The 72089-nt window shown below is 42.3% G+C and overlaps 1 long non-coding RNA gene across 1 annotated transcript; it reads right to left on the bottom strand.

The window, feature by feature from the left end:
• Positions 1-38560: 38560 nt before the first annotated feature.
• On the bottom strand, positions 38561-66889 carry LOC143809120 (uncharacterized). Its single transcript, XR_013222082.1, has 4 exons — positions 66803-66889; positions 59892-60043; positions 59501-59558; positions 38561-39205 (listed from the first exon to the last, which is right to left on the bottom strand). It is a non-coding gene; the product is annotated as an uncharacterized LOC143809120 (long non-coding RNA).
• Positions 66890-72089: the final 5200 nt, after the last annotated feature.

Below are 72089 nucleotides of genomic sequence, written 5' to 3'. Positions count from 1 at the left end.
GGCGCTCAGTAAGTGTCAGGAAGCAGACGCTGGGGGACGCGCAGGTGAGTATGTACTGTTTGTTTTTTTTACTTTTACGCTGGTAACCAGGGTAAACATCGGGTTACTAAGCGCGGCCCTGCGCTTGGTAACCCGATGTTTACCCTGGTTACCAGTGTAAAACATCGCTGGTATCGTTGCTTTTGCTTTCAAACACAACGATACACGGCGATCGGACGACCAAATAAAGTTCTGGACTTTATTCAGCGACCAGCGACATCACAGCAGGATCCTGATCGCTGCTGCATGTCAAACTAAACGATATCGCTAGCGAGGACGCTGCAACGTCACGGATCGCTAGCGATATCGTTACAAAGTCGTTTCGTGTGAAGGTACCTTAACCACCACATAAGACACCCAACAGAGCATTTGTTGGCACATAGAGTCCCTGTAAAATATGACATGCAGCATACAGTACAAGGCACTGTAATTTTCAAGATGCCTAACGTTTCATGGACCCAACAGACCAATGGTCATGTACGTGGGCATGTGACTGATGTGTATGGCTGCATGCTATATCTATACTTGACATCAGTTCTGACTTAGCTTAAGCAATCCAATTCACTGGGCTGCTAAGGAGGCTGAAGTGTAGCAAAACCACATCCAAAAATGATGTGGTCCTGGTGCAATGTAACATGGCGTGGGGAGGTAGCTGTGGATGAGGTACTCATCGCTTGCTCCCCGACACGTTACATGAAAGTGGGTCCTGGCTCCATGAGTGGACTTGTGCTGTGGGGGCACTACGCCCCTGCAGGCCGCATGTAACCAATGACTTGGGTTGACCAGGACCAGATGTTTGACAGTTCAATGAGGGAGACCATCAGTCAAAAATGAACTTTTTACTCAATGATAACTTGGGGAGGATTATATACATTAGATAGCAGGCACACAACTTGGTGAACCTTTCCTTTATAATACGGAACATTTTTTCACACACGGATCCCTTCCTCTACCCTCACGTGTCCTATATATCCACCATTCCTCTTTACTTCACCACAGCCCAGCTGAGTATTACAGTACAGGTAGCAAGAGTCCTGTTCTCAACCTACAGTTCCGCGCCTTCATCCCCTCTAGGAAACTATATTGCCAGTATGGCCAGTACTCATTATCTCAGTCTTGGAAAAACAAAAGTAAAATAATTCAGCTCACCCCTTATCGGTCACCCTCTTGCTTTCTGGATTCACCCCTGCACACAGATTACCTTTGGGCTCCAGGCAGATAATCGATTATGCAAAAAAAGGTGTATTAATCCAACGTCTATGGGCAGTAGAATGTATTTAAAACTTTTAGTTTATTTTATACATATTAAGATACAGTGCAGCATGTTGCAGCCACAGGGGTGAACTTGAGGAACAACAATCCTACGCGTTTCAGCTATAGGAAGCCTTAATCATGGATAACATTAAAAATAAAAAACTGAGTTTTTTTATTTCCTTTTTCCTGCTATGGAAGCTAATTAGTTAGTGATGTCATTAATTGGTAAGTAGGAACTCCATTATTTTGCATACTAAAAAAGCATTCTTATGCAGATATATGGAATTTTAAGGATAAAAAACCCTCTATATATTGATAAAAAGCATAGAAAAAAAAATCAAAAACTTTTTTTTATTATCTCAGTCTCTGATGCCCTGGAACTCTCTTTGTCTTACATACTCTGTCCCATCTAGGCCCGTTACCTCTGCGAGTTATAAACTCTGTTAGGTATCTTGGAATGGAACCTGTCTTTGATGGATCACTCTATTCCTTCTGTCACATCTCTCCCACTTTCTGCTAGGATCTCACTATCTTTTACATTATCTCAGTCTCCTCTCTTGTTAAGGACACCCACATCATACAGCACTGCTCACATCAGACCTTAGGTCTTCTTTATACTTAGGGTACCGTCACACAGTGCCATTTTCATCGCTACGACAGCACGATCCGTGACGTCGCAGCGTCGTATGATTATCGCTCCAGCGTCGTAGACTGCGGTCACACTTTGCAATCACGGCGCTGGAGCGATGCCGAAGTCCCCGGGTAACCAGGGTAAACATCGGGTTACTAAGCACAGCTGCCCCTCCACCACCACCAGCACCACCCTTATGACTGAAAGCCAAAAGCTGCTGGGGAATAAAGTTTATTTCCTCCTGACAGAGGGGCTCTCAGTGCCACATGAATGCTAATAATTTACAGAATAACCCTATATCTGCAGGTTAATAGCGTTATTTTACGTGACAGGTTCCCTTTGATTTATTAAGAGGCATACACTGCTTAATGAAAAACTCACATCGGTTTACTGGTTTGCTCCACCAGAAACGTACTCCATTCAGGGACTGGAATAAGTCATACTGGGCGTAGCTATAACCTGTCAAGCCTATGCTATTCCCATGCATAATGAGTGTCATTTTTATTTTATTTTTTTATTTTTCCCCCAAAATTTTTTTTTCAATTCAAATTTATAGACATCAAAACAACAAGTAAATGAATTCAAACAATATGGTATCTTGGCTGGTTAGACAATGATGTGTAAAATATGATTGGACACTTTTATCATAAAATCTGTCTCATCATTCCACCAGAGCAGTGTAAAACTGATGGACTAAAGCTATAAGAAGACAAAGAAATTCATGGTGAGTCACTCAGACCTTCGTGTTGTGGTGATTGTAACCGTGACCCTGCAAAGTCATGACCACACTTACACATTACAGTCCCCTACACTGCACAAGGCTCTGAGGCAGCTTCTGCTTGTTATAGTACTCATGCTGAGCGCCACAAACCATTTCTTAAAGCCACCATATGCATCTTGTATCTGACGTTTAATTTCTATCTTGATAAATATAGACAGGGGCATAATACTGGAATATGGCAGCGTATCAGAACGATGGCCTGCCTACAGCACACCTAGTCTTTATCTAGGATTATATTAAAGCTGATCTGTCGCAATACTTCATGCAGCATTAAATAGATCTAAAGGGAATCCGTCAACTCAAAAAACACTTTTTACCTACCACACTTTTTCCTTTCATTCAACTTTCCATTAATATGCTTGGATACAGCACTCTGTGAACAGCCAGCTTCTTTAGCAATGACCTTTTGTGACTTACCCTCCTTGTGGAGTGTGTCAATCACTACCTTCTGGACATCTGTCAAATCAGCAGTCTTCCCCATGCTTGTGGAGCCTACTGAAACAGACTAAGGGTACCATCACACAGTGAAATTTTCATCGCTACGACGGCACGATTCGTGACGTTCTAGCGATATCGTTACGATATCGCTGTGTCTGACACGCTACTGCGATCAGACACCACGCTGAGAATCGTACGTCGTAGCAGATCGTTTGGAACTTTCTTTCGTCGCTTGATCACCCGCTGACATCGCTGGATCGTTGTGTGTGACAGCGATCCAGCGATGCGTTCGCTTGTAACCAGGGTAAACATCCGGTAACTAAGTGCAGGACCGCGCTTAGTAACCCGATGTTTACCCTGGTTACCAGCGTAAACGTAAAAAAAAAAAAACAGTACATACTCACATTCCGGTGTCTGTCCCCCGGCGTTCTGCTTCTCTGCACTGTGTAAGCACCATAGCCAGAAAGCAGAGCGGTGACGTCACCGCTGTGCTCGCTTTCCGGCCGGCAGGCGCTCACAGTGCAGAGAAGCTGAGACGCCGGAGGACAGACACCAGAATGTAAGTATGTAGTGTTTGTTTTTTTTACGTTTACGCTGGTAACCAGGGTAAACATCGGGTTACTAAGCGCGGCCCTGCGCTTAGTTACCCGATGTTTACCCTGGTTAAAAGCGAACACATCGCTGGATCGGTGTCACACACAACGATCCAGCGATGTCAGCGGGTGATCAAGCGACGAAAGAAAGTTCCAAACGATCTGCTACGACGCACGATTCTCAGTGTGATGTCTGATCGCAGTAGCGTGTCAGACACAGCGATATCGTAACGATATCGCTAGAACGTCACGAATCGTACCGTCGTAGCGATGAAAATGGCACTGTGTGACGGTACCCTTACTCTGGGCCCTTTTCTGCTTTTCTGATAGGAAATGGTCTCCGTCCCTTCAGCTTAGCCCCTACCACTCTGGATTAGTCCTAAACATTAACTGATTCTACATCATACTACAAAACTGTAACCACTGTAGGCTTCTGTAAAGAATCATGTTATCCATTAGAATCAATTATTCTAGGGGAAAATAGTTATATAATACTATAAATAATGAAGCATGCCACTTACGTATGCCTCAATGAAATATTGCTAAATTACGGAACTAAAGTAGAGTTGATAGACTTGTATGGCTGCCTCGTAATGGCTTTGTAGAACTCAGAAGCTCTAATACTGTAGCATTCATTATCGCTAAATCATCATAGTTCTCACATAAACTTACCTCCAGCTCCACCATAATGGTTAAGATTTCTAAACTTTAAAAAAAGAAAATCCTTTTAAGTTATTACCTTTGGTCAATAATAGACTAGTTCTATCTATAAACAGTGTCAGATGGTGTCTCACACATTGCACTTAAGAAACCTTATTCCTGATAGTGCCTTGACCTCGGTGGCCTCAGAGACTAGGTAGCTTAAGTGACACAGAGCAGAAATCCTTCAAAGGGTCCACTTTTTGATATAAGAAGACAGGCAGTAAAAATAGTTGAGGAAGAGCCTCCTTCCCCCATAAAAGAATTGAGAAGTGCGTTGTTATTCTTTACTGAATTTCACAATTCTCATGGGTCCAACATACAAAGCAAAAGTGGTCATTGTGTACATTGATTATGTCCTGCTGTCTATTTGCATACTCAATGCCATCAGGTAAACTATTTGCACAGCTGTTCTGTGGACATAACAGTTTTCTCTAGCCGGATAACATTGTTTTTATGTGGTATGGTTTATTTTGCTAAGGTCAATTCTCATATAACAGGTTGGGATCTACAGTGTTTTAATTAAGTCAACTTAACCCTATCTATTTAATCAAAATTAAATTTGTACAGAAGTGCTACAATTTTCAGAAAGAACATTTTTTATATTTCCATATTTATTGTATTATTATTCTTTTTTCTATTAATTCATTTTTCTCTTTTTTATTTTCAATAACAGCAAATAAAAGAACAATATTATATAGTTCTATACAATTTTATTATATAAAAATACATAAATAATAGTTTATACATTGCAATCAAGTTTAACAATCAGATATAGTTTAACCTATTAAAGGAAATCTGTCTGCAGGATTTCCCTCCCCAAGCTATTTAAATGTGCATCATTAACATATGTCTATCCAAAGTAATCATAAAGCCAACAAAAAATGGACTGCAGAATAACCTATAACATCACAGTTTGAGGGTGAGTAGATCCTGCGTTTCGCCAGGCTTCTTCTGGGGGTGAAAGACACTTAAGGTGGATGGACGCAGCACCTGAATCCGTCGTGGACATTAAACCTGACTTTACTCTAAGGTAAAATTTACGAATAGTATTACTATTAGCCTTTGGCCACGATGATATATTATATATAGGCCAAGTATCACTATGTCTACACTGCTCATGGATGGTCATTAACTGAGACAAATTACGAGTCAAATTCTGGTTTCAGATTCTCTTTAAGGCTCAAGCTTTTTAGTTCTTGTCTCAAATTCTGTCAACCATAACTTTCTTTAACATAAATACTTATGTCCTTACTTTTTTTAGAGATCAGTTATACATTCATAAAGCAATATTTTCAGATATGTATATGGGAGTGTGCAATATCTATGAATTTTTTAGCACACTATAATCATTTTTTTAATTTATCTTTCACCTTAATAGATGACAAATCTTTATTAGAACATGTATACAAATTACACCATGTATGTATATATTTTTATTAGGGGTCAGCGTCCCATGAAAGAAAGGTACACTTATCATGGCTGATTGCTACTCATGTATTGGCCAATTTTGTGAGCTAAGTGCCTGAATTTTGTAAGCATAGTCTTCTGAGCAGTAATGCTGGTTAAAGTTCATATATATTAAGTGTTTGCATATTTCTTGGTACAACAACAAATATATTAATAGCTATAAATAAGTAATAAAAATGACTTATTTGAAAAAAAATATTTCTGGTATTCAAACATGTGTTTAATTTAATTTAGTAGCATTGGGTAAAGGCCCCCGTCTCACATAGCGAGATCGCTGCTGAGTCACAAGTTTTGTGACGCAACAGCGACCTCAGTAGCGATCTCGCTATGTGTGACACGTACCAGCGACCAGGCCCCTGCTGCGAGATCGCTGGTCGTGTCGGAATGGCCTGGACCTTTTTTTGGTCGTTGAGGTCCCGCTGACATCGCTGAATCGGTGTGTGTGACACCGATCCAGCGATGTCTTCACTGGTAACCAGGGTAAACATCGGGTTACTAAGCGCAGGGCCGCGCTTAGTAACCCGATGTTTACACCCTGGTTACCAGCGTAAATGTAAAAAAAAACAAACACTACATACTCACCATCTGTTGCCCGTCAGGTCCCTTGCCGTCTGCTTCCTGCTCTGACTGCCGCCGTAAAGTGAGAGCACAGCAGTGACGTCACCGCTGCGCTCTGCTCTCACTGTACGGCGGCTCAGTCAGAGCAGGAAGCAGACGGCAAGGGACCTGACGGACATCAGATGGTGAGTATGTAGTGTTTGTTTTTTTTGGTAACCAGGGTAAACATCGGGTTACTAAGCGCGGCCCTGCGCTTAGTAACCCGATGTTTACCCTGGTTACCCGGGTGCTGCAGGGGGACTTCGGCATCGTTGAAGACAGTTTCAACGATGCCGAAGTCGTTCCCCTGATCGTTGGTCGCTGGAGAGAGCTGTCTGTGTGACAGCTCCCCAGCGACCACACAGCGACCACACAGCGACGCTGCAGCGATCAGCATCGTTGTCTGTATCGCTGCAGCGTCGCTGTGTGTGACGGGGCCTTTACTTTTACTTTTAACCAACTTTTTTTTTCAACAATAATGGATCCAGAAATCTGATAATATGTTAGCAGTGCGTCCAGTTTCTGACCTCAGTGGTGAAATATTTAAATGTTTGATTTAATAGGAAACAATAATAAAATAATTTACCGTATATATTTTCAGCCAGTTGAACCTCAACTGTAAGTCAGAAAAGCTATCATTTAGTTTACTTCCAATTTGAAGAAGTTGTCTGGTCACAATATATCGATGATCTGATATTGACGATCTATTCCACTGATAGGTCATCAATATATTATTTATAATTACAGAATGCATGTTCATTTTAATACATATAATATCATTAATGTGAGCGTTCTACAAATTCTTTATTTTAAATCATGCTTAATATATGTGTTTTTGTTTGTGGCCCAGTTTTACTAATGTCTTTAACTTTATTAAAATTTGTAAACTTTTTTAGTCTTTAGCATTTTTTTTTACTACATTGGTATGTCTTATGTCTGTATAATTTGATATCATTTCTTATGCGAGCCCAAGGCTGTCAGAACAGCAATTGCGATGCTCATATGGTGATTGTGTGAACACAAGTTCCTTGCTCACTCAATTGCCTTGACTTCAATGTTCAGCATTTTACACAAATGGGATGAAGTTGAGCTAAAAATGATGCTTGGACAAATTATTGAATAACAAGACATAGAAAGAGATTGTCGGAAAATGTGATGATTTTCTGAATTTTTGGTTGTAATAGTGTCAGCCATGGTGTGTTGATAATTAGCAAATTATTTAGTTTTTGGCATGTATTGATTTTGGGGAGATTTTTGCCATAAACTATATACAGTTTTTTGAAAAATCCTTCCCATAATTGTAGAGCAAAATCTCGATTATCAGAATAAATGGGGTATGTAATTAGAATGTGAGCTTGTGGACAGCTGTAATAAAATATAGGATGATTCTCTGTAAAGCAAAAGAATATTAGCAGACTTAGAGGAGCTACATTACCATGTGAAAGCGTAGCACTAAATATATCTACACAGACTGCTGAATTCTAAGGTAGCTTCTCAAATTACCGTAATTCTTTATCAATAAAAGTAGAGGGTAGATTACACCTGCAAGCACCTGAGCTGCTGCAGAACTTCTTTGTGAAGTGTTTGTCTATATATATATATATATATATATATATATATATATATATATATATATATATATATATATATATATATATATATATATATATACAGTTGAAAGCAGAAGTTTACATACACGATATAAAAAGACACATATGAATGTTTTTCTCAATATCTGACATGAAGTCAGAATAGCCCTTTCCTATTTTTAGGTCAATTGGGATTACCATATTTTCCAAATGCCAGAATAATGAGAGAGCATGTTTTAAGGCATTTTTATTACTTACTGCAAAGTCAAAAGTTTACATACATTTCATTGGTATTTGGTACCATTGCCCTAAAACTGAATGACTTGGGTCAAACATTTGGGATATCCTTCCACAAGCTTCTCACAATGGTTGGAATTTGGAATTTGGGCCTATTCCTCCTGACATAACTGGTGTAACTGATCCAGGTTTGTAGGTCGCCTTGCTTGCACCGACCTTTTCAGCTTTGCCCATGAATGTTCAATAGGATTGAGATCAGGGCTTTGTGATGGCCACTCCAAAACACTGCCTTTGCTGCCCTTAAGCCCCTTTGTTACCATTTTGGCAGTATGCTTCAGGTCATTGTTCATTTTGAAGACCCATTACTGCCCAAGCTTTAACTTCCTGGTTAATATCTTTAGATGTTGCTTCAGTATTGCCACATAATCTTCTTTTCTCATGATGCCATCTAATTTGTGAAGTCCACCAGTCCTTCCTACAGCAAAACAACCCCACAACATGATGCTGCCACCCCCATGTTTCACAGTTGGGATGGTGTTCGTAGGCTTCCAAGCTTGTCCCTTTTTCCTCCAAACATAATGATGGTTATTATACCCCAAAATTTCAATTTCAGTTTCATCAGACCACAGGACAACAGGACATGTCTCCAAAAATTAAGGTCTTTGTTCCTGTGTGCATTTGCAAATAATAATTTGGCTTTTTCATTTTTTTAGGAGTAATGGCTTCTTCCTGGCAGAGTGGCCTTTCAGCCCGTGTTGATATAGTATTCGTTTCACTGTGGATATTGACACAATCTTACCAGCTTCCGTTATCATCTTCACAAGGACTTTTACTTTTGGCCTTGGGTTGATATGCACATGTCGGACCAAAGCACCTTCATCTCTGGGACACAGAACCCATCTCCTTCCTGAGCTGTATGATGGCTGGAAATTCCCATCTTGTTTGTACTTGGATATAATTGTTTGTACAGATGAACAAGGCACCTTCAGGTATCTTGAAATTGTACCCAAGGATGAGCCAGGCTCCACAATTCTGTTCCTAACATCTTAACTGATTTCTTTAGACTTTCCCATGATGCTACACAAAAAAGCAGAGTGTTTCAGGTGTGCATTAAAATACATCCACAGGTGTGTCTCTAATTAACTCAGATATTGCCCCCAAAAAACTATCAGAAGCTTCCAAACACATTACATCATCATATGGGCAGTTCAAAATTGTTTAAAAGCATAGTAATCTTAGTGTATGTAAACTTTTGCCTTTGCAGTAAGTAATAAAAATGCCTCAAAACATTCTCTCTCATGATTTTGGCATTTGGCAAATATTAATAGTTAATCCTAATTGACCTAAAACGGGAAAAGTTTATTCTGGCTGCATGTCAGATATTGAGAAAAACATGCAGATGTGTCTTTTTATATAGTGTATGTAAACTTCTGGTTTCAAGTGTAAATACAGCACTGTGCAAAAGATTTAGGCAGGTGTGGAAGAATGCTGCAAAATAGGAATGCTTACAAAAATAGAAGTGTTAGTAGTTTATTTTTATCAATTAAAAATGTGAAGTGAATGAACAAATCTAAATCAAATCAATATTTGGTGTGGTAGCTATTTACCTTCAAAAACAGCATCACAGGAGTAAACCTTCAAGGCACACTTGCTCACAGTTTTTGAAGAAACTATTCAGGGAGGTTGTTCCAAACATCCTTGAGAACTAACCACAGATCTTCTGTTTATGTAGGTTTGTGCAAATCTGTCGGTCTCATCATGGGCAGATACTTATCCATCATGTAATACCATAACGGAGGTGTTTAATTGTCTCCAAAATTATTCTGCAGCAGGACAATGACCCCAAACATACAATGTCGGCTACTTTCACACTTGCGTTTTTTTGAATCCATCACAATCAGTAGTTTTTTGTGAATGCAGGATCCTGCAAAAAAATTTCATCCGTTTCATCCATCGTGCACTTCCATGCCCGGAAGGATTTTCAAGTCCGGGAAAAAGCTCTCTCCCTCTATCTCTCTCTCTTGTCCCCAGACATTTATTTTCCTGGAATTTGTGGACGACACATTCGTCATTACACTGGATGTGTCGCACACGCTTTTCACTATTTTCATGACGTCCGTCGATCCGTCATTTTGCTGCACTACGACGAACACCAAAAAATGCAAGTGTGAAAGTAGCCTAATGTCAATAATAACTATGTTCAGCATAAAGAAGAAGAAGGGATCCTGAAAGTGATGCTATGGTCCCCTGCAGAGCCCTGATCTCAACACCATCCAGTCTGTTTGGGATTACATAAAGAGAAAGAAGGATTTGCACAATCCAAGAATGCACTGAAGAACAGCGGTTAGTTCTTCAAGATGTTTGCAAGAACCAAAAAAATCTGAAAATCTGTGTACAAGTCTACCTAGAAAAATTGTTCCCGTTTTGAATTCAAAGTGTGGTCACACCGAATATTGATTGGATTTCGATTTCTTTTTGTTCATTCGTTTTGCATTTTATTAATTGATCAAAATCAACTATTAATGCTGCTATTTTAGAAAGCATTCTTACTTTGCAGCATTTTTTCCGCACCTGCCTATAACTAAATATATACAGACATGCATTGCAATTAATAATTACACATATTAGAATACATAAATTCACTTAATAGTGCCATGACTATGTATATGATTGCATTTTGTAAATAATATAGGATGTGCTCAGGACAGACTGTTCCCAGTTAATTGGGATGGATTTGCACTGATTAGATTTACATTAGATTGATGGGAATGGTGAGATTCCCTTAGTTTGACAGAGAGCCTTCTGCCCCCTGCACAGATGGTGGGAGACGAGGCCAAATCCCAAAGACAGAACCCCCATATGCCCCATACATGTTTGCCAGTCACATCCACACATCACAAGTGCCGTAGCCCTTTTAAAAAGTATCATTAAACGTGCCGTCTTTGTGAATCTGCTCATTATGATTTCATTGTTGGCACAATCCTTGCTTGATGCAATGAATATTGACTTCATGCTTGCTTTTCTAATTGATTTACTTCGGAGCTGAGTGACTGATTCCCCGGCCCCGAGCCCCGCATCCATGGCTATTGATTCAATAGGCCCTGATAGGCAGGCCGCTTGTCTGAGCATTAAGGATTACAGAGTTCGACCACAAAGCAAGAGTCCTGATTCAATGAGAGACATAAAACTCAGAGAAAAGGGACCGGTTTCTTTCTGGTCTTGGCTGGAGTCTGAAATTTCTTAAAGATGTGTTTACCTATTTCTGCTATGAAAAGCACAAATATCCCCAAAGTAGCCTTTACCTAAATGTGACTGTCTTACCAGAGTCAAGCGAGATAAGATCCCGAGCCACTATTAGTTATCTCAAAATTTGCTTCTCAAAAATGGTCTTAGTAGCCGACTTTACAGCAGAGAAAAAATATCAAATTGGTAGTAATAGATAAAGGGAGCAAAGATTTTAATATATAAGGCTAATTAATAGTGATGTTAACCAAGTGTGAGAATATAAACTGAAATTATGAATAAATTTATATATCCTCCATATGACCAGGATACAAGTTCTATATAGAATTGTGCAAGGGCTGTACAGCCACACCGGGTCCTAAGATATAAGGGGACCACTGTCACCCTGTGCTATCTATTACAGTGCCTTGCGAAAGTATTCGGCCAGCTGGAACTTTTCAACCTTTTCCCACATATCATGCTTCAAGCATAAAGATACCAAATGTACATTTTTGGTGAAGAATCAACAACAAGTGGAACACAATTGTGAAGTTGAATGAAATTTATTGGTTATTTTAAATTTTTGTGGAAATTCAAAAACTGAAAAGTGGGGAGTGCAATATTATTCGGCCCCTTTAACTTAATACTTTGTTGCTCCACCTTTTGCTGCGTTTACAGCTGCAAGTGGCTTGGGGTATGTCTCTATCAGTTTTGTACATCGAGAGACTGAAATTCTTGCCCACTCTTCCTTGGCAAACAGCTCGAGCTCAGTGAGTTTTGACGGAGATCGTTTGTGAACAGCAGTTTTCAGCTCTTTCCACAGATTATCGATTGGATTGAGGTCTGGACTCTGACTTGGCCATTCTAACACCAGATACGTTTATTTGTGAACCATTCCATTGTAGATTTTACTTTATGTTTGGGATCATTGTCTTGTTGGAAGACAAATCTCCGTCCCAGTCTCAGGTCTTTTGCAGACTCCAACAGGTTTTTAGCACTGACTGCAAAGTCAAAAGTTTACATACACTAAGATTACTATTCCTTTAAACAATTTTGGAATGCCCATATGATGATGTCCTGCATTTAGAGGCTTCTGTTTTTTGACACATTTATCTGCCTGATATCTTTGCTGATATCTTGAGACTTTTACATGATGCTACACAAAGAAGCCGTGTGTTTCAGGTGTGCATTAAAAGACATCCACAGGTGTGTCTTTAATTAACTCAGATGTTAAAAAAAAACAAATATTAGAAGCTTCCAAACACATATTAATAACTATGGTAATCCTAATTGACCTAAAATGGGAAAGGTTTATTCTGATTTCATGTCAGACATTGAGAAAAGCATGCATGTATGTCTTTTTATATAGTGTATGGAAACTTCTGGTTTCAGCTGAACGTATGAGTCAGAGACATTTGCTAAAACGCCGACCAAGTCACTTTGGATACGTGGCAGACCACGTTTTTGTGCATGTCTGAAAAAATGAAAAAGTGCTTGGCTCCTTCAGCGCTCTGTTGGGGTGTCCGGTGGAATCTTTTTTGACTTTTTAATTCTGTCTTCTTTCTCAGAGCTTCGTACTCTACTTCCTTTTTATTGCCTTGCCCCAGTTCCTTCTTCTCATCCTTGGCACAGGTACATGTACTTATAGCTCACAAATGGCAAGACCAATCACCTGTTTGTCTCACTTCTCCACCCTGTACCACTCTCTGCCTGTCTATCAGCTCCCATTGGTTCCTCTAATTTCTCACATGGCAGATCCCAGCTCCTCACTATATAAGTAAAGCCGCTTGTGCTTGTGTGCACTGCGTGTGGTTTGATAGTGCTGGTATGGCAGTTCTATGGAACAGTACAGTGCCATACCTCAGCTATAATGAAATAAACTTCATACAACATTTATAATTGCTGTGCTGTCCAGATTGAGGGAACTGGACTAATAATTTGTGGCCATGGACTTGAATCAAAGTTTTTAGCGACACCACTGCTATAGAGATTTGTGTTGTGACTAGAAAAAATATATGCATGTACTGTGACTAGCAAAAGAGTGGTAGGGAAGCCTGTATTCTGACTAGAAAAGTACTATGAAGACTCACATTGTGACAACAAAATGTAGTATATCGTAATGGCATAATTGCGGGGAGCGAGCTGTCAATCCACATGTCTTTGGCAGTCAAGCCCCATCGGCAGAGCAGCCCAGAACAGAGAGAACTGCTGTCACGGTTTCATAACTGACTGTGGCCTATGAACGCTGTGAGTGACAGCTCACCCTATAGAATTTGGAGTGTGTAGGACTGTCGGTTTTATGTTTCCCTTTTTTCCTCTCCGTCTTCGCAGAGGCATAACTTTTTATCTTTCTGTCCACATAGACAGGGCTTGTTTTTTGGGGGACGAATTGTACTTTTGAATGACACCATTTATTTTACCATGGTGTCCTGGAAAATGGAAAATAATTCCAAGCATGATGAAAAAAACGCAATTCAGTTTTTTGGGAATTATTTTTTCTGTGTACATTTTTTGAAAAAATTACCTTTCACATGATTCTCTGCATCAATATGACTACTGCGTTACCCAACATGTCTAGTTTTTTTAAATAGTTTTAGTGGTAAAAAAAATCAGAAGTTTGCAAAAAAAATTTCTTTGGGATTGTGTTGCCATTTTACGAGACCCGTAACATTTTTTTTCAGCAAATGGAGCTGAATGATGGCTTATTTTTTGATGGGCGAGGTCATTTTTTTATTAATACCATATTGGGATAGATGTGACTTTTTGATTGCTTGTTACAGCCTTTTTTGTGGATTTACGGGTACTGGAAAAACGTAATTTTGTAATTGTTGAATTTTTTAAATTATTTACGGTGTGTTTACCAATCAGATTAATTATTTTTCTATTACGATGGATTGGACTCTTCTGAACTTGGACCAGGCGATACCACAAAGGCGGAAAAAGGCAGCGATTTTAAGTTTCAGGTTTTTAATTTTTTTTATGTTTTTAAAACATATTTTTTTAATTTTCACTATTATTGTTAGCTTCCTTAGGGAAATTGAAGGTGTGACCATCTGATCGATTGTGCTATATACATCGATGTGACAGCATCGCTGCATATATATCAGAAATCACGGTCTCCTTCAAAGAAGCTCCGTAATAACAGCCACGGGGGTCATCGGCAACCCAGGATGACATTACAGGGTGCTCCGATGTGCAGAGGAAATGATGTGCACATATATCAGGCCGTGTTAAATAACGCTGTCAGAGATTGACAGTGGCATTTAACAAATTAAGAATCATAGGAGGAGCACCGCTCCACTTGTGATTGTTAGCGGCAGATCCTGGCTGTAATACACAGCCATCACCTGCCAGATATGGGGCGGGATAGCTGGGGGAGACCCGCTTCCGAAATGCACCATGCATGTACTGCGGTTCTTGTGATGGGGTTAAGTGTTAAGATGGCTTTGTCCTTTGTTGGTACTGTGAATCTCCAGAATGTCCAGTTTTCATACCTGTCAATGCCCTGCTCAAAAGATAGAAATTGTATCATTCATTTTTTGTTAATCATTGTCTAATACAAATAATAATAATATATATTTATTCCCAATGAGATGATTCTGTTCATAATGTTTCAATTGTTGCTCCAGATGCTTGAGGTTACTTACTAAGGTGAGGAGATGAGGGCACCATTGGAATATACACATAAATCAATGATCAAATATCAAATTTGACTTTCGTTTAACCCTACCCTAACCGCCATGATTGTCTCAGTGACCTGTTGACAGCTGTACAGGAGGTCTTCAGGTGATTGTACAGGTGGATTCTTTCTCCTGTTTACATAGGTAGGGAAGGCAAACAGGAAAATTAGAACAACTCATTTCTGTTTAATGGGAACCTTCACATACTGTTGGCTTGTTTGCATTGCAAAAAGAGCGACTGTATTCACACCAATGTATCCATCATGATAATTGTTGTCCATATTGCTAAATGTTGTCTGACCTAAGGTTAACCAAATAACCCTCATACATGTACTGAAATAAACATTACGTGGAATGTACCTATTCAGCAGCTGGTCACTACACTGTCTTCAGATAGGAAGTCTGAATGGTCAGTCATGGAATATGCCATCTTTAATCTAAAAGAATCCAAATATGTGGACTTTTGATATAATAGAGGGTGGAAGCCAAGTCCTGGAAAGGACAGATGGCGGTCTCTGAGTGACAAGAAATCAGTATGAAAAGTGATGGCATGTATGAAATTTGACATACGTCGTAAACTCAAGCAACTGATTGAAGACTCTGAAAGGTAAAACTTTTGTAGAGTTTAGATAAATTGGTGAGTTTAGGAATTTTTAAAAGCAATGAAAAGCCCCACAAACAACTTGTGCTAAAAAAGACATTGTTAAAATAAACCTGCATAAAAAACTGTCAAATTTAGAGATTAGTGAATCTTTTGAAAGTCAAATTTGTCTGCTTGGTCAAATTTCGGCAAATAATTTTGTGCAAATCTTAATACTTGAAAGCTTTTACATGATCGGAAAGTACATATAAGGGAGATGTGAGAAAAAACTATTCTGACATAAGAGCTTAGACCGTACAGGTGAAAGAGAGGGGACTCCACTGATCATAAGTACTTATACTCTACAGGCAAAAGAGGACCCTGCTGACCATAAGAGCTTTCACTCTGAAGGAGAGAGGACCCTGCTGATGATAAGAACTTACACTCTACAGGAGAGAGAGAGAGAGAAGGAGGACCCGACTGACCATCAGAGCATATGCTTTACAGAAGAGTGACTTACCCAGTGACTCTGGAGTTGGAAAACAACTCTGCCACACAAGCTGTGCTCCACTTGGGACCTCTGAACTGTTATGTCCCAGGTACTGACCACCACAGTACAAAGTATGATAATCCGTAAGACGTCATAGCTGCAGGGCATTAAAGGGAACCTGTCACCCCCAAAATCGATGGTGAGGTAAGCTCACCGTCATCAGGGGCTTATCTACAGCATTCTGTAATGCTGTAGATAAGCCCCCGATGTTACCTGAAAGAGGAGAAAAAGAGGTTATAATATACTCACCTGGGTGGTCCCGCTGCGGTCCATGGTCAAATGGGTGTCTCAGGTCTGCTCAGGCGCCTCCTATCTTCATTCCATGATGTCCTCTTCTGGTCTCCGCACCGCGGCTTTGGCACAGGCGTACTTTGTCTGCCCTGTTGAGGGCAGAGCAAAGTACTGCAGTGCGCAGGCGCCGGGCCTCTCTGACCTTACCGGCGCCTGCGCACTGCAGTACTTTGCTCTGCCCTCAACAGGGCAGACAAAGTACGCCTGTGCCAGAGCAGCGGCGTGAAGACCAGAAAAGGACGTCATGGAATGAAGATGGGAGGCGCTGCACCGGACCTGAGACGCCCATCGGAGCGGGACCGCCCCTGGGTGAGTATAATCTAACGTCTTTTTCTCCTCTTTCAGGTAACATCGGTGGCTTATTTACAGCATTACAGAATGCTGTAGATAAGCCCCTGATGCCGGTGAGCTTACCTCACCATCGATTTTGGGGGTGACAGGTTCGCTTTAAGGGGAGGCCTGCGCTGCAACATAAAATGACATTAGCCTGACCACTGATTTAGCAGTGTGAGAAATAGTGCTGGGCAAGTTTTATTTTTTTGTAAACCACAAATCAAATCTCGAAGTGTTCGGATTTGCATGAAACCATGAATTTTTAGGAAATTTAACTTGAACTCTATTTTCCGCAGATCTATTTCCTCATCTTTAGACTGCCTTCACATGTCCGTGTTTCCAGTATGTGTGTTATCTGTTTTTTTTACGGATAACATACATGTCCATTATAACCTATGCTGCTATGCACATGTCTGTGTTATGACTGGGACTGTGAGCTCGTGTCAACCACACGGAGACATGTCCATTTTTTTCAAGCTGCTTGAAAGATGAGGGCCAACACAACTCTATGGGTCCATGAAAAACTTGTACAACACACAGATGGCATCAATGTGCCATCCATGTGCTGTAATTGTAGGGATTACTCTCCCTTTAGCAGCAGTTAAGGTAAATGCACAGGCCTTTTGGTTCTGGTGAAAAGTATTTTGAAGCTTACTGTTCATCATAAACTTCAGCATAAACTTCAGCAGTGCACAGGAACACAATATAGTCTCTCAGGATCAAAGATAGAAATAAGCAAACAGTCTTTAATGCAACGAAACACAGTCTTATCCGACCTTCAAAAAGAACCTGAAGACCCACCTCTTCTGACAAGCCTACAACCTGCAGTGATCCTTAGTCTGCTGAACCGCCGCACAACTAGCTCTACCCTCTCCCAGTGTATCCTCACTCATCCCCTGTAGACTGTGAGCCCTCGCGGGCAGGGTCCTCTCTCCTTCTGTACTTGTGTGTGCCTTGTTTTGCTCATGTTTATTGTACTTGTCTATAATTACCCCTTCCACGTGTAAAGCACCATGGAATAAATGGCACTATAAAAATGAATAATAATAATAATAATTAGCATCTTATCTGCTCCGAGCCAGCTTCTGGCAAGGGATGACCAGCACATAGCAGGTCTTTCCACTTCACAACACAGACAACATCTGAGGCAGCTGAACTGGGAGACCTGGGACTGGAGGTAAGGGAGCAGCCAATCCCACCAAGCTCTTTCAGCTGTTCCTAAAACCCGGACCCAAAAATTTGAGCCCATTAAACAAACTCTCAGCACTGTCTGTGCTCGGGACTGCTTTCAGGGTTTCACCTCACCGAAGCTAAGCACATACACTCCCTCCGGCTGTAACCTTACAGTGTTTAACACTGCAAAGTATTGGTGAAACTTTGTAATTTAGTTCTTCCATTAACCATACTGAAAAAACACTGATTACATACTGATGTTAAAAATGAGCACGAGGATGATACATTGACGTAAAACACTGATGACAACTTTACCAGTTTTTGACGTACGTGTTTAAACACAGACGTGTGAAGGAGGCCTTACTGAAATTTCAGGAAAACACAGTATAAATTAAAAAAATGATGGAACTTGAAAATAAGTTTTTTAATTATGTCTTTTTTTTATTGTTAATAGTTTTTTCGTTTATTGTCAAAAGTTGTATTTGGTTATTCAGATGATGTCAGGTGGGAATTTAAAGAACAAATATTAGTGATGAGCGAATATACTCGTAACTCGAGATTTCTCGAGCATGCTCCGGTGTCCTCCGAGTATTTTTAAGTTCTCAGAGTTTTAGTTTTTCTTGCCGCAGCTGAATGATTTACATCTGTTAGCCAGCATAAGTACATGTGGGGATTTCCTAGCAACCAGGCAACCCCCACATGTACTTATGCTGGCTATCAGATGTAAATCATCCAGCTGCGGCAAGAAAAACGAAATCTCCGAGCACTAAAAAATACTCGGAGGACCCCCGAGCGTGCTTGAGAAATCTCGAGAAACGAGTATATTCGCTCATCACTAATAAATATGTCTATATAAAATGAGGGAAGATATAAATATATATGTAAATGTCTAAAGAATAGTAAGAACTAAGATGAATACAATGTAATGCTGTCTAAAGTAATACTGTATATTGCTAAGTTCACATAAAGGGTAGCTATGGTGATAACTTTGAGTATGTATGTTATAGTAATAGGAATGTAGCAGTAAATATCAGGACATACAGACTTAATGAAGAGTCTATGACTTTTTTTAATGTTCTTATCTTTACTAAACATTTTTCGCTGTAGTCACCGAGATAACTGACTTTTGGGAACCTGTCACCAGAAAAAACGCTATTAACCTGCAGACATGGAGTTAATATGCAGATCAATACCATTACTATTTACTGACAACTCAATAAATAATTTTTGATCAAATTCATTTTATTTATATTAATAGGACATTACACAACAATTGTCAATATTTTATTAAAAAGTTTTTGCCGTTAAAATAACTAAAGATATATAAAAGTATATAAAAATTATATATTATTATTAAGACTGTATGTGGTCTTATGTATCACTCCCTGACGAAGCAGGTGCGAAACGTGCGTTGGAGTGGTGTGTGTGGGGGCTGCGGTGCACTTCTCTGTTTGGTAAGGTCCGGCTTCCATTTGTGTATGCTTTTGCATACTTGTGCATATTTTGAAGAGTGTGTTATAACCAATTACATTATCATTGCACTTTAGAATTTGGAGGGTTAGCAATATACTATGGTAGCAGTATAGATGTACAATTGGCTATAGTATAATTGATTACATTGTTATTATATGTTCACGTTTTGGCACACATATATATATTATATTTAATATATTTTTTTATTCACATTCACAGGTATTTTCTTGATGTGTTCATTTATATAAAATTTAGAGATATTGACTTTTTAGCTTTTTCATATATGATTTTGTAAATTGTGTGTTAATTGCAATTTTCACTAATTAATTATTAGTATATATATATATATAGACATTGTTTCATTGCACAGTATTCACTTTAACATATTATATCTACACATTTTTTTATATATCCATTATAAACTATTTGGGTTAATATATATCACTTATCTTCTTCTATATTATATATTTTTTATATATATTTTTTATATTCATATATATTTATATATTTATTTGATTTTTCCAATTGTATATCAATTAGGTTCTCATATTTGTATCTTGCACATATATATATATATATATATATATATATAAAAAACTTTTCCTCCAATTCTTTTGCATATTTTGCACATTATGGCCGGTTCATGACTGTGTTTTTAATATTCAATGTATAGACAACTTTGATTTGATTGCATCAGCACTTTATGTGATTTATTGTTATTGACTTTGCCAGTCGAGTTCTGTGTACCACAGCCCCCCACATACAGTCTTAATAATAATATATAATTTTTATATACTTTTATATATCTTTAGTTATTTTAACGGCAAAAACTTTTAAATAAAATATTGACAATTGTTGTGTAATGTCCTATTAATATAAATAAAATGAATTTGATCAAAAATTATTTATTGAGTTGTCAGTAAATATTTTCTTGGGGTACATGTTTGTTGTGCAATATTTACTGGATAGATTATATTTGGAGAATTATTTGGTATTTCTTTTCTATATAGGATTTTTTTCAATACCATTACTAATCTGCCCGGCGCCTGCATTTAGCCAAACACTGCAGGGAGAAAATAAACTTTATTCCCCCTGCAACGTTCCAGTTTCAATTACGGGGGCCACTCCGGTGCTGGTTCAGTCACAGCTCTAGCTTCAAACCTGGTCCTTATGTAACACCGTGCTGTATCCGCGCTGGCACCGCCCCCGTGACTGGTACGGGAATAAAGTTAATTTTCTCCCCACGTCTAAGGCCAGTAATTAGTCGGAATTTCATCACTTCTTCTCTTGGATATTGGATAACGTGGAATATTCATAGGACATGACACCCCCAGCCATCTAAATGGGGTGGAGCGAAAGAAAACCCCCCCACAAAAAGTGGCTGGAAAAATGAAATTAAGAAAAAAAAGTAGTTTTTAAAATCTTTCTTTATATAAAAAAATAACAAGAACATGATAGTGGCATGAAAAAGCCTATTAGGCCCATACAGCATATTTTTTGTGCAGAAAACCTGCTGTGTTTAAAGTGGTTGTCCACTTCTTCTCAATCCGTATGTTTCCTCCTTTTAAAATAACAATTTTATTATTGTTATTATACATTTTTATAGCGCCATTTATTCCATGGCGCATTACATGTGAAAGGGGGGCAAATATAAACAAATACAATAAGCATGAGCAAAAAACAAGGCAATAATAGGAACAGAAGGAGGGAGGACCCTGCCCGCGAGGGCTCACCGTCTGCAGGGGATGGGTGAGGATGCACTAGAAGAGGGTAGAGCTGGTTGTGCGGCGGTTCAGTAGGTTAAGGATCACTGCAGGCTGTAGGCTTGTCAGAAGAGGTGAGTCTTCAGGTTCTTTTTGAAGGTTTCTAGGGTAGGCGAGAGTCTGATATGTTGGGGTAGAGAGTTCCAGAGTATGGGGGAAGCACGGGAGAAGTCTTGGATGCGGTTGTGGGAAGAAGAGATAAGAGGGGAGTAGAGAAGGAGATCTTGTGAGGATCGAAGGTTGCGTGTAGGTAAGTACCGGGAGACCATATCGCAAATGTATGGAGGAGACTCGTTGTAGATGGCTTTGTATGTCATAGTAAGGGTTTTGAACTGTAGCCTCTGGACGATAGGAAGCCAGTGAAGGGCTTGGCATAGGGGAGAGGCTGGGGAATTGCGGGGAGACAGGTAGATTATTCAGGCAGCAGAGTGTAGGATGGATTGGAGTGGTGCCAGAGTGCTAGAGGGGAGTCCAGAGAGTAGGGGGTTGCAGTAGTCAAGGCGGGAGATGATAAGGGCATGCACTAGTGTTTTTGTGGTTTCATTCGAGGAATGCGCGGATACGGGAAATATTTTTTGAGTTTGAGAGGGCAGGAGGAGGCAAGGGCTTGGATATGTGGCTTGAAAGAGAGGGCAGAGTCGAGGATCACCCCGAGGCACCGAGCATGCGGGACTGTGGAAAGTGAGCAGCCATTGACATAGATGGATAGGTCTGGTGGAGGGGTAGAGTGAGATACTTATATTACATCGGGCGTGGTTACAGCAATGGTGGCACTGTCTCTCGTCGATCATGTAACAGTGTGACATCACGCGAACCCTGCAGCCAATCAGCAGCCAATTCACTCTCCCCATTTTCAGACATATCACATACATCGGGAGGAAGAGAGAGCACAGTGCTCACTTCCTACAGATGAAAACAAAATGTCCGAAGGTGCGGAGAATGAAGCGGCCGCTGATCGAACACTGTTAAAATGTGCGTCTTTGGTGCCTTTTTTTCTCTATAGGCTTTTATGGGGACCCTGAAAAAAATGCATGAAAAAAAAAACACAACAGCATTTTTAAAGTTTTCTTTACTAAAAATACAGACAAAAAATCTGCATGCACATAAAAAGTAGCTCTATAACGCATCATTTACGCCACATGTGGACACGGTTTTAGGATATTGTTTCATACCCCAGACCCTAAATATACATATGACGCCCTGTAAACCATATGTAATCATAGAACGCACAAGATCAGCGTGTTGTTAACACTTTTTAGCCCAGAATGATTTAATTGCTTGATATTACAGTGATCATATACTCTCTATATAGGGATTTGCTATAAGCGAGAGGTTCTGGTATCTGCCACAGTGACTGAATATTCGAATAAAACCTGAATACCTCACAAAATAAATTGTTTCGGACATGTATGAAGCTAGACATATGGTGGGCTGCTCTGAATGGAGTGCTCTTGACACAGTTATTAATTATACCTCCCGCGGAGGGTCAGCCTGCTGAAGTCTTGTATGTATCATTGATCTGACCAATTTCAAGCTGAGAAGTGCTGATTTAAAACAAATGTGCTATTTTCAATTTTAGTAACTGATATGCCTTAAATAATTTACCACCCATTTAACAAGTCAATAATCGGAGAAAATGGGTCTGACTTGGAATGAAAAAAGTCTTTTCAAATGACAGCATGAACATTTTATGAACACTGCAGCCCAAGGTATAGATGATATCTCCACAGATAACTCTGGAACAAATTTGTGATAATACTTAATGTAATAACGATATCGAAGGCTACGTCTGCTCTACATATTATCTGATATACAGATGGAGCAGACTTAGTTTGTTATTTCACTAGTTCCTTAGGGCTCCTGCAAACAGCGGCATTATGCCTTTGTGTTAGACTAACGTATTTTTTCTCATCTGAGAGAAGTGGGCCGATAATGCAAATCACACTTTAATCAGACTCTGAATGATCCGAGTCTCTCGGATGAGAAAATGGACAACAAAAGTTATCATCTCCTCCATTATGTCAGTCCATGGAAATCGGCTGCAGTCAGAGGCCACCCGAATGAAGTCCAAAGGTTTGCATGGACTCATTGACTTGCATGCAAGTATCAGTGCCGGGCAGGTTCACACCACTATATATATATATATATACATACATATAACAATTAGGATAATGCTCAGCAAAGAATAGGGCACCATGGTTAGAAAAGTAAAATATACGTACATAACTAATAGTGATGAGCGAATATACTCGTTACTCAAGATTTCTCGAGCACGCTCGGGTGTCCGAGTATTTTTTTAGTGCTCGGAGATTTTGTTTTTCTTGCCGCAGCTGAATGATTTACATCTGATAGCCAGCATAAGTACATGTGGGGGTTGCCTGGTTGCTAGGGAATCCCCACATGTACTTATGCTGGCTAACAGATGTAAATCATTCAGCTGCGGCACGAAAAACTAAATTTCCGAGCACTAAAAAATACTCGTAGGACCCCCGAGCGTGCTCGAGAAATCTCGAGTAACGAGTATATTCGCTCATCACTAATAACTAACTGATCATCACGGTACTATTATATAGCACAAATATTGGACCATTCGCGAAAAAAAATTGAACATTAGAAGATCAAGAAGGAGGCGATCAAACAGGTCTAATATAATATTGAATTGAAAAACTTTATTCATACATCAAAAAAACAAGTAACTGGGGGAGAAAAGTGCATACGTGTGTCAAAACATCGAAAGTATGCAAGATGCATGCGGAAAGTCTATAAAAATACAGTCAAGATGGTATAGAATCACAATATAATAATAACAAAACCGAGCAATTGCCCATGAAGGATGATAGTATTAGAACAAACCTGGGTAGCAAAATATATACATTGTAATTACTTACAGTGATTAGCCAAAAGCACTATCAGGGCAATATAGTAATGCATACTTTATCTTACCCAAGTAAGTATATCAGCACCTGCATCCACCCCAACGCGCGTTTCGGCGTTGCCTTCGTCAGGAGGTATATATTACAAATTGACAAACGATCACTTGTTCTTGAGCCAAAATGTTGCCACCTGTTCACATGGGCCAATAAAGACACCAGTCATTTGCATGGAATTTGCGTTTGAGTGATGCCCACTTTTGCTTGTTTTTTAGGTTGGTGGGCCGCAACCTGTGGGCTGGCACCTATACCTGCTTGTGCTACTCCACTCTTTTGTATCAATGAACGATGAAACAATCGCTCAGGAAATGACAAAAAGACATTTCAGGGCAAAAAATGCCGACGTGTTCTGAAACTTCTTCCTCTTGGAAAACTTGGCAGGTTCAATTGAGTTTAAGGGTATGTGCACACGTTGCCGATTTTGCTGCGGATTCACAGCAGTTTTCCCTGAGTTTTACAGTACTATGTAAACCTATGGAAAACAAAATCTGCAGTGCACATGCTGCGGAAAAAATGCGCGGAAACGTATCAGTGTTTATTCCGCAGCATGTCAATTCTTTGTGTGGATTCCGCACCAGTTTACACCTGGTGAAAGACCTGGCTATTCATTGCTTGCATTGAGAAACACCTGATGGTGTCTCCGCGGCTTTTCTACATGCATTTGCATATTTCCCTTTAGGGATGGGGGCAGTGTTCTGGATCACTGCATTGAGAAACACGTGATGGTGTCTCCGCGGTGTTGGATGTTTTGATCTCCCCGGTCATTCATCCTCATGTTTATAGTCTTTTCATAGGCACTGCTCCTAATAGCCAGTTTCCTACTCCACACTGATGAGGGGCAAATACCCCGAAACAGCTGTCTGTGGATGGATACCATGTTTTAGCATAGGTGGTTTTCCTTTATTGGATGCGGCCCTTCCCGTGGTTGTTCCTTCCCAGTGAAAGATCTGGCTATTCATTGCTTGCGTTGAGAAACACGTGATGGTGTCTCCGCAGCTTCTCTACATGTATAGTTAAAACCTGACCAGCACCTCCTTAGTGTGAACAGGTGTAAGCTGCAATGACTGCATAATACATAAAGAGAAAGCACAGCAGCACTCTGTAAGGGCCAAGATATACAAAAACACTGGAAATATTAAGTCTAAGCTGTATTGTTACTCAGTAAGATGTGCTTACAAAAAATGAAGGTTCCTAGCGCATAAATTGGCCAATTCATGTGTGCCCATCGACCACAGTATGGAAAAGATAATCATTACAAAAATGTTAAAAACAGTGAAATATGTGACATCAAGTTAAAACTTATAGTTTATCCTCAAGGTTTATACCTTTCGTGACGCAGTATCACACTGTAAATCATAATTAATGTTCTACATCTGCTCACCAACTACTTCATTACTTTCTAGATAGTGCAGTGATGTCAACACACAGCTTTAATCAGTGGGTCTTACAAAGAAAAGTGCTCCAGGAGACCCACTGTTCAGTATTCCATATTCCAGATTTTTACCATCAGTGTGTTATCCATGTGTCCATTTTTACCATCAGTGTGTCCGTTTTTACCATCAGTGTGTGATCAGTGTGTCCATTTTTGCCATCAGTGTGTGATCCGTGTGCCCGTTTTTACCATCAGTGTGTGATCCGTGTGTCCGTTTTTACCATCAGTGTGCCATCCGTGTGTCCATTTTTACCATCAGTGTGTGATCAGTGTGTCCATTTTTGCCATCAGTGTGTGATCAGTGTGTCCATTTTTACCATCAGTGTGTGATCAGTGTGTCCATTTTTGCCATCAGTGTGTGATCCGTGTGCCCGTTTTTACCATCAGTGTGTGATCAGTGTGTCCATTTTTACCATCAGTGTGTGATCAGTGTGTCTGTTTTTACCATCAGTGTGTGATCCGTGTGCCTGTTTTTACCATCAGTGTATCATCCGTGTGTCCATTTTTAGGCCGGTTTTACACGTCATTGGCTCCGGTACGTGTGGTGTCAGTTTTTTCACCTACCGGAGACACTGACACATATAGACACATTAAAATCAATGTGTCTCTGCACGTCATTGATTTTTTGCGGACCGTGTGTCCGTGTGCAAAACACGGAGAAATGTCAGTGTTCGTGGGAGCGCACGGATCACATGGACCCATTAAAGTCAATGGGTCTGTGTAAAACACGTACTGCACATGGATGCTGTCCGTGTGCAGTCCGTGTGCCATGCAGGAGACAGCGCTACAGTAAGCGCTGTCCCCCCAGCGTGGTGCTGAAGCCGCCATTCACTTATTCTCTCCAGCAGCGTTCGCTGGAGAGAAAGAATAAAAAATCATTGTTTTTTTATTTTTTTGTGTTTAAAATAAAGATCCTTGTCACCAACCCCCTCCCACCACCTGTGCGCCCGCCCGCTGGAAATAAAATACTCACCCGGCTCCCTCGAAGCTTCCTCTCAGCGCCTCAGCTTCTTCCTGTATGAGCGGTCACGTGGTGCAGCTTATTACAGTGATGAATATGCGGCTCCACCTCCCATAGGGTGAGTATTTTATTTCCAGCAGGCGGGCACACAGGTGGTGGGAGGGGGGTGGTGACAAGGATCTTTATTTTAAACACAAAAAAATATAAAAACAATGATTTTTCATTCCTACTCTCCAGCGAACGCTGCTGGGAAGAAGGAATGAATTCCGGCTTCAGCACCAGAAGCAGGGGACAGCGCTTATCTCTAGCGCTGTCTCCTGCACGGTCCGTGTGGTACCCAGTTGGCACACGGGCGGCACACAGCTGCCGCACGTGTGCCACACTGATGTGCCACGTGAGCTCACGGACACACGGACACGGATACCTCCTGTACCGATTTTTCCGGTACCGGAATTATCTGGACGTGTGAGACTGGCCTTACCATCAGTGTGTGATCTGTGTGTCCGTTTTTACCAACAGTGTGTCATCCGTGTGTTCATTTTTACCATCAGTGTGTGATCCGTGTGTCCATTTTTACCATCAGTGTGTGATCCATGTGTCCGGTTTTACCATCAGTGTGTGATCCGTGTGTCCATTTTTACCATCAGTGTGTGATCAGTGTGTCCATTCCTACCATGAGTGTGTGATCCGTGTGTCTGTTTTTACCATCAGTGTATCATCCGTGTGTCCATTTTTACCATCAGTGTGTGATCCATGTGTCCGGTTTTACCATCAGTGTGTGATCCGTGTGTCCATTTTTACCATCAGTGTGTGATCAGTGTGTCCATTCCTACCATCAGTGTGTGATCCGTGTGTCCTTTTTTACCATCAGTGTGTGATCAGTGTGTCCATTCCTACCATCAGTGTGTGATCCATGTGTCTGTTTTTACCATCAGTGTATCATCCGTGTGTCCATTTTTACCATCAGTGTATCATCAGAGTTTTTCATGGATGGATAATTAAAGAAATAAATGACAAACTTCTCCTATACTCTGCAATGTTATACACAGACGGCACACGGATGTGTGTTTTCATGGATCCATAGACATGTGAACAGCACCATAGATTATAATGGGTAAATGTTGTATCCGTGAAAAACAGATCTGACACGTACGTGCAGCACACTTCCCCTGACGAAGCTGCAGCGATACGCGTGGGGCCCTTGCAGCGCCCCAGAGTCCTGGTCGGTGCAGTACTGTGGCTCCGCCACTATGGGGAGCCATGGTGCGTCCGATGGCACTGAAGGAGTTCATCTGATCAGGTATCACAGACACCAATACATTTCACAGCTGGGCCTCCGGGGGGAGCTAAGGGTTCTATTCATTAGGCCACTCCCCACCATAGTGGGTAAACTGGGGGTCAGGCAGGAAGTTAGATCAGAAAGCTGACTGGGTTGGAACCAGGCAACACCTTGTGGCAGAGGGTGTTGTGGGGGGAAGATACAGTAGGGTCTCTGTCAGGGGTGGGATCCTGACAGAGGCTTGGCAACAAGAAAGAACGTTACGGGACCGTGCCAGCTCCGGGTAGCGGCAGTCCCCAAGAAAGGATTAGAAGCGAGATAGATTGTGCTGAGTGAGAAACGAGATCACGTACAGGAGAAATACCAGCAGGAGTCGTGCTGTAAGACCGTAGCAACATCCTGCTGAGGCGCACTACCGGTGGCCGGAACGCCGAGGGAGTAGAATAAGATTCAGCTTCAAGCAATACTCCAAACCGCGGCAGGACAGTCAGTTTAAGGCGGGCTGTCTAACACATATCACCTATGCAGTCTTGGGAGGCAATTGCGGGAGAGGGGTGTCTCTAGGGTCCCGGAAGAATTCCAGGCCTACCCGACAAACGGGTGCCGTCCCAACCAGAACATCAGGGGAAGGACGGAGGATTAGCAGAACATCATCTAATTCGAGTTGTGAGGGAACATCAGAAACAGACACAACAGTTGTGGGGTACTTTCCGTAAGCACAGCAGGGGAGGACCACAACACCTAGCGCTAGTAGGAAGGCACCGATTTCCACCTGCTAGGAGAACTCTGGAGGTGCCATTGGACCGGCCGGACTTGCGCAGCCTGGTGAACCGTGCTCCGGACTGAGGACCCAGAGATCTTCAGTAAAGAGGTAAAGAGACTGCAACCTGGTGTCCTCGTTATTTATCGCGACCTGCACCCCACAACTGCACCGTTACAACACCACCTATTTTCACCGGACGTCCCCCACTGACAGACAGGGCCACGGACCGGGTCTAGCCACCGTGACAACCCCAGAACAGAGACTCAGAGGCCCGGCTCCGGGTACCCCTCGGCCCTGCGGCGGTGTGGGGGCGCTCCAACTTGGCGTCACGAACAGGAGCTACTTAAGCCTGAAGAATCAGGTCATGTGTGCCTTGGGACTGTGATTTACTGGCTTGGACTGTACTTTATTAGAAGAGCTGTGCATTGCCGCTTGCCGCCAGAAGTTCCCGCCAAAATCGCCGCCATTGCTGCGCCAAAGAAGAAGGAGGGCGTGCCATGGGAGGAGCCTATCAAAATGGCGCCAGAAATGGCGACCGCCCCCTGCATCTCTTGCTGCAAAGCGGTGACCTGCCTCAAAGCAGAGAACAGCCCCCTGACTTCGAACGGCGGGAACGAGGTGAAGGAGGAGCTCGACCTTGGAGAAATGGCGGAGCCAGATGCATGCATTGCCGTCGAATGCCAGGCAGCGACGATGAGCAGCAAGTACCCGAGCAATGGAGAGGTGATCCCGGTTTGCCCGCGCCCATTAGAAGCGGGCTCACATCCACCGTCGGTGAAGGACCTGAACTTCTTGGAGCCGCCAGTGGAGGAGCCGAGTCCACCTATCCCAGCCACGGAGCCATGGAGGGCGGAGTCACATCAGGAGGTGACGCCAGAGGAGCCGCGGTTCGGGCTGCAGCCGATTCCAGTGTCCTTGTCAACGGACCGGAGCGACACCGGTGGAATCACATCAGGCGCAGGTATGGACGGCATCCCTACTCCCCTGGTCGATTCTGCTCTCCCGACCAATCCGGCTCCCCCGACCGATCCCGCTCCAGTGACCGTTCCTCACCCCAACAATGATCGTTCCTTCTTGGTGGAGCGGGTCATCCTCACCTCTAACGCGATGGGAAAGCTGGTGCCTCCGCTACCAACCAAGATGGGAGAACCCATAGATGTGGGCCCAGACGGAGTGATCCTCCGGTGGGACACCCCCTGGACCAGGCCGGATGGGACCCGGGAGGATGGCCTCACCCTTGCGGTACTTACCTGGGAACAGTATAAGCAATGTCTAATACAACATTGGAAAGATCGAGACGAGACCGAGCCACCGAACACACAACGTAGGAAGTCTACTCCCGGCAAGAAAGACGTGGTAAAGCGGGGAACCGTGCTTGCCTACCACCCGAAGAGGGGATGGGGCTCCATACAGGAATCGGGGCTACCAACTGATGTCTTTGTTACTAGCTATAACGTGAAGACCCCCTGCTGCAGCCGAAATGGTGATCCGTTACAAAGGGGGGATCAGGTGACGTACACCCGCCATCGGAGTGCACAAGGATGGTGTGCCCGGAACGTTCGACGGTGTGAGCCTGAGAGAGCGCCCCCTGTAGCCCCAATCATGACTGATCCCGATTTGCCAGATCTTATTCCCATCACCACCGTATGCCTCGTAGCGGCTCCCGAACTTGCAAGCAGGATTAGCCTTCAAGTTCAGGCACCGGCTGATCTGAGGGCACCTGAGAGACCAACTATCAGCACAGGAGCTGCCACAACAGGGGGTGGGAGACCACCCCCAGACTTAGAAGAATAAACCTCGATACCATGAGTATGTATATACACTCACCGGCCACTTTATTAGGTACACCTGTCCACCTTCTTGTTAACACTTAATTTCTAATCAGCCAATCACATGGCGGCAACTCAGTGCATTTAGGCATGTAGACATGGTCAAGACAATCTCCTGCAGTTCAAACCGAGCATCAGTATGGGGAAGAAAGGTGATTTGAGTGCCTTTGAACGTAGCATGGTTGTTGGTGCCAGAAGGGCTGGTCTGAGTATTTCAGAAACTGCTGATCTACTGGGATTTTCACGCACAACCATCTCTAGGGTTTACAGAGAATGGTGCGAAAAAGAAAAAAAATCCAGTGAGCGGCAGTTCTGTGGGCGGAAATGCCTTGTTGATGCCAGAGGTCAGAGGAGAATGGGCAGACTGGTTCGAGCTGATAGAAAGGCAACAGTGACTCAAATCGCCACCCGTTACAACCAAGGTAGGCCTAAGAGCATCTCTGAACGCACAGTGCGTCGAACTTTGAGGCAGATGGGCTACAGCAGCAGAAGACCACACCGGGTACCACTCCTTTCAGCTAAGAACAGGAAACTGAGGCTACAATTTGTACAAGCTCATCGAAATTGGACAGTAGAAGATTGGAAAAACGTTGCTTGGTCTGATGAGTCTCGATTTCTGCTGCGACATTCGGATGGTAGGGTCAGAATTTGGCGTAAGCAACATGAAAGCATGGATCCATCCTGCCTTGTATGGAGCATCTTTGGGATGTGCAGCCGACAAATCTGCGGCAACTGTGTGATGCCATCATGTCAATATGGACCAAAATCTCTGAGGAATGCTTCCAGCACCTTGTTGAATCTATGCCACGAAGAATTGAGACAGTTCTGAAGGCAAAAGGGGGTCCAACCCGTTACTAGCATGGTGTACCTAATAAAGTGGCCGGTGAGTGTAGTTACTGTTCTCTTATTTTGCTACTGAACCCGTCCAGGGTTAACTCTTAAAGGGATCCTTCTATGGACCTGGGATCCCTATTGTTTTGCTTTTATTTGATTTTTCCAAGTTTTTGCACCAAGTTTACAGAACTGCTGAAATCATGAACTGTGCATGATCCGAACTCCTTTGTATATAGTTTGCACCTTATTAAAGGTGCTCCCTACTGGTTTTACTCAAAGAGACTCTTTGCGAAGATACCATACCGGAGCCTTTGCTGAGTATGGACTGGTAGCTTGAGAAGACGCGCTACCTCACAGAGACTTGGCCCCTCTTAAAGGGGATGCTCATTTGTTGCACGAAAATGGTGATATTGCTTTAAGGCTAATAGCAATAATGTTGATAAAGAAAAGTGATGATAATATTTACATGAAAAAGTTATATGTATGCAATTAGTTAAATGTAAAGGAATGCTGATAATGTTTTTTGAAAGAAGAGAGTGAAAGGTAGTAGAAGGATGCAGTGGGCCCGTAGAGGTAGACGTGGTGTCCAGCATGCATATTAGAGAGAAAGTTTAATGTTGTAAAAAAAAAAAAAAAGATAGTTAATAATGTCGATAAGAAAAAGAAGGGGGGGATAGAAGGTAGACCCTGCGTTCCCCATCGAAAGTTAGTAATGTGTTACTAAGGACAGAAAGTGAACCCATAGGGGTTAGTGAGTGAGTCCAAGTAGAGCCGGCTCAGTGTTCTCAAACTGAAAGAAAAGTTATGTTCTATACTGTGTATAGTAGTGAAAAGGCAGTAGGCCCTGGCTGAACGGGGCGGTCCTGTAACAGAAAGGAGAGGCAGTAGGTCTGGTGCCAATAGGACAGGCGGTCCTGCAGATCCAAAGTAGGAGAATGAAAAAGTTAAAATACCTTATAATGTGATTATAGGAGGGCCTTTAGTGGATTTAGAGTGTGAATCCTTAAAGGCAATGTTAAATTATTGTTTAACAATTTTGCACTTAGTAGAATACCCGGTTGGGTAACAGGAGTTATTTATAGCCAGTAACTTATAATGTTAACCATGTTTGTAACGTTCAAGTGTCCTTACCTCCCATAAAGGGAAGCCTGTTCAAGTATACTTATTGTTTTTTGCACTCAACAAAATTGTATGTCTTTTTGCTAACTTGTATTGTTGTTTTCTTCCCAGTCCCGGAGTACTGTGTTTAACCAGGGGGGAGTGCAGCGCCCCAGAGTCCTGGTCGTTGCAGTACTGTGGCTCCGCCACTATGGGGAGCCATGGTGCGTCCGATGGCACTGAAGGAGTTCATCTGATCAGGTATCACAGACACCAATACATTTCACAGCTGGGCCTCCGGGGGGAGCTAAGGGTTCTATTCATTAGGCCACTCCCCACCATAGTGGGTAAACTGGGGGTCAGGCAGGAAGTTAGATCAGAAAGCTGACTGGGTTGGAACCAGGCAACACCTTGTGGCAGAGGGTGTTGTGGGGGGAAGATACAGTAGGGTCTCTGTCAGGGGTGGGATCCTGACAGAGGCTTGGCAACAAGAAAGAACGTTACGGGACCGTGCCAGCTCCGGGTAGCGGCAGTCCCCAAGAAAGGATTAGAAGCGAGATAGATTGTGCTGAGTGAGAAACGAGATCACGCACAGGAGAAATACCAGCAGGAGTCGTGCTGTAAGACCGTAGCAACATCCTGCTGAGGCGCACTACCGGTGGCCGGAACGCCGAGGGAGTAGAATAAGATTCAGCTTCAAGCAATACTCCAAACCGCGGCAGGACAGTCAGTTTAAGGCGGGCTGTCTAACACATATCACCTATGCAGTCTTGGGAGGCAATTGCGGGAGAGGGGCGTCTCTAGGGTCCCGGAAGAACTCCAGGCCTACCCGACAAACGGGTGCCGTCCCAACCAGAACATCAGGGGAAGGACGGAGGATTAGCAGAACATCATCTAATTCGAGTTGTGAGGGAACATCAGAAACAGACACAACAGTTGTGGGGTACTTTCCGTAAGCACAGCAGGGGAGGACCACAACACCTAGCGCTAGTAGGAAGGCACCGATTTCCACCTGCTAGGAGAACTCTGGAGGTGCCATTGGACCGGCCGGACTTGCGCAGCCTGGTGAACCGTGCTCCGGACTGAGGACCCAGAGATCTTCAGTAAAGAGGTAAAGAGACTGCAACCTGGTGTCCTCGTTATTTATCGCGACCTGCACCCCACAACTGCACCGTTACAACACCACCTATTTTCACCGGACGTCCCCCACTGACAGACAGGGCCACGGACCGGGTCTAGCCACCGTGACAACCCCAGAACAGAGACTCAGAGGCCCGGCTCCGGGTACCCCTCGGCCCTGCGGCGGTGTGGGGGCGCTCCACCCTCACCTCACCCCCTTCCATCTTCCACCAGGAGTTTATGCTCACAGGGCTTTATTTATCTATCAGCCTTTTTTGGGCTGGCATCATGGCTATACCTGCGGATATCCTATAGGCTATTATAGCCTTTTCAGATTCCTTCATCCAACATCAAGTGACCACTTGTCAGGTTGTATGTGCATCTTTTTCCCAGGGTTGCTACACATCCCAGATCTGCGATTTCCCCTTTCTCCCCTATGGGGTTCTATATTTGTGGGAGTCTTGTTTAAGGTGTAATAAAGCTTTTCTTATATCTTACTATATTGTGGATGTGCCTACCATTATTAGTCTAGTCTTTTTCTTCCCTATGCTCATGTTTATTACAGACTAGGTTATGTACCCCATCTTTTGATATTTATTGATGTAATTTGTGATAGTAGTGCACCCTTTACTTTACTGACACGTACGTGCAGCACAGACGTCTGAATGAGGCCTTCTTCTAAGCTTCCAGGTGAGGACACGCTGTACCTATAGAGTCCCTTGAAGGCTGTTCGGCAGGATATGGCGGCTGTATCGTGCCTTGGTAAATAAACTGGACAAGCGGCTCTGCTTTGTGCACGAAACCTTATTGTAATAATGTAAAGTTAGTGCAGTTCCCAGCTAGATCAATACTTACATATCCTAATATCGCAACCTCTTTGCACTGAGAAACTCAGCTAGATTACAGAATTCAAGTGTCATGTTATCCCTTGTATCCCGGCTAAGGTGTGTGCATGGGCCTCGTACAGGGGAACGCAGGGTCTATATCCGAATATCAGCCCACAATGTAAAATGTGTCGTGAACAGCACCTACATCGTCACTTATGCTTATTCTATAGTCATAGCCATGGTTATTTCCAGGAAATAGAGTCAGCTACGTTTACATTTGCGGTGTGCGCCGCAGCGTCGGGCGCCGCAGCGTCGCCGCATGCGTCATGCTCCCCTATATTTAACATGGGGGCGCATGGACATGCGTCGCACTTGCGTTTTGCGCCGCATGCGTCCCTGCGGCGCCCGCGTTTGGGTGCAGAGGACGCAGCAAGTTGCATTTTTGCTGCGTCAAAAATCAATGAAAAAAAGGACGCATGCGGCGCAAAACGCAGCGTTGTGCATGCGTTTTGCTGCATTTTTGTTTGCGTTGTGCGCTGCGGCTCACAACGCAAATGTGAACGTAGCCTTATTCACTTTCTTTGGATGAGAGGCCAAAGATTAGCTCAACTAGGTGGGACCCATGGGTTGATGTAATTCTATTCACACCATTGCCACTGATACTGGAATATTGCTCAGCATTTGGCACATCTGGGGCCCTAAAAGAGAACCCTTTGATGAATGTCTACTGCATAATAACTTTTAAATATGCTAAAAATTGCTACCTCCGTGAATTACATGTCACTTAATGTCCACGGCCAATACCAGCTGTAATGAATTTAATAGTCTTGGTCGCCCACCGATATACGTGAACTGAAAATGGATCAAGATGCCTACAGCTCAAGCTGGAATTTTAGAATTAAAGGGGTTGTCTGGTAACGTATTGGTCAATGACATAAGTGGGTGAGTGTAGGTGTTGTAATCTTACTGGGGTCAAGCATGCTGATTGATTCGGGGTTGCCCCAGTAATGGATAACCCCTTTAGTACCACATCTTTTTGTTCTTCCAGGAGATTAGCCTCTGCTAGAGGTGTCAGGCAGTGATTTGCTACACTCTCCCCCTACACTTGCATGCTCAAAGGAGCCGAGTGTGTATATATCTGAGGGATTTTTAGCCAACAGCTATCTAATTTGTATGAGCAACCTAAGGGTAAGTTCACACTGGGCAATTTTTTTTCAGCATTTTTTTTCTGCAGCAAAACCTGATCTTTTGGCAGGAGAGAAGCTGCAGAAAAAAATGCATGTTTTCCTTGCGTTTTTTGCAGCGTTTTTGATGCATTTTTGCAGTGGTTTTGGCATGCTAGATTTGTCTCTTGTACATGCTGAAAGCTTTGTGTTAAAAAGAAAGTCCTATTTCATAGAGTCAGGTTTTGGCACAAAAACCGCAGCAAAACATGATACCTGCATTTTTTGGTGCGTTTTTTCACCACCCATTCATGTCAATGGATGAAAAAAGCTGAAAAAAACTGAAAGAAGTGAAATTGCTCTATGTCCAAAAAAACATGCAAAGCACAAAATACTGATGACAAAAAAACAATTTGTGTGCATGAGATTTCTGAAATCTCATAGACTTTGCTGGTACTGTGAAACACAGCTGAAAATTAGCATAAAAAACGCATAAAAAATGCAGTGAAACCAGTGTGAACTTAGCCTAAGGGTGCACGTACAAAGCAAGTTACAAGATATTTTGGAAATTCCATATTGTATTTATTATGAATACAAATCAATGAGAACTTGGAGTCCTGTGATAGTAAATTAAGTGGGAAACAAGGTTGGAAAATTTTATTTAAAAAAAGTATCAAAAACAAAAAAAATGTTCTAAAACTGAAAAAAAAAGATATTTCCATAATATGTGCACAATGATAATTTATTTAAAAGCTGGCCTCTTCTGAATCATCTAGCTGAAGACCCATCCAGGACATCGGATTTTGCCTCGTCTTAGTAATTATTCATCCCTAATAAGTGTTGACTTAATGACTGAGAGAACAGCGTGTGTGATACTTGATATGGTCCAAGGGGGTTTCTGTAAGAGGTCATCCAAGAGGTTCCTGCTAATCTCCTGTGTCATGTCCCCTTAACAGCCCGGCAATGATATTAATTGCTTGGTGTCAATGAACATATTACCTAAAGCAGGAAACTTGCAATTATATTTTCAGAACCAGGAAGGGAATACTTTACTGCACATTGATGGACCTCCAGCACGGATCAAAAGAAAGGAGGAAAAAATAAATGAGAAAAAGAAATGGAACCAATAAACGTACAATGAGCTGCAATCAGAGCTACACCTTGGGAACAATGCTACATCCAGGTGGCAGGTGGTACCGATTGTGTAAGGTGTTATGGCGTCACTTACTATTGTGTGGTTTATTGCCCTGTATAAATATTGGACTGGTAACGAGAACTCAGAAGTCATAATTGTCTCCTTTTACTACTTTGGAATAGACAAGACGGGCTGTCAATCTTACTGACCCTATCTGGTCTGTCTGTGTTGAAGATACAGGGCTCCCAATTGCTGAAACGAGGATTTTGTAGGCAAATTAATTTTATTATGAGTTAACATACTGTATCTATTTACTTGCAACCTTATAGAAAACCATGATACATTTTATCATGGCACATTATATAAAATGGCCAGCCCCCCAGGTCTGCGGCGTTTGTAATTGTGGTTTGGAACAGGTCCCAAGGAGGTCATAGACTTCATTTTTCTGATGGATTCGCACCTTAACCAGCCTATAGAGAGGTGCAGTAAGTACCACACACTGGAATGGGAATCCTGTACCAAACACCAATATACAAGGAACTTGACACTTCAAGATCGATGGAAATATGAGATTTTTATTCAACAACGCCATCCACTCATAGATCATAAATGACATTTCAGTCATACAATTAGACCGTCATCAGATACAGATTGCAGATCAGATTGTCGAGTATGAACATGAAGAGTCTGTTTAAAATTATAATAAGAACAATATTTACAAGGGCCATTGCTTGCCGGAAATTTGTCATTTTTAGTGTAAATGCAGTTGTTCTGTGGAATATGGCATTGTGTTTTGCTCCTCTGCCTCTCCATTCCAATATTCCGGAGAGTCCCATACATTAAGTGACTTTAAGGCCATGTGCACACGTTCAGGATTGTTAGCGTTTTTTTCGCGTTTTTTCGCTATAAAAACGTGATAAAAACGCGAAAAAAAACGCTTACATAAGCCTCCTATTAGTTACAGGGTATTCCGCATTTTTGGTGCAAATGTTGCGATTTTTTCCGCGAAAAAATCGCATAGCGGAAAAAAAAGCAACATGTTCATTAAAAATGCGGAATTGCAGGGATTCCGCACACCTAGGGGTCCATTGATCTGCTTACTTCCCGCACGGGGCTGTGCACACCATGCGGGAAGTAAGCAGATTATATGCGGTTGGTACCCAGGGTGGAGGAGAGGAGACTCTCCTCCACGCACTGGGCACCATATAAGTGGTCAAAAAATAAGAAATAAAATAATAAACAGTCCTATACTCACCCTCGATGTCTTGCCGCCTCCTCGCACGCTGCCGTTCGGTTTCTGTACCTGGTGTGCGCTGAAGGACCTCGCCGAATGACGTCACTGTCCTGTGATTGGTCGTGAGCGGTCATGTGACCGCTCACGTGACCGTGACGTCACGGGAGGTCCTGTGCGCACAGACCAGCTATACGGAACGGACGCCGGTGAGATGTCTGGGTGAGTATAAGCATTTTTTTATTTTTTTTATTATTTTTAAACATTCTATCTTTTACTATAGATGCTGCATAGGCAGCATCTATAGTAAAAAGTTGGTCACACTTGTCAAACGCTATGTTTGACAAGTGTGACCAACCTGTCAGTCAGTTTTCCAAGCGATGCTACAGATCGCAGGGAAAACTTTAGCATTCTGCAAGCTAATTACGCTTGCAGAATGCTAAAAAAACGCGAAAAAAACGGAAAAAAAACGCAAAAAAAAAAATGCGGATTTCTTGCAGAAAATTTCCGGTTTTCTTCAGGAATTTTCTGCAAGAAATCCGCAACGTGTGCACATACCCTAAGGGAAGACTCTGCAGCTTATTTCAGGTGTACCCCCTGTTGGAACAACAAAAAGTCAACATCCTAACTGGCCAATTAATTGGTGCAGCACAGAGAGAAGTAAAATCCTGGCTGGATATTGGAAAATGAACTGTTGAGCAAATATTGGTCAAACTGGAGGACACTTTTGACATTTGCACTGCAGCAATGGTAAGCATGAGATTCTTTGGATGTGAACAGAGGATGCAGGACAGTATACGGGACTATGCCCTTAACCAAAATTGTGCAGTCCGTGCAAGTACCCCCAAAAGAGAAGATCCAGCTGGCCTCCTGTCCAGTAGGATGCAGGCCTGAGGACCTTCCCTAGAACAAGAAGCAGAAATGTTATTAACGTAATGTTGTGCACCTGAAAAATGTTTGCACTTGTTTTATGTAACATTTAAGAAATTACCTCCCATAAAGGGAAGCTCAAGTTTACGTATGTTTAACCTGTTTATCAGCATTTACAAAAATCTTGCATGTCTTTTAATAACCTGTAACTGTTGTTTTGTTTTCCCAGTACTGGATTTAACGGGGTTGTCACAGTGGCATTGCATTCCCCACGGGGAGAGTGATGTCAAGCTTGGAAGTGATGGAAGATTCCTCTTAGCAGGTAACTAGCACATTAAAACCTACAAGAGAAAAAAGTAAGCGAAAACCCTGATGTAACTAAGTAAAAAAGCGAAAGTGCATTTAAATAACAGAGTTTTTAGTAATACTGTTTTTTATAAAAAATAGCTCAAAAGCCATCCCACCGCGTCAAGGTAACTCTGATAGGGACAGTCCTACACTGTCTAATATTAAAATCTTACCATGTGTCAATGTTGACCTCAGTGTGAATAAGGGCAGACAAAAGGACTGGGCCCAACCAGTGAAACACCAGACTGGGGAAGCCTTATATAGTCTCTAGCTCAGAAACAGGGAGGCCACACCCCGGCTTGCACAGAATGCAACAATACAGATAAAAAAAAACACAAAAATTGAGCTTAACTTGAGTTGGTACACATGCAATGGTTAAACGCATGTTCACATTGGCCACAAAACATTACAACCTACAAGAGAAAAAAGTAAGCGAAAACCCTGATGTAACTAAGTAAAAAAGCGAAAGTGCATTTAACCCCTTCCTGACATCCGACGTACTATCCCGTCGAGGTGGGGTGGGCCCGTATGACCGCCGACGGGATAGTACGTCATACGCGATCAGCGGCGCTCACGGGGGGAGCGCCGCCGATCGCGGCCGGGTGTCAGCTGATTATCACAGCTGACATCCGGCACTATGTGCCAGGAGCGGTCACGGACCACCCCCGGCACATTAACCCCCGGCACACCGCGATCAAACATGATCGCGATGTGCCGGCGGTGCAGGGAAGCATCGCGCAGGGAGGGGGCTCCCTGCGGGCTTCCCTGAGCCCCCCGCAGCAACGCGATGTGATCGCGTTGCTGCGAGGGTCTTACCTCCCTCCCTGCAGCTCCCAGACCCGGATCCAAGATGGCCGCGGATCCGGGTCCTGCAGGGAGGGAGGTGGCTTCACAGAAGCCTGCTCAGAGCAGGCACTGTGAAGCAGCCTGCACTTTCCTCAGATCGGTGATCTGTCAGAGTGCTATGCAAACTGGCAGATCACCGATCTGTATTGTCCCCCCCTGGGGCAAAGTAAAAAAGTTAAAAAAAAATTTTTCCAAATGTGTAAAAAAAAAAATAAAAAAAAATTCCAAAATAATGAAAAAAAAAATAAAATATTATTCCCATAAATACATTTCTTTATCTAAATAAAATAAAAAAAACAATAAAAGTACACATATTTAGTATCGCTGCGTCCGTAACGACCCAACCTATAAAACTGCCCCACTAGTTAACCCCTTCAGTAAACACCGTAAGAAAAAAAAAAAAAAAACGAGGCAAAAAACAACGCTTTATTACCATACCGCCGAACAAAAAGTGGAATAACACGCGATCAAAAAGACGGATATAAATAACCATGGTACCGCTGAAAACGTCATCTTGTCCCGCAAAAAACGAGCCGCCATACAGCATCATCAGCAAAAAAATAAAAAAGTTATAGTCCTGAGAATAAAGCGATACCAAAATAATTATTTTTTCTATAAAATAGTTTTTATCGTATAAAAGCACCAAAACATAAAAAAATTATATAAATGAGATATCGCTGTAATCGTACTGACCCGACGAATAAAACTGCTTTATCAATTTTACCAAACGCGGAACGGTATAAACGCCTCTCCCAAAAGAAATTCATGAATAGCTGGTTTTTGGTCAATCTGCCTCACAAAAATCGGAATAAAAAGTGATCAAAAATGGTCACGTGTCCGAAAATGTTACCAATAAAAACGTCAACTCGTCCCACAAAAAACAAGACCTCACATGACTCTGTGGACCAAAATGTGGAAAAATTATAGGTCTCAAAATGTGGAGACGCAAAAACTTTTTTGCTATAAAAAGCGTCTTTTAGGCTGGTTTCACACTTGCGTTTTTATCTGCATGCGTTTTTTAAAAAAACGCATGTGTGAAAAAACGCATGTAAACGTGGTAAAACGCATGCGTTTTTAGACGCATGCGTTTTTATAGAAAAACACAAGAAAACAAACAAAAAAAAAAAACCCTACCCCTAACCCTACCCCTACCCCTAACCTGAAATACGTGGCACTAAAATATACGTTTATATACGTATATAAGTGCCACGATATTTCAGTGGCCACGTATATAAGTGCCACGTATATAAGTGCCACGTATATAAGTGCCACGTACTTAAGTGCCACGTACTTAAGTGCCTAAGTACTTAAGTGCCACGTACTTAAGTGCCACGTACTTAAGTGCCACGTACTTAAGTGCCACGTACTTAAGTGCCACGTACTTAAGTGCCTAGTACTTAAGTGCCTAAGTACTTAAGTGCCTAAGTACTTAAGTGCCTAAGTACTTAAGTGCCTAAGTACTTAAGTGCCTAAGTACTTAAGTGCCTAAGTACTTAAGTGCCTAAGTACTTAAGTGCCTAAGTACTTAAGTGCCTAAGTACTTAAGTGCCACGTACTTAAGTGCCACGTACTTACGTGCCACGTACTTACGTGCCACGTATTTACGTGCCACGTATTCACGTGCCACGTATTTACGTGCCACGTATTTAAGTGCCACGTACTTAAGTGCCACGTACTTAAGTGCCACGTATTTACGTGCCACGATATTTCAGTGCCACGTATAACCACATAGTTATAGTATTTATAGTACGTGGCACTGAAATACGTGGCACTGAAATATCGTGGCACTGAAACACGTGGCACTGAAACACGTGGCACTGAAACACGTGGCACTGAAACACGTGGCACTTAAATACGTGGCACTTAAATACGTGGCACTTAAATACGTGGCACTTAAATACGTGGCACTTATGACTGTCAGAAAATGTTCATTAAACGGTTAGAGGTGAGGTTAGGGGTAGGGTTAGGGTTACCGTTGGGATTAGGGTTAGGGGTGTGTTTGGGTTAGGGTTTCAGGTAGAATTGGGGAGTTTCCACTGTTCAGGCACATCAGGGGCTCTCCAAACGCGACATGGCGTCCGATCTCAATTCCAGCCAATTCTGCGTTGAAAAAGTAAAACAGTGCTCCTTCCCTTCCGAGCTCTCCCGTGCGTCCAAAAAGGGGTTTACCCCAACATATGGGTTATCAGCGTACTCGGGACAAATTGAACAACAACTTCTGGGGTCCAAGTTCTCTTGTTATCCTTGGGAAAATAAAAATTTGGGGGGCTAAAAATCATTTTTGTGGGAAAAAAATATGTTTTATTTTCACGGCTCTGCGTTGTAAACTGTAGTGAAACACTTGGGGGTTCAAAGTTCTCACAACACATCTAGATAAGTTCCTTGGGAGGTCTAGTTTCCAATATGGGGTCACTTGTGGGGGGTTTGTACTGTTTGGGTACATCAGGGGCTCTGCAAATGCAACGTGACGCCTGCAGACCAATCCATTTAAGTCTGCATTCCAAATGGCGCTCCTTCCCTTCCGAGCTCTGTCATGTGCCCAAACAGTGGTTACCCCCCACATAGGGGGTATCAGCGTACTCAGGACAAATTGGAAAACAACTTTTAGGGTCCAATTTATTCTGTTACCCTTGTAAAAATACAAAGCTGGGGGCTAAAAAATCATTTTTGTGAAAAAAAAAAGAATTTTTATTTTCACGGCTTTGCGTTACAAACTGTAGTGAAACACTTGGGGGTTCAAAGTTCTCACAACACATCTAGATAAGTTCCTTGGGAGGTCTAGTTTCCAATATGGGGTCACTTGTGGGGGGTTTGTACTGTTTGGGTACATCAGGGGCTCTGCAAATGCAACGTGATGCCTGCAGACCAATCCATTTAAGTCTGCATTCCAAATGGCGCTCCTTCCCTTCCGAGCTCTGTCATGCGCCCAAACAGTGGTTACCCTCCATATATGGGGTATCAGCGTACTCAGGACAAATTGGACAACAACTTTTGGGGTCCAGTTTATTCTGTTACTCTTGTAAAAATACAAAAGCTGGGGGCTAAAAAATCATTTTTGTGAAAAAAAAAAAGAATTTTTATTTTCATGGCTCTGCGTTATAATCTGTAGTGAAACACTTGGGGGTGCAAAGCTCTCAAAACACATCTAGATAAGTTCCTTAGGGGGTCTAATTTCCAAAATGGTGTCATTTGTGGGGGGTTTCAATGTTTAGGCACATCAGGGGCTCTCCAAACGCAACATGGCGTCCCATCTCAATTCCAGTCAATTTTGCATTGAAAAGTCAAATGGCGCTCCTTCCCTTCCAAGCTCTGCCATGCGCCCAAACAGTGGTTTACCCCAACATATGGGGTATCTGCGTACTCAGGACAAATTGCACAACATTTTTTGGGGACCAATTTCTTCTCTTACCCTTGGGAAAATAAAAAATTGGGGGCGAAAAGATCATTTTTGTGAAAAAATATGATTTTTTATTTTTACGGCTCTGCATTATAAACTTCTGTGAAGCACTTGGTGGGTCAAAGTGCTCACCACACATCTAGATAAGTTCCTTAGGGGGTCTACTTTCCAAAATGGTGTCACTTGTAGGAGGTTTCAATGTTTAGGCACATCAGGGGCTCTCCAAACGCAACATGGCGTCCCATCTCAATTCCAGTCAATTTTGCATTGAAAAGTCAAATGGCGCTCCTTCACTTCCGAGCTCTGCCATGCGCCCAAACAGTGGTTTACCCCAACATATGGGGTATCTGCGTACTCAGGACAAATTGCACAACATTTTTTGGGGACCAATTTCTTCTCTTACCCTTGGGAAAATAAAAAATTGGGGGCGAAAAGATCATTTTTGTGAAAAAATATGATTTTTTATTTTTACGGCTCTGCATTATAAACTTCTGTGAAGCACTTGGTGGGTCAAAGTGCTCACCACACATCTAGATAAGTTCCTTAGGGGGTCTACTTTCCAAAATGGTGTCACTTGTAGGGGGTTTCAATGTTTAGGCACATCAGGGACTCTCCAAACGCAACATGGCGTCCCATCTCAATTCCAGTCAATTTTGCATTGAAAAGTCAAATGGCGCTCCTTCCCTTCCAAGCTCTGCCATGCGCCCAAACAGTGGTTTACCCCAACATATGGGGTATCTGCGTACTCAGGACAAATTGCACAACATTTTTTGGGGACCAATTTCTTCTCTTACCCTTGGGAAAATAAAAAATTGGGGGCGAAAAGATCATTTTTGTGAAAAAATATGATTTTTTATTTTTACGGCTCTGCATTATAAACTTCTGTGAAGCACTTGGTGGGTCAAAGTGCTCACCACACATCTAGATAAGTTCCTTAGGGGGTCTACTTTCCAAAATGGTGTCACTTGTAGGGGGTTTCAATGTTTAGGCACATCAGGGACTCTCCAAACGCAACATGGCGTCCCATCTCAATTCCAGTCAATTTTGCATTGAAAAGTCAAATGGCGCTCCTTCCCTTCCAAGCTCTGCCATGCGCCCAAACAATGGTTTACACCCACATATGGGGTATCAGCGTACTCAGGACAAATTGTACAACAACTTTTGCAGTCTATTTTCTCCTGTTACCCTTGGTAAAATAAAACAAATTGGAGCTGAAATAAATTTTGTGTGAAAAAAAATTAAATGTTCATTTTTATTTAAACATTCCAAAAATTCCTGTGAAACACCTGAAGGGTTAATAAACTTCTTGAGTGTGGTTTTGAGCACCTTGAGGGGTGCAGTTTTTAGAATGGTGTCACACTTGGGTATTTTCTATCATACAGACCCCTCAAAATGACTTCAAATGAGATGTGGTCCCTAAAAAAAAATGGTGTTGTAAAAATGAGAAATTTCTGGTCAACTTTTAACCCTTATAACTCCCTAACAAAAAAAAATTTTGGTTCCAAAATTGTGCTGATGTAAAGTAGACATGTGGGAAATGTTACTTATTAAGTATTTTGCGTGACATATGTCTGTGATTTAAGGGCATAAAAATTCAAAGTTGGAAAATTGCAAAATTTTCAAAATTTTCGCCAAATTTCCGTTTTTTTCACAAATAAACGCAAGTTATATCGAAGAAATTTTACCACTATCATGAAGTACAATATGTCACGAGAAAACAATGTCAGAATCGCCAAGATCCGTTGAAGCGTTCCAGAGTTATAACCTCCTAAAGGGACAGTGGTCAGAATTGTAAAAATTGGCCCGGTCATTAACGTGCAAACCACCCTTGGGGGTGAAGGGGTTAAATAACAGAGTTTTTAGTAATACTGTTTTTTGATAAAAAAAAATAGCACAAAAGTCATCCCACCTCGTCAAGGTAACTCTGATAGGGACAGTTCTACACTGTCTAATATTAAAATCTTACCATGTGTCAATGTTGACCTCAGTGTGAATAAGGGCAGACAAAAGGACTGGGCCCAACCAGTGAAACACCAGACTGGGGAAGCCTTATAAATAGTCTCTAGCTCAGAAACAGGGAGGCCACACCCCGGCTTGCACAGAATGCAACAATACAGAGAAAAAAACACAAAAATTGAGCTTAACTTGAGTTGGTACACATGCAAAGGTTAAACGCATGTTCACATTGGCCACAAATGGCGGACGCGATGTACAAAAAAAGTTAGGCTACTTTCACACTTGCGTCTTATGGCGTACGTCGCAATGCGTCGTTTTGGAGAAAAAAACGCATCCTGCAAAGTTGCCCACAGGATGCGTTTTTCTCTATAGACTTGCATTAGCGACGCATTGCAACGGATTGCCACATGTCGTGTTTTGGCAGAACGTCGGCACAAAAAAGATGTTCCATGTAACTCTTTTTGTGCGTCGAGTCCGCCATTTTCGGCCGAAACTCCACTCCCTCCTCCCCGGACTGCAGAATGGGCAGCAGATGTGTTGTAAAACTACATCCACTGCCCACGTCTTGCAGTTATTTCACAGCGTCCGTCGGTACGTCGTCAGGCCCGTACCGATGGAAGTGTAAACGAAGCCTTACATGGAACTTTTTTGTGCCGACGGTCCGCCAAAACACGACGCATCCGTCGCACGACGGATGCGATGTGTGGCAATCCGTCGCAATGCGTCGCTAATGCAAGTCTATGGAGAAAAAACGCATCCTACGGGCAACTTTGCAGGATGCGTTTTTTCTCCAAAACGACGCATTGCGACGTAGGCAAAACGACGCTAGTGTGAAAGTAGCCTAACTGGCACAGTTACTCTGTAGTCAGCACTGTGTTCCATGCTGGTCTGCTGGTTATCTGGTGGGGATATCATAGGAGGACAGCAGTGAATCAGTTATAGCAGGTTGGCTGCAAAATTTCTATTTTGTCTGAGCTGGGCCAGAAAAAACAGTGATTTCTTTTTCTCTACTCAGAATAAGGGCTCGTGCACACGACCGTATTTTTTATTGAAGAACAATCCGACAAAACATCAGATTACACTGGGACCAATGCTGTTTTTGAGGCCTTGCACATGTCCGGCTTTTTGTTCCTCCAACCGGCTCAGTCACGGCACACCCAAGTTGTATGAGAATACTGGATTGCTCTCCTCCATGCAAGTCAATGAGTCCATGGAAAATAATCAGACTGAACATGGATGACATCGAAGTGCAGTCCGATTTTCACAGACTGACAGAATGGAGAAGATGGAGAAATGTTTTTTCCATCTTCTCTTCATCCAAGAAAATAGGATCACACTCTGATCAGAGAGTGATTAGCATACTTGGCCTCATTCTCTTGGATGATAGAAAATACAGTTTAGTGACCCTAGCCTGCTTGTGAACACTATTTCTTCCAGCTTTGACAAATCATAAACACTGCAGCTAATCAGATACTGCTGATTGGCTGCAGCGCTAACATGAGGCCCCGGTCAGGTGTTGTTACCAACAGACTGATGAGGGATACAACGCTGACCATGGAGGAGCGAAGTTCATCTGGAAGGTGAATTTTAATATTTTTTGTACCTCATTGGGCCCAATAGTAAAGGATTGCTCAGTAGTGAAGAACCTCTTTAAAGAAAACCTTTCACCACTTTTGACCTCTGTGCTCTGTGGGTGTCATAGTAAGAAAATAATGCATGTCCACAGCGCTAAAAGAAATGGATAACCCAGTTGTATGATAACAAATTCAACACATTTTACGCCCGTATTTTCAGGTCCTGTATCTAAAAAAAAAATCAATCAAAGCGGAAGAAAAATCATTTTTTATCTACATTCCTGCTACTATGTGGCGGAATGTACAGTTTCTAAAGTCAAAAAGGGTACAGTTGAAAAATGCTAAAACAAATAATCAATGTTTCTTTATTACAAAATGTAATAATCTCTACTATAACCTTCAGCCTAGCAACAGTCATGACTATTTTCCCACATCGAGGGCTGCACACTACACATTTTTACTCGCGTACTTAGCAGGAAGATTTTCTATTATTGTCGTAAAAACGTCACCTTTTTTATAGGTATAAAATATGTGTAAAAAAGCAATTGTAACAATTCCTTCTCCTCAATTGGATTTAGCCTGATACTGGCGTAGAACTGCCTTCAAGAACTTATTAAAGTCTAGACACAAGTTGAAAGCATGTAAATTGGTTCCAGCCATTTCGAGTAATAACTTCACTTAGATGGAGGATCTGATTGATGTCACTCTTAAAGTAACCAGAATATGATGTAGGAATTAATTTCTATGTAGCCCGTTACTTTCTTTTCCTAAGTTCAGTTTAGTATCTCTGCAAGAAGGTAAAATTGTTTTCTTTTTATAACTTATTAAAGCAGAATGTCATTTTGGACAGGTTCGACATTTCTTCCTCCCTGGTGGTCCTCTCTTAGCAACTTTCCTGAGTATGTTTTATGCTGACATTTACCGCAGTCTAATTGTGTTTTGCCAAAAAGGAAAAGAACACAGCTTCTGACACTTTTTAGAGTCCAACCAACTTATAAAGTTTAGAAAATCCTAACAGAGAAAATATACTTTCTTTTTTAGTTTCCACTATTAGCTAACATTATTCATCCTGCTTTCCCCTCCCAGTGAAATTCCTTGTATTGCTGTGTGTTCCCTGTGCTCTTCAGGAATGCCCTATATAAAACAATCAGAACAGAAGTGTGTCTGTCAAACATGAATATTGTTATAGTCACGTACTGGAGATGTGGTCTCTCTGAGCCACAATAAGTTTGGCATTGGTAAGACAGTGATGTTTAGTCTAAAGATACCATGGTCTTTACTCCCAACCCATGCCAGAAGGTATGGGCTTTGTTGCAGGAGGATCCTCAGGTTGCAAAAATAGTAACAGATCGATGACAGTAAAACTAACAGAGTGGTTAGACAGTCAAGAATGGAGCCAAGTGTTGTCACCATGAGAGCGGTCGGGATGCAGTGGGCCAGAGAATGAGATGGTCACATAGTCGGGAACCGAACCAAGGGTCAGAGCCAGAAATATCAGACGAGTAATCCCAAGGCCAAGGCAAAGTGATATCTAGGAACAAGACCAGTGTTAAGATCTAAGTAATTTTTCAAATCGGGTTCAGAAGCAACAAAAATTATAACCTGAAGCGTGTAGAAACCTCTATAAGCAGACAAGGCATTGGAATTTGATTGCCCTTAACATCAAGCATGGTGGCCTATTTAATCTTCAGAAAGAAGACCATGCTGCCAGAACAGGAAAGACACAATGTGATTTAACCAGGCTTGGATGCCTTTCTTGAAAGATATGATATTACAAGTTATGGCTTATGGGCACTAGAGTGTATGATGAGATGTTAAAATAGAGAACTAGTCTGATTGCTGTATGTGGCGTTGGGCAGAATTTTTTCCCCTATTGTGGGGCAATCATCTGCCCCATGGGGTTTTTGCCTTCTTCTGGAAAGGTATAGGTTGAACTGGATGGACTCATGTCTACTTTCAACTTTAAAACTATGAAACTTTAAAAGAAGATAAAACTTGGAACAGCACAGGAGAAAGCAACTGTTTGCCCTAGCAGCCAAAGAGGGCTATTGGTAGGGGTCACAGCATCTCCGGGAAGTGGCAGGACAGCATTCAGGCAGAGTGAATGAGAGGTACAAATATTTTAATTTAACTATTTTACCTACCAATATAGGGCCATCATATTGTGCCGCTCTTTACAGACATCAGTATCACTGTCCCCATTGGGGCTCACAATCTAAAATTCGTATCAGTATGTCTTTGGAGTGTGGGAGGAAACCGGAGAACCCAGAGGAAACCTACGTAAACACGGGGAGAACATGCAAACTCCTTATAGATTGTCCTTGTTGGGAGATATGAACCAACTACAATCAGTTTATCTAGTTTGGTCTAAAGAAGTGGTCTCTAAACTGTGGACATCGACTTCTTGCAAAATTCTTGTCCCCTATATCCCCTGACCTACAGCCACATATTGTAATGTTGAAACAGTTTGGAGATCTTTGACCTCAAGAATTTTTAGGGAAAAAAACTCGAAACATTTTTTTTAGAATTTGATAAATGATGATAACCTTTGAAAGCTACGGAATGGAGTTCTGATGGTGACCACAATACTATTTCAAAATCTTCTTTGTCTAGATCAGTATTTAATTGGTATTTAAATACAGCTTTTTTTTGGTCAGTAACCAGGAAAATAAAATATGTAAATGAGCCCATTGACGATTTTCTTTGTGGAAGCCGCATTGGATCATCACAATTGGTACATGCTCAGAAATATTTAGGAACATGAAGACACAAACATTGGATCATTTATTTTCAAGCAGGCTGTCTAATCCTGTTATTCATAAATGTCTAAAGCATTGGACAATATTTCTTTTCTATTCATTCCTTTCTTCAATGCCATTGTCCCGCTGATCCGTATGGAGCACCAGCTGCCAAGGATCCGCCTTTACATTCATAATCTTATTAAAAAGCGTGCCATTATCATCCTGATACACGCACAATAACATAGGCAGCTCGCTGCTAGCAGGTGACCCTCTCTGGCACAAGCGCACAGTTATGGGATCAGAGTCTCCGCTAGAGCTTGTAGACGTGAATGTCAGCATGCAGAGATGAGTGGGCACTGTATGTGCCACACAATGGGGGCATTTTAGAATCATTACCATATTGGCATTGACCAAAACAGCAAACATCGATGTAACTTTTCATACACGGGCAACTTTTTAACTTTTTGTATGCGCTCGTATAAACTTCCCTCCGTGTATTATTTCATTGATGTCCTTTGAGACCGCAGCTGATTTGTGGCACAAGCAGGAAATCTGACAAGCGTGAAATGAATCCTGATGTGGCAGGTGGATTCGGTTAAAGGGACTTCACGTATAATCTCCGTTCATAGGTTTTTAAGAGAAACTATCTCAGATTGGCAGATGAAAGAAAGCACAGCCCTATCCATGCTAGCATCACAATTGATCAAAGGACTTTATTTTAAATGTTTGCCAAGGGAGAGGAACTGAGCCCAGAGCTTGTATGTTAGATTTATATGGGAAGAAGATGACTACTGGCATATGCCATAATGACCTGCCACAACTGCAATTCAAAGTGCATGCATTTCTAGGTGTGTCAGGTAGCCATTTTTCAGCCACTGCACTGCTGGTTTTTTTAATTACAGTTTTTGTGCATTTTTTAAAAATTATTGTTGTATAGTACATACATTTCGGTTATAGATTTTTGATGACTTTTTTAAACATACGGAATGCGATTCCAAGATTCCTCTTAAAATTACGTGATTTATAATGTCAAAACGCAGAAAATTTCACTAAAATATACATGCAATTTTAAAAAAGGGGAGAAATGCAATTGTGGTTTAAAGGCGATAAGGGGTAAGTTTTCGCCTTATGGCGAGTGATATGCCTGGTCTGACACACGAGGTTGAGGAGACTTAAATGCCTTGCATGCTCCTCTGGGAAATTAAATATGGCTTTTAACCTAAGTCATACTGCAAGGCCCGTTAAAGAGTAGATATTGACTTGTAGGATTACTAGTTCCAATAGATGCACTAGAGTTCAAGTTGTCTTCCTCTCTGAAGAGACAATTTACATATTTAATTTCCCAGAGGAGCATACAAGGCATTTAAGTCTCCTCATACTGGCGTGTCAGACCTGGCATCTCAGTCTCCATAGGGAGAAAAATGATCCCTTAGATCTGAGTCTTAGCCTTTCACGTAGCCAAATCAGATCTCATACTTTGCTGTGAAATGAGAAGAAAAACCAGCACTAAACAAACACACATACCTCCACGCAAGCATACGATTCAGCTTGCGGACATATTGCCTCTTGCACCGAGGACTCACAGGTGCATGTGAACACCCCAGCAGATGAGCTTATTCAGATTTGCAGGATAGAAAATGAAGGCACTTCGTGGACACTGGTCGGTGAAAAATACTTCTTTATTAGTTGCATAAAAAAGACACGGAGGCAGGGAGGGAAGTGCGGGTGACCGTGTAGACTATGGCTATTTCACGTACACACTATGCTTCAATGGGTCCAGGTACCACATACCTTGCAATAACTAGGGGCAATGCCCAGAAACACCATGTCAGCCAATTGAAATTCTGATTTGGCTTTTATCTTAAATCATATGGCGAGGCTCATTAAAGGGTCGATATTGATATGTAGGACTGCAACTTTCAATAGGTGGCACTAAAGTTCAAATCCTCTTCCTTTCTGTAGAGTCAATTTGCAGGCTTATAGGAGAAAATGCTTGAAAAGTCTTACAAAAAACTTCACAGGAAAAAATGCAGCATATGAATTGAATATTTTTTTTCTACTGACTCATTGTCAATAGAGATGAGTGAATCTTTTAAAATTTGAATTTGCAGAATTCACCAATCACCAAATTTCCCCCCCAAATTTGATTTCTGGCAAATTAATTTGCGAAAATCTCTGTACTGAAAAGATTGTAATTTCTCAGCAATTGCATGTGGGGGATATGAGAGAGAAAAACCTGTGGCCATAAGTGTTTACACTCCCCAGGAGAGAGGGCATCATTGACCATAAGAGCTTATACTGATTATGAGAGAGAAAGCAAGGACCCTGCTGACCATAAGAGCTTACATTCTATAGTAGAGAAAGACTTATCCAAAGACTCTAGAGATGGAAAACGACTCTATAGTACAAAGTTTGATCTGCTGGTAACCGCTGATCTGTGATGGCCCAGGTACTTGCTACAACTATACAAGGTATGATAATCCGCTAGATGTCGTAACTGCAGGGCATTATGGGGAGACCCACACGACCATACAGAGTTGTGCTAGCCCTCCGTCACAAGTATGTCAGAGGCTGCAGACCGTTGCTCTGCATTTGACTGCAGAAAGTCTCAGCAATTCACTTTGCAGACTTCTTCCTGGTCCTTCTGACTCTAGGACCCAGTGGCAACCTTCCTCCAGCTCTAGTTAACACACCTGGACCCGGGTGTTTATAACTCCCAGCTTGCTGCAGGAAGTTGCCTGTGATATTTCCATTTCCATTTCCCTGCTGAGGCTTGGAGCTATAGCAGTTGGCTATGTTCCTCTCTGGTGTTTGGAGGACGTCTATGTTTCTTTCTGAGTCTACTCAAGTTAAGTGTTCCCCTTGTTTGTGTATCCCATCTGTATTTAGTGGTAGTGTTGATTGGCTAGTGCACACCCTGTCCTTTCCTATGCAGGACTTAACGCCAGGGTCAGGCAGGGGTTAAGTATCCTGTTTGGCGATAGGTGCGTAACCTATATAGGAACGCTTAGGGCACACAGGGTGAAGTTAGATCTGCCTATGGGTCTCCACTCACCCCTTCCCTAGTATTGGGTTCCCTTCCCCTTATCCCTTCATCTTGCCCTTAGTCTTTCCAACACTGTGCGTGACACCCTCACTATGATGTTTCAGCAGTGCGGCAAATGGTGGCGGGAACGTTTTTTTTTGTTATCTTGCAATCTCAAAATGTTGAAATTCACATGAAACCGCAAATTTCAGGAAATTCAACTTGAATCTGATCCTTGATCAATCTGCTTATGTTTAATTGGCATCATTTGGCTGTGGTATTCCCTCCTGCTAAAAATATAGCATGAAAACTATCTTAAAAAGATTTCCATACCTTAGAGAATTACTAATATAAACTAAGTAGGTGCAGATTTTGGTAAGGTAATACATGAGAAGCCCAGATAATAAACATGACTGTTTTTGTACATACATTATAACTTGAAAGCTGGTCTTATTAGATTAAAGATGGCTTAACAGAACAATCTAATGTATATGGAAGCCTCTTTTCTATCAACATCATATACAGTATAGGAAATAAAGATAAGGATATGTATATGAGCCCCAGCTAGAGGGAAGCCATTCCAGTTTGATTGGTTCCTAATTTTATTACATTTGCATACCTTATGGAGACTTGATTTTTAAACCTGCTGCAATAATTGCAAAGACAGCAAATCACAAAAAGTTCAATGTAAAACAATAAAAGTAACTTACATCAACTTACCAGCAAATTATTAAGAATATTAAAATTTAAATTATTGTCACTAGAGATGATTGTCGTTCATACGACTGTATCCAACTATTGGAAAGCCCTTTAACACAAACACAGGCTTAGTAAGTTCAAAAGTGACCCCACCATAGAAACTGGTGGTAACCTGGTAGTAACCAACAGCCCATTTAATAACAGCTCACTGCCAGATTTGTCATGCTTTTAAAATTAAAAATAGTCCCAAAATTATCCCTTCTACTAATTTGCGATCAGGCAGACCATTCTTTGCAGGAACACTGTCTCAAACTGATGGTGTCACTGGCAGAGGTAAAATGATCCTGCTGTGACAGAGGTATATTCTATAAGGCTCTTTGCTTCTTGCCCAGTATGCTTGCTGGATACTGGATATGCTTGATGGATTTACGGTGAAACCAACAGCTTCGATGAACAGTGACATCAGTAAGGTTATTGCTGTTCATCTGCTATGAACTGCGCTAAGCTTACTGACATTAGCAATCGCAGCGCGAGAAATTTCTCACATTACGAGTGAGCGGTGATGTCAGTAAAGTTACTGCAATTCATCAGATATTAACTGAGATAACTTTACCGAAGTCAGTACTTGTCACAGCAGCCGGATTTACATGCTACTGCTCATTGTGTTCTAGCTGAAGTACTGAGTGGCCACATTACTGATATCACCGCTCAACACTGCATTCGGATGTTGCAGAGTCTGGGATCGTCTTGGGACGTTGGATTGATTTATATTGGACCTCTTTGGATTATTTTATTTTTTAAAGGTAATAAATGGGTAAAAGAGGATCGAGGAGTGATTTTTATAATTAAAGGACTTTTCTCTGTGTGTGTGTTTATTACTTTTGACTACGAGGCTAGTAATGGGCATGTCTTATAGATGCGTCTCCATTTCTAACCTCTGGTCTTGATTTCAGCTGACATTACAAAGCTGACATCAACCCCAAAACCATTTCCCTGCTTGCCAACGCACCAGGGCAAGTGGGAAGAACCAATGCTATGTTCCAGAATTGACACATCTAATGGATGTGCCATATCTGAAGCATCTGAGGGCTGGTGTTAATAGTCAGGGAGAGGGGAAATATCCATGGCCCTGCCTAGCCTATTAATATCAGCCTACAGCTGTCTGCTTAGCCCTTGCTGGTTATTAAAAATAGGGGGACTTCCATTTTATTTTTTGGGGTTCTTCTCTTTTTAATAACCAGTAAAGGCTATGAAGACAGTTGTGAGCTGTTAAAAATACAGTAGGCTGGAAACCTTTATGGATATTAGCCCCTTCCCAGAATAATAATACCAGTCCCAAGCTGTCTGCTTTCCCTCAGCTGGTTAATAAAAATAAGGGGAAGCCCATGTCATTTTTTTTAAACTTAATTTTATATTTATTAGCCATATACATGTGCAGTAAACAGCACGCACTGCACTAACTGTATATCTCACTGACATATTTCTATCTATATATCTACTCTATTTTATGAAAGTGAATTTACTGTACTCGGCTACTGAAGTGTTGGATTTCCTATGAAATGGTGGCTTAAAAATTGGTCGGCACACACATGATCTGTGTGCCTTGCGATTTTTTTTCTCACACCCACTCACTTGCATTGCTGAGTCTCGGCCATTTTACATGTCCATACGAAACATGCTGCAATTTTTTCCTCAACCCAATTTCAGGTGAAAAAAACCCCTTGCAGATAAACACTGCCTAATTGAATAACATCGTTGCGAGTGCAATGCGATTTTTTTCTCACACTGCACTCGCTGATTTTATACATAGATGTTAGCGTATCCTATCACTGGTCAATCACACTGAGCCTGTTACTGCTGCTAGCACCTCGCTTATCTCTATCACCCTCTATCAATTGAATTTCTGCATTATTCGTAGACTACTTCACTCATCTTCTTCACTGCTGCAGTTGTTCAACACATTACTGTCTGGAGTATTTGCCAAATTTTTAGGGCTTTCTCTTCCTTTCTGTATTGCTGACCTAGGAGCTCTGACATACTCTGACTACCTTAAAGAGAACCTGTCATGTAAAAAACCCACTATTAACCTGCAATTAATATGCTTGTTAATAGCAATTCTAAACCAGTGCATCAGTGCAGAGCCGGCAGTCAGTCAGTGCCGGGTCATGCTTACAGTTGTTGTTCACTGTGTATTGAGGCCATGTCAGTTGGTCAGTTGCCCCTCTATTACTGAAAGCCGCAGGATGCTGTGAGGAATAAAATTAATTTCCTTCTGACAGCAGGGCCATTAGAGTGGCAGCCACATGGGTTTAGAACAGTATTAACCTGCAGATTAACCCCATATCTGCAGGTGGTTTGTAGAATTTTTTTTTTACATAACAGCATAAAATGACTGCTGGATTCCATGCCTTGGCTTTTATACAGGTTCTGATAGTCTTTCCTGATTGACTGCATTATACCGTGTGATGCATTATGGGGAAGCCATCGCAATAATGCCTGGGGTCATTTCATCCTTCAGTGGCTGATGCAATCTTCTGCAATTTGTAAAAAAACAGTGTTCATTTTTTTGACGATTTGCACTAATTGAATTGCAAATTGTTCAAATTTAATGGGACCTAGAAATATTATGGAATTCAACTAGAATTCGATTCACATTTAATAAATTTGTTCAAATTTAACTCTTACGTCAACCATTACAAAGGCCCCAGACCAGAGAGTTTGATGTAATAGAAATTTATAATTTTTTTGGACTCTCAGATTATAGAATAATTATTATTAGAATTATAACAGTAATTAAGATATTGCAAATTGTTTGCCTTGCTAAATTATATAAAATAGGGATTCATTAGAAAATATGAAACAAACTACAATATAAGTGAAGTGGCATACTGAAAAATAATAAGCGTCTTCAGGGTGAGCTGCAGATTTCCGTATCTACAGTATTCCCTACGTAATGCAAATTTTTTCCAGATTTGTTTTGCCTCCAGCTTCATTCTAGCCAATGCAGATCCATAGGAAATCTGGGGCAAATGTTAATAACATTACTCAAATTTCTGATATCCAGCTATTCTTTTCTGTTCTATTCTTTTACTATTATTCTTTGTCTACTAAGCATACAAGAGAGTCATACAAGCTGACTAAAAAAAAATGATTTCTTGGCACATTAGGAAAACGTTTGACAAAATTCCTTCATATATGATTCAAGAATTATTGGCACAGGAATGAAACATTAAAATCGATCTGCAAATATACATTTTTCAGGAACAAGGCACAAGAACACATGAAATATGTTATGTAAAAAGTAAGATGGTTTTCATTTCCAGAGAAATGTTTCAGTCATAACAAAGAACTTGTCCTGCAATATAAATTTATAATAACACACAATAAAAAAAATCACTTAAATTGTTTACAGACATTTTCCAGAGAAAAAGCATAGAACTTTTTTTTTAGTTTTGGACTATATGTGGACAAAGTTAATGGTGTATATTCACAGGTAGAATTATCATTATATAATAGCCATTTGTCGACATGAAATTCCATTTAAACTATTCCATGGACTTTTTCATTGAGTTACATTACATTTGACTTAAAGCGAACCTGTCAGATCATTCCTACTGTCCGAGTCATCAGCAGCATGAATCAAAGATCGGCTCCATCATCACAAATCAGATCCAGGCTGGAAAAGCGAAGGACATCTACCCTTCATGACAGGTCCGCTTACCACACAATTTCAGAGTAAATCATGAATATGTGTAACATAGAGCATAGGTTTAAATGTGTTTAAGGCTGTATGATCACATGACAAGTTCCCTTTAAATTAATTGCACTCATTGCTGTACATATTTTTTGTCACTAGCCAACTAATACGTTTTTCTATAGGGTAAAATGTCTCAAGTTGTGGCAAAAACAAATAGTTAACCTATCATTTTATGTTTATTGCTGCTAATTAGTAATATGTATCTCCATGGTTACAGACTACAAACAAACCCGTTTGTAGTCTGATACTCTCTACGATCCACAAAGAAGAACATCCGTAGATATACGCTAGATGTGAATCTGTGGGGGTTTGCTGCTGAGGCCTACAGTGTCCCTACTAGAGTTGAGCGAATTTTTCAAAATTCAGTTCCCATTACGATCGGCGGCAAATATTGCTTTTGCAATATTCGCTGAACACAGCCGAATGTCATTGGAGTCTATGGGAGTAGAAATAATCAAATATGTTTGGAATCATTTGTCAAACATAAATTTAGCACGATTAAGGTACCAATATGGCACGAATATGGCAAATTCAAGTTCAGCAACCGATTCCGAACAGATTTGCTCAACTCTAGTCCTGACATGTTTCTAGGTTCAAGAGGGAACCCTCATGTGTTCAATTCATTCCTGTTTCCTAAGACTAAATGTTCCTATGTTTTAGTTATTATGGGTTTATAATATGTATTTTTTTGGTGTCTGAATAACTATTTAGGTCTAGATACTTTTCAGTTACTGTCTACAGATGGGAAGTTTATGAGTAAGTGGACATGCTTTACATTTCTGTTGGTGCCATGGAAGCTGCTGATCTCACTTACTTGGCTATTTCCCTATGAATGGAGGCAGCCTTTCCAAACCCTGAAGCCATTAAAAGAAGTGACATAATATGGAACATGTGCACAGCAATATGGGTTTGACATTGCTGTGTATTATGTTCATTTTATGAAACGCTTTTGCGACATTGTGTGTAGATAGCCTAAGAAAGCATTCACCTTTGCTGTTATACATTGGGATGGAAATGATGTAAAATAGCCAGAATACACAACATTTTTGGCTGAAATACATTTAAGGGTAGGTCCACAAGGGTTGGATTCAGCTAACAAATTCACACCAATCTTCGGTGGGGATTTGGCATGGATTTGCCACCTCAGATTTCTTTACAATATTTTAAAACAAGGGAAAAGTAAAAGCTAAGAAGCCATGACCATTAAGAATGGCGTTTTGTAGCTTAGGCTTAATGAGGGGCGTGTAGGATTAATATGTGACTAATTAATTTGGAGCAACTTATCAGTGGTGGGCGCATCTGTGCACCTCACCAGAAAAGTTACTCCTATCAAGGACTAGAGTAGCATTTCTGGCATAAGAAACGCTGGAGCTTTTCATGAATTTGGGTGAGCTGTCGGAAGCTGCAGAAAAGAATCCAAAAGTTGCAAAATCGTTGCGTAATTTCGCATTGGGCAAAACTTTTGTGACTTTTCAAAGTGTTTTATGACAGTTTTTTGATATAAACACTTTGATGAATCAGGGCTAAGATTTTTTAAATACGCAATTTAGTTAAATTTAATAGGGAAAAGCCACAACAAATCTTTACTCTTTTCCAAAACACAAATTGATTTACGGTAAATCCACATTGTATGTTATTTTCCATGTTTAAAAATTCCTCTCATTTGTGGATTTACCTTAATAAGTGATTGGGAGTTTTAGTTTCTGGTGCTCTTTTTCTCGCTGCTTACCACTTTTGATCTCAATGGGAAAAAACACAATAGCAATGAAGAAAGCACTGACACATTTAAAGAAATCTCATTCATTTTGCTGTTTCTGTAAAATGCTGTTTTTTCCGCAAGATAAAGACAAATAAAAAACACATTAAAAACACAACGTGTGAGCAAACTATTAATGTGTAAATTACAGTGCTTACAATTAGTACATGCATAATAATTAGGGACGTGCCTATGGATAAATTTAATTTCGTAAATTATTTTTGTCCTCCCTTACTACCAATACGTTATCATAATGAGCACACAAGTTCGAACAACACAGTTCTAAACAATAACTCCAGAAACCTCTGAACACATTATTTTCAGGACATTTTACATGTCAGCATCATTTCTCTATGACCTCATTCAAATCCTTGTCAGAGATCAGCTTTTGATCAAACAAAAATACTTGCTAACCCTTCAGCGCTGTCAAACAACCTTAGCTTGATGGCTATTTGTCTAGCGACCTCCTCAGAATTTTTTTATCAACTGTGATGTTGTCAGGGAACAAAAGTGAAATTTCAAAATTTCAATTATTACCTTACATTGTCCTCCTCATTTGCTTTGGTTTCCTTCCAAATAAACAGCAGGGCTTGCACTGAAAGCGAAACACATTCTTCATCTCTTATTTGGCACAAATAGATCATTTTCTTGGCATATAATGGTATATTCATTTAAAAAAATACTGGAAAATATTAGAAATGGCAGTAAAGTAAATGAATGGGTGTTTCCATTGTAATATGGTTTACACTGAACCACCCAGAAGAGGGGAATGTCAAGACAGACCAAATTGAGTGGTTAGAAGAAGATACAATTTCTTCTATCTGCATGGAAAGCTTAAGGTGTAGTGAACCCTGGGACAAATGTGCTCCATGTCTCTCTAACCCTAGACCTTTACAACAATAAATAATCTTTACCATATTGGCCTTACCTGGATTGTCTAGGAGACTTCCAATAAAGGAGAAGACCTCCCAGGCTCTAAGATGAGAAGGCAAGTTCACCACTTCTGCATCTAGATATTCCTCTATCCTCCTTCCTGTTTTGCTCTCATTTGGGCTGGTGTCAGCTATGGAGTGAAGAAGTCTGCAAAAACAAGAAGAGGTCAAGTATCATCAGAATCTAGTGTCAGGGAGAGACTAGGTGAGCGAGAGCTAATAACACGGGCCCCTGCAATTTCCCTCAGACTAGGGAAATCCTGACTGACCCTCTACCTGGAGTTTACACTGATGGTGTGCATGTCCAGGCCTCGAACCTCACCCTGTCTCCTGTTTCAACCCTAGGCTGAAACCTCACCCAGTGAAGAGGTAATACACCAATACCCACAGTTAGCACAGACAAGGATAAAGGAAAATATACACCACGCCGCAGTCACTCAGGAATACAGTATAAATGTGCAGGGCAAAATAAACACAAATATAGGAAGGAGTAAATAAGACAAAGGAAAATACACCACCAGCAACGAATCTCCAACAACCAGCTCTCCACTCCAGACCGAGATAACAACGCACAAGACAGAAGCTATAATCGGCGACGCCCAATGATCAGGAGAACTATTTAAAGGCAATGGGCATGGCCCAGCTTCCAATCCGAGGATCAGGTAAATTAACCCCGGAACAGCTAGATAAAATCTAGCCGACGCCAATGAGCAAATAGTGGTCAAAAGCGGAATTACCGCTGTCTGTCGAACGACCTGGTCTGAACAGCGTCCGACATGACAGTACCCCGCCTTCTACGAGGGACCCCAGGGCCCTCACGGCTTATAGGACCCGGCTTGTCTGGATGGCGACGAAAAAACCTGACCAGCCGATCCGCATGAATATCCAAGGCTGGTACCCAGGACCTCTCCTCAGGCCCATAACCACGCCAGTGTACCAAGTACTGTAAAGTGCAACGCACTACACGAGAGTCAACCAACTTGGAGACTTCAAACTCCAAATTACCATCCACCAAGACTGGAGGTGGCATAGGCGCCGCATCCACAGAACCCACCACCTTCTTTAGAAGAGACCTGTGGAACACGTTGTGTATCTTATACACCGTAGGGAGCTCCAATTAGTACGCTACTGGGTTAATGACGGCGGTGACCCTAAATGGACCAATAAACCGTGGACCCAATTTAAGGGACGGTATTTTGAGTCTTATGTTTTTTGTGGATAACCACACCCAGTCATCCACACTCAGGTCCGGACCTGGCACACGCCTACTGTCAGCCACACATTTGTACCTAGCACCCACACTCAACAGGCGCTGTTTAACTCTCCTCCAGACTGATGACAATTGTGCTCCTAACTGATCCTCCTCCGGAATGCCGGAAGAGCCCCTCTGACTCAAGGTACAAAATTGAGGATGTAGCCCGTAAACACAAAAAAACGGAGACTCCCCAGACGACTCCTGGCGGTGATTATTGATGGCAAACTCAGCCAAAGGAAGAAAGGTAGACCACTCCTCCTGGTTATCAGAGACAAAGCAGTGTAGGTACTGTTCCAAATTTTGGTATCAATTTTGGTCTGACCATTTGACTGAGGATGGAATGACGAAGAATGAGACAACTTGATCCCCAGCCGTAAGCAAAATGCTTTCCAAAATTTTGCCACAAACTGAGACCCCCTATCAGACACGATGTCAGACGGAACCCCATGAAGTCTGACCACCTCCTGCACAAATAAATGAGCCAGAGTCTTAGCGTTAGGCAACGAAGGCAAAGACACAAAGTTGTTGTGAATTCTGCTCTTGGGCTCCCTCTGGTGGTTGTTGGTGGTAGTGCAGTTGTCTTGGGGTTGTAATCCAGGGCAGGTGTTTCTGCTGATTGCAGCTCTATTAGGTATTTAGGTGTGCAGGATCCATGAGTCAATGCAAGTTGTCCATTGTACTTGGAGGGATTGCATCTCTCTCTGGCTCCTCATGCCCTGCTGCCAATTCAGCTAAGATAAGTGTCTGTTTTTTTGTCTCTGTGCACACATGCAGTGTGCTTTGCAATTCAGTGCAATTCATTGTGTTTTTGTCCAGCTTAGACTTTGTTTGGATTTTTCAGTCATGCTGGATTCTCAGGAGATGCAGATATACTTTCTATGTCTTTAGTTAGATGTAGTATATTTGTATTATCTGCTGTGGATATTTTTAGGATTTTAATACTGACCGCTTAGAATTCTGTCCTATCCTTTTCTGTTTAGCTAGAAGTGCCTCTTTTGCTAATTCCTGTTTTTCTGCCTGCGTTTGTTTTTCCTCTTATACTCACAGTCAATATTTGTTGGGGGGCTGCCTATCCTCTGGGGTTCTGCTCTGAGGCAAGATAGAATTCCCATTTCCATCTATAGGGGTATTTAGTCCTCCGGCTGTGTCGAGGTGTCTAGGACGTGTTAGGTACATCCCACGGCTACTTCTAGTTGCGGTGTTAGTTTAGGGTTTGCGGTCAGTACAGGTACCACCTACTCCTGAGAAAGTCTCTCATGCGGCTCCAAGGTCACCGGATCATAACACAAAGTGCGACATTTTAGAAAACCGATCAACAATCACCAAGATGACCGTGTTCCCAGCTGATGAGGGCAAATCAGTGATGAAATCCATGGAGATTTCCGTCCAAGGCTTACTAGGTACTTCAAGAGGAAGTAGTGTGCCAACAGGACGGGAGTGGGGCGTCTTAGCCCTAGCGCACGTGGTACAAGCTGACACGTTTTGTTGATGGGAAGCTCAGATGGTACCTCCTCCTGAGCCTCGGCAATCTCAGCCTCAACCTCGGTAGTGAGAGCTGAAACCACAACACCCTTTTGGAGGATGGGTACTGGATCTTCCCGAGGTTCACCCCCCGGAAAACACCTGGACAGAGCATCCGCCTTGGTGTTTTTAGACCCCGGTCTGTAAGTGACAACAAAATTGAATCGCTTGAAAAACAATGCCCAGCGAGCCTGCCTGGGGGACAGACGCTTGGCTGACTCCAAATTCAGCAGATTCTTATGATCGGTAATAACAGTAACCTGATGTACCGACCCCTCCAAGAAGTGTCGCCGTTCCTCAAAGGCCAACTTGATTGCCAACAACTCCCTGTTGCCGATATCGTAGTTACGTTCGGCGGACGACAGTTTCTTGGAGAAATAGGCGCACGGACGCAAACCACTCAAAGATGAGCCTTGAGATAGTACCGAACCCACACCAACCTCAGACGCATCGACTTCCACAACAAAGGGTTTTGATACGTCTGGCTGCACAAGAATGGGGGCTGAAACAAAACTGTTCTTAAGAAATTCAAATGCGCGCACAGCAGCCTCAGGCCAAACGGAGAAATTGGTACCCTTTTTAGTCATGTCAGTTAGCGGTTTAGCAATGATGGAAAAATCCTTGATAAATTTCCTATAGTAGTTAGAAAACCCAAGGAACAGCTGAAGTGCTTTCAGGTTATCAGGACGTTCCCAATGCAGCACCGCTTGCACCTTAGCGGCGTCCATTTTAAAACCAGAAGCAGACACAATATAACCCAAGAAAGGCAACTCTTGAACAAAAAATACACATTTCTCAAGTTTAGCATACAGCTTATTCTCTCTGAGAAGCTGTAACACCTGCCTGACATGATCTAAATGAGCATCACGGTCGCAAGAATATATGAGGATGTCATCTAGGTACATGATAATGAATTTCCCCAAAACATGCGAGAACACATCATTGATGAAATGTTGGAACACTGCAGGTGCGTTAGTCAACCCAAATGGCATCACCAAATTTTCAAAATGACCCTCAGGGGTATTAAAAGCCGTCTTCCACTCATCACCTTGACGGACTCTTATGAGGTTGTACGCCCCCCTGAGGTCAAGCTTGGTAAACCACTTAGCACCTGCCACCTGGTTGAACAAATCTGGTATCAGTGGCATAGGGTATGGATCACGAACCATAATCTGGTTCAACTCCCTGAAATCCAAACACGGGCGTAATCCGCCATCTTTCTTCTTCACGAAGAAGAACCCAGCTGCCACCGGCGAGGATGACGGCCTGATGTGCCCTTTGCTCAAGCTTTCAGCAATATAATCTTTTAACGCTTGTCTCTCCGGACCGGAGATGTTAAACATCCTTGCATTAGGCAACTTGGCCCCTGGTTTGAACCTGATAGAACAGTCATAGGGACGATGTGGCAACTCTGAACAACCCATCTCAGAGAACACATCCACAAAATCCAGAAGTGACTCCGGAACGCTTGAAGTCACTGCAGCCACACATGTGGCCAGGCAATTCTCCTGGCAGAACTCGCTCCACTGAGTTATATCCTGAGTTTTCCAGTCAATTACTGGGTTGTGCATAGACAACCAAGGAAAACCCAAAACCACCTGAGCAGGAAGATTCCTGAGCACCTTACATGTAACCCGCTCGAAATGTAGAACTCCAATGTGGAGTTTCACCTCAGTCACAAATTCAGTTATCTCCCCCTGAGAGAGAGGAGCAGCATTGATGGTGACCACGCGGATAGGATGAGACAGTTTATCAATCCTAAAACCTGCTGTGCGCGCAAACTCCTCATCAATGAGATTTGTGGCTGAACCACTATCCACAAAAACAGTAATTGGTAGCTCACTGCCAGTGATAAAAACCTTAGCAGGGAGCATGCATTGAGAAACCACCACGGAGGATATACAGAAGCTCAGATTGGTCTCCTCCACACCCTCTGAGCTTAGAAGTTTTCCACAGTTGCGTTTTTCTTACACAGCAGAGGGCAGATGTTAATAAAATGACCAGTTTTACCACAGTAAAAACAGGCTCCCTGCTTCCTGAGCTCAGGGGCTCGATGCTTCACATGTGACACCCCTGCAATTTGCATAGGCTCCATGGGCTCACCTGCAGCAACCTCACGTGAACCTAAACCCCCTCCCATAGGCGGTGTCTCATGCTCCCCCTGAAGCAAACGGTGATCAATGCGGACAACCAGACTCATAGCAGAATCTAGAGAAGCAGGAGTCTCGTACATCAGAAGGGCTTTTTTAACCCTTCCAGAAACCCCATGAATAAACTGACTCCGCAATGATGGATCATTCCATTGTGTATCGATCGCCCAGCGACGAAATTCAGAACAGTAATCCTCTGCAACTCGCTCCACCTGGTGAATAGTGCGTATCTTAGATTCTGCTAGAGCCATTCTGTTAGGTTCATCATAGATTTTTCCAAGAGAGGAAAAAAACTCTCCACAGAGTCAAATGCAGCAGAATCAGATGGCAAAGAAAACGCCCATGCTTGGGGATCCCCGCTTAACAATGACAACACCAGGCCAACACGCTGAGCCTCATTACCCGAGGAGATCGGGCGCATACGGAAATATAGTTTGCAAGCTTCACGAAAAGAAACAAATTTACTGCGTTCCCCAGCAAATTTTTCAGGCAAAGGGAATTTAGGCTCAGCAACTCTTCCTGTCGCTCCAGCTTGCACATTAGATACTGCTAGCCCCTGTTGCTGCAGTGCCCCCCTCAACTCATTGACCTGTAGGGACAGCGCCTCCAACTGGCGGGTTATGGAAGTCATGGGATCCATGACAAAACAAAAAAAAGGAAACCCCTTTTTTTTTGTTGTTGGGCCGATTATAATGTCACGGGGAGACTAGGTGAGCGAGAGCTAATAACCCGGGCCCCTGAAATTTCCCTCAGACTAGGGAAATCCTGACTGACCCTCTACCTGGAGTTTACACTGATGGTGTGCATGTCCAGGCCTCGAACCTCACCCTGTCTCCTGTTTCAACCCTAGGCTGAAACCTCACCCAGTGAAGAGGTAATACACCAATACCCACAGTTAGCATAGACAAGGATAAAGGAAAATATACACCACGCCGCAGTCACTCAGGAATACAGTATAAATGTGCAGGGCAAAATAAACACAAATATAGGAAGGAGTAAATAAGACAAAGGAAAATACACCACCAGCAACGAATCTCCAACAACCAGCTCTCCACTCCAGACCGAGATAACAACGCACAAGACAGAAGCTATAATCGGCGACGCCCAATGATCAGGAGAACTATTTAAAGGCATTGGGCATGGCCCAGCTTCCAATCCGAGGATCAGGTAAATTAACCCCGGAACAGCTAGATAAAATCTAGCCGACGCCAATGAGCAAATAGTGGTCAAAAGTGGAATTATCGCTGTCTGTCGAACGACCTGGTCTGAACAGCGTCCGACATGACATGTAGTCTATGGTCTATATGACATTTCAGTTGGCCCGATTTGCAATTTTAGAAAATCTGATGTGGGTCTGGATCTAGTGGGTCTGTTTTGGGATCTGTCTATGTTCAGTGGCTCTGGTCTTGGCCTGTACACGGTTAAAGGTAAAGTCTCAGATCAATTTGGGGAATGTTGCAAGTGGTCATATGTATTCATAACTCTTAGTGATCGTTTGGTCAATCATATATTTGGTCGTTGTACTGTCTGTGTGTGCAACAAACCTCACATGGTTAGCACACTGACTATTAATAACCTTCGAGCAAGTACCAACAAGAGATTTTCAACATGGACCAATTGTCCATGTTTACAAATTTGCAGCATGCACCATAGTGATCCATTTTCCGGAACTAAATTGTGCATGAAAAATCAGGCATTTGTTCGTGAAATGGACATGCACAAGATGCCAGTCACAACCACCATTTACGAATGAATCTGGCCTAATTTTAGCAATGGCAAGTCTAAACCTGCCCCTAGGCCAAATTCAGACATGAATGACACACAGTCTGAGTATGGACCAGAATGTCTGGATCCGTCATAGGTCTCCTGGCTAGAGCTCATCAGCCTAATATATGGCTGGAGGAAATTAAACCCCTTCTCAATCACTGTTTTCCCCCCAAATAATAGCAGCTGTACTCCCCTATAAGGCAGCTATACTCACTGCCAGGGTCCATGCCATTGCAGTGATGTGAGCTCTGGCTCTCTTGGGTCTCACATAACATTGCTATGTGACCCTATCCCTTCGGCCATTCAGTGATCACTACTCTCTTCATCAGACGTAACTGACATCCGGAGGACACTGCAGGTGCTCTCTCACATCTGCCAGATGTCAGTTGGGTCCTAAGGAGAGGAGTGTGAAACCAGCACCAATTGGCCACAGGGATAATATTACAATGTCACATGAGCCCCGGGAGAACCAGTGCCGACACCGCTGGAATAGTGCTTGAATCGGAAATGAGTAAAAGTGCTATTGTCCGAGTAGTGGACAAGGGATTGTCCGAGTAGTGGACAAGGGATTTTCCAAGTAGTAGACAACCACATTAATTTCAGGTCAGGAGGCCCCTAGTTAGTCCGGATATCACAGTCTGCACTCAGACTGTGTTCTGAATGTGGCCTAAACCTGAAAGTGTGCCCAATATAGATAGACGGGGTATATATATGTATATAAAAAAAACTTCTAGTAGTCCAGCATGATATTTATTTACATAGCCATGGACTCCAAGGCTTAGTGGGACCTGGAATCTACCTACTATATGTTTACCTGATGTTGCCTTCCCAAAGTGTGAGACACTTATCATATACCGAGCTCTTAATATATGGGACTATCCAGAGTTCTTCGATCATTGCACATATTAATTTTACAGCATTTGATCCCTAGGCATAAGGTAGATAATAATGGCAAGTAAATAGTTTAGTGGCACATAAGACAAAGTTCCTGCGTCTATGAACACGTGCTATTTCTCATTTACTTCTTTGGTTACTGTGATAACCAAGGTTTACTTGACTGTTTTATATGTTGGCGATTGAGCCTATCACCCAAACATTCTTATATTACAGTTCTGGCAGATCTGCAGAGCGAAGAATGAAGAAACAGCTTTCCAAGCCCCATAGAGGAGGAGGTTATAGGACAGCTGAAAGGCTTTTAGATATTACACACAACTCTTATCTGAATTTCTATTACAGGTAATTAGATTTATTTGTTGAACTGAAAGATACAATCTGATTGTATTTCCTTAAAATTGTTTCCAGAGAACAAATAGGAAAACATTTAAGTACGAGAGAGAACGGAAGAGCTTGTAATGTGCACGCAGGATGAACTGCTTATGTACGTGTTATTGTAACTGCTAATTATGAGTCTGCACTAAGGGTACTGTCTCACAGTGGCACTTTTGTCACTACGACGGTACGATCCGTGACGTTCCAGCGATATCCATACGATATCGCTGTGTCTGACACGCAGCAGCGATCAGGGACCCTGCTGAGAATCGTACGTCGTAGCAGATCGTTTTGAACTTTCTTTCGTCGCTGGATCTCCCGCTGTCATCGTTGGATCGGTGTGTGTGACACCGATCCAACGATGCGTTTGCTTGTAACCAGGGTAAACATCGGGTTACTAAGCGCAGGGCCACGCTTTGTAACCCGATGTTTACCCTGGTTACCATCGTAAAAGTAAAAAAAAACAAACAGTACATACTCACATTCCGGTGTCCGTCAGGTCCCTTGCAGTCTGCTTCCCGCTCTGACTGACTCCCGGCCGGAAAGTAAGAGCAGAGCACAGCGGTGACGTCAGTATGTACTGTTTGTTTTTTTTTAATTTTACGATGGTAACCAGGGTAAACATCGGGTTACTAAGCGCGGCCCTGCGCTTAGTAACCCGATGTTTACCCTGGTTACCCGGGGCCTTCGGCATCGTTGGTCGCTGGAGAGCTGTGTGTGTGACAGCTCTCCAGCGACCACACAACGACTTTCCAACGATCACGGCCAGGTCGTATCGCTGGTCGTGATTGTTGGAAAGTTGCAGAGTGTGACAGTACCCTAATTCTATAGCAAGTACAGATGGCTGATAACTAGAGATGAGCGAGCACTAAAATGCTAGGGTGCTCGTTGCTCGAACCGAGTAATTCCTAATACTCACATGCTCGTTTCAAGTGATGAGGATAATTGGAGTCAATGGGGAGCTGAGTTTTTTCCGGCAGACCTTACAAAGATGTCTGAGGGGCATCAAAATGTTCAAATAGATGGGAAAAGTGCTGAATGGAAGGAGAACAGCATGGGGAAGACCCCTGGAAGAATCTCTGACTCCAAGATCGCTGCTGAGAACAATGGTGTCACACTTTTTCTCCACTTTAACCCCTTCCCGACCTGTGACACAGCGTATACGTCATGAAAGTCGGTGCCAATCCGACCTGTGACGCATGTGCTGTGTCACAGAATGATCGCGTCCCTGCAGGTCAGGTGAAAGGCTTAACTCCATTTTCACCTGACCTACAGGGACAGGGGGAGTGGTACTTCAGCCCAGGGGGGGTGGCTTCGCCCCCCGTGGCTACGATCGCTCTGATTGGCTGTTGAAAGTGAAACAGCCAATCAGAGCAATTTGTAATATTTCAGCTATAAAAAGTGGTGAAATATTACAATCCAGCCATGGCCGATGCTGCAATATCATCGGCCATGGCTGGAAACCCTGATCTGCCCCCCCCACCATCACCAATCTCCTCCCCGATCCTCCGTCCCGTCCTGCACACTGCTCCGCTCCCCTCCGTCCTCCTGCCCGCTCCCCCGTGCTCCGATCCACCCCCCCGTGATCCGATCCACCCCTGTGCTCCGATCCCACCCCCTCATACTTACTGAGCCTCCTGGTGTCCGTCCATCTTCTCCCTGGGCTCCGCCGTCTTCCAAAATGGCGGGCGCATGTGCAGTGCGCCCGCCGAATCTGCCGGCCGGCAGATTTGTTCCAGGTACACTTTGATCACTGTGATAAAACCTATCACAGTGATCAAAATAAAAAAATAGTAAATGACCCCCCCCTTTATCACCCCCATAGGTAGGGACAATAATAAAATAAAGAAAATATATATATTTTTTTCCCACTAGGGTTAGGGTTAGGGCTAGAGTTAGGGTTAGGGCTAGGGTTAGGGCTAGGGTTAGGGTTAGAATTAGGGTTAGAACTAGGGTTAGGGTTAGAATTAGGCTATGTGCACACGGTGCGAATTTGGCTGCGGATCCGCAGTAGATTGGCCGCTGCGGATTAGTAGCAGTTTTCCATCAGGTTTACAGTACCATGTAAACCTATGGAAAACCAAATCCGCTGTGCCCATGGTGCGGAAAATACCGCACGGAAACGCTGTATTGTATTTTCCACAGCATGTCAATTCTTTGTGTGGATTCCGCAGCATTTTACACCTGTTCCTCAATAGGAATCCGCAGGTGAAATCTGCACAAAAAACACTGGAAATCTGCGGTATATCCGCAGGTAAAATGCAGTGCCTTTTACCTGCGGATTTTTCAAAAATGGTGCGGAAAAAACTCACACGAATCCGCAGCGTGGCTATGTGCCTTAGGGTTGGAATTAGAATTAGGGTTGGAATTAGGGCTAGGGTTGGAAATAGGGTTAAGATTAGGCTTGTGGTTAGGGTTATGGTTAGGGTTAGGGGTGTGTTGGGGTTAGGGTTGTGGTTAGGGTTGGGATTAGGGTTAGTATTAGGGTTGGGATTAGGGTTAGGGGTGTGTTGGGGTTAGGGTTGTGGTTAGGGGTGTGTTGGGTTAGGGTTGTGATTAGGGCTATGGCTAGAGTTGGGATTAGGGTTAGGGGTGTGTTGGGGTTAGTGTTGGAGTTAGAATTGAGGGGTTTCCACTTTTTAGGCACATCAGGGGTCTCCAAACGCAACATGGCGACACCATTGATTCCAGCCAATCTTGCATTCAAAAAGTCAAATGGTGCTCCCTCCCTTCCGAGTCCCGATGTGCACCCAAACAGTGGTTTACTCCCACATATGGGGTACCAGCATACTCAGGATAAACTGGGCAACAATTATTGGGGTCCAATTTCCCCTGTTACCCTTGTGAAAATAAAAAATTGCTTGCTAAAACATAATTTTTCATTCCTCAAAAATTATATTTTATTTTCATGGCTCTGCGTTATAAACTTCTGTGAAGCACTTGGGGGTTCAAAGTGCTCACCACACACCTAGATTAGTTCCTTCGGGGGTCTAGTTTTCAAAATGGGGTCACTTGTGGGGGGTTTCTACTGTTTAGGCACATCAGAGGCTCTGCCAATGCAACGTGACACCCGCAGACCATTCCATCAAAGTCTGCATTTCAAAAGTCACTACTTCCTTTCCGAGCCCCGACGTGTGCCCAAACAGTGGTTTACCCTCACATATGGGGTATCAGCGTAATCAGGACAAACTGGGCAGCAACTATTGGGATCCAATTTCTCCTGTTACCCTTGTGAAAATAAAAAATTGCTTGCTAAAACATAATTTTTGAGGAAAGAAAAATGATTTGTTATTTTCACGGCTCTGCGTTGTAAACTTCTGTGAAGCACTTGGGGGTTCAAAGTGCTCACCACATATCTAGATAAGTTCCTTGGGGGGTCTAGTTTCCAAAATGGGGTCACTTGTGGGGGGTTTCTACTGTTTAGGCACATCAGGGGCTCTGCAAACGCAATGTGACGCCCGCAGACCATTCCATCAAAGTCTGCATTTCAAAAGTCACTACTTCCCTTTCAAGCCCCGACGTGTGCCCAAACAGTGGTTTACCCCCATATATGGGGTATCAGTGTACTCAGGACAAACTGGACAACAACTTTTGGGGTCCAATTTCTCCTGTTATTTTTGTGAAAATAAAAATTGCGGGCTAAAAAATAATTTTTGAGGAAAGAAAAATGATTTTTTATTTTCACGGCTCTGCGTTATAAACTTCTGTGAAGCACTTGGGGGTTTAAAGTGGTCACCGAACATCTAGATTAGTTCCATGGGAGGTCTAGTTTCCAAAATGGGGTCACATGTGGGGGAGCTCCAATGTTTAGGCACACAGGGGCTCTCCAAACGCGACATGGTGTCTGCTAACGATTGGAGCTAATTTTTCATTCAAAAAGTCAAATGGCGCTCCTTCCCTTCCAAGCCCTGCCGTGTGCCCACGCACCAAACAAAACTGCAACATGTGGACACAGCCTAAATTTTTGAAGACTTTTTTCAGGGTTCTATACCAACGAAATGTACTCAAGGCCACGGAATAGTTTGGATGATAACATTTTGAACAAGTTTTTTGAGGGTTATATATCTACAAAATGTACCCAACAATATACTGTATAATACCCTATGGGTGAGCAATATGATACCGATAAATTTTGAACTGGTTTCTTGAGGGTTATATACCAACAAAATGTACTCCAGACCATAGAATAGTCTATAGGTGAGCATTATATTAGCGATAAATTTTTTACCACA

Source organism: Ranitomeya variabilis, chromosome 2, assembly GCF_051348905.1.
Source record: "Ranitomeya variabilis isolate aRanVar5 chromosome 2, aRanVar5.hap1, whole genome shotgun sequence".
Lineage (NCBI taxonomy): Eukaryota > Metazoa > Chordata > Amphibia > Anura > Dendrobatidae > Ranitomeya > Ranitomeya variabilis.
The sequence above is the reverse complement of the archived record's forward strand: the minus strand, read 5'-3'. Positions and strand labels throughout refer to the sequence as shown.